Source organism: Martes martes, assembly GCF_963455335.1.
Source record: "Martes martes genome assembly, chromosome: 15".
Classification (NCBI taxonomy): Eukaryota; Metazoa; Chordata; class Mammalia; order Carnivora; family Mustelidae; genus Martes; species Martes martes.
The window spans coordinates 33,285,219-33,353,652 of record NC_137903.1 but is presented as its reverse complement, the minus strand read 5'-3'; the positions used below and the strand labels follow the sequence as shown (position 1 = coordinate 33,353,652).

The following is a 68,434-nucleotide window of genomic DNA, read 5'->3' as shown; positions in this document are numbered from 1 at the left end:
AGCTGGAGAAAGAACAGCAAAGAAAGCGTAAACCCAGCAGGAGAAGATAAATAATAAATATCAGAGCAGAAATCAATGAAATAGAAACCAAAAGAACAGAAGAACAGATCAACAAAACTAGGAGCTGGTTCTTTGAAAGAATTAATAAGACTAATCAACCCCTGGCCAGACTTATCAAAAAGAAAAGAGAAAGGACCCAAATAAATAAAATAATGAATGAAAGTGGAGTGAACACAACCAACACCAAAGAAATACAAACAATTATAAGAACATATTATGAGCAACTATACACCAGCCAATTTAACAATCTGGAAGAAATGGATGCATTCCGATGATGTTTAAACTACCACAAATGAACCAGAAAGATATAGAAAACCTGAACAGACCCATAACCAGTAAGGAGATTGAAGCAGTCATCAAAAAGCTCCCAACAAACAAGAGCCCAGGGCCAGACTGTTCCCAGGAGAATTCTAAAATACTTTTAAAGAATTAATTCCTATTCTCCTGAAACTGTTCCAAAAAATAGAAATGGAAGGAAAACTTCCAAACTCATTTTACAAGGCCAGCATTACCTTTATACCAAAACCAGACAAAGATCCCATCAAAAAAGAGAATTACAGACCAATATCCTTGATGAACACAGATGCGAAAATTCTCACCAAAATACTAGCCAATATGATCCAACAGTACATTAAAAGGATTATTCACTATGGCCAAGTGGGATTTATTCCTGGGCTGCAAGGTTGGTTCAACATCCATAAATCAATCAGTGTGATACAACACATTAATAAAAGAAAGAACAAGAACCATTTCAATAGATGCTGAAAAAGCATTTGACAATGTACAGCATCCTTTCCTGATCAAAACTCTTCAAAGTGGGAGGTACATACATCAATATTATCAAAGCCATCTATGAAAAACCCACCGTGAATATCATTCTTAATGGAGAAAAACTGAGAGCTTTTCTGCTAAGGTCAGGAACATGGCAGGGATGTCCATTATCACCACTGCTATTCAACATCATACTAGAAGTCCTAGCCTCAGCAATCAGACAACAAAAAGAAATTAAAGGCATCCAAATCGGCAAAGAAGAAGTCAAACTATCACTCTTTGCAGGTGATATGATACTACATGTGGAAAACCCAAAAGACTTCACTCCAAATCTGCTAGAACTTGTACAGGAATTCAGTAAAATGTCAGGATATAAAATCAATGTACAGAAATCAGTTACATTTCTTTACACAAATAACAGGACAGAAGAAAGAGAAATTAAGGAGTCAATCCCATTTACAATTGCACCCAAAACCATAAGATACCTAAGAATAAACCTAATCAAAGAGGCAAAGAATCTATACTCAGAAAACTAAAAGTACTCATGAAAGAAATTGAGGAAGACACAAAGAAATGGAAAAATGTTCCATGCTCATGGATTAGAAGAACAAATATTGTGAAAATATTGTCTATGCTACCTAAAGCAATCTATACGTTTAATGCAATCCCTATCAAAATACCGACTTTTTTCAAAGAAATGGAACAAATAATCCTAAAATTTATATGGAACCAGAAAAGACCTTGAATAGTCAGAGGAATATTGAAAAAGAAAGCCAAAGTTGGTGGTATCACAATTCCAGACTTCAAGCTCTATTACAAAGCTGTCATCATCAAGACAGTATGGTACTGGCTCAAAAACAGACACATAGATCAGTGGAACAGAATAGAGAACCCAGAAATGGACCCTCAACAGCCACATGCAAAAAAATGAAATTGGGCCATTTCTTTATACCACACACAAAAACAGACTCAACATGGATGAAAGACCTGAATGTGAGAGAGGAATCCATCAAAATCCTTGAGGAGAACACAGGCAGCAACCTCTTCAACCTCAGCCACAGCAACTTCTTCCTAGAAACATCGCCAAAGGCAAGGGAAGCAAGGGCAAAAATGAACTATTGGGATTTCATCAAGATCAAAAGCTTTTGCACAGCAAAGGAAACAGTCAACAAAACCAAAAGAAACGGACAGAATGGGAGACAGTATTCGCAAATGACATATCAGATAAAGGGCTAGTATCCAAAATCTATAAAAAACTTATCAAACTCAACATCCAAAGAACAAATAATCCAATCAAGGAATGGACAGAGAACATGAACAGACATTTCTGCAAAGAAGACATCCAGATGGCCAACAGACACATGAAAAAATGCTCAACATCACTCGGCATCAGGGAAATGCAAATCAAAACCACAATGAGATACCACCTCATACTAGTCAGAATGGCTAAAATTAACAAGTCAGGAAATAACAGATGCTGTTGAGGATGTGGAGAAAGGGGAACCCTCCTACACTGTAGGTGGGAATGCAAGCTGGTGCAGCCACTCTGGAAAACGGCATGGAGGTTGCTCAAAAAGTTGAAAATAGAGCTACCCTATGACCCAGCAGTCACACTACTGGGTATTTACCCTAAAGATACAAATGTAGTGATCTGAAGGGGCACATGAACCCAAATGTTTATAGCAGCAATCTCCACAATAGCCAAACTATGGAAAGAACCTAGATGTCATCAACAGATGAATGGATAAAGATGTGGTATGTATACACAGTGGAATACTATGCAGCCATCAAAAGAAATGAAATCTTGCCATTTGCAATGACATAGATGGAACTAGAGGGTATTGTGCTAAGCGAAATAAGTCAATCAGAGAAAGAGGATTATCATATAATCTCCCTGATATGAGGAATTTGAGATGCAGAGTGGGGGGTCTGTTGGGCAAGGAAGGAAAAAATGAAACAAGATGGGATGGGGAGGGAGACAAAGCATAAGAGACACTTAATCTCACAAAACAAACTGAGGGTTGCTGGGGGGAAGGGGTGTATGGAGAGATTGGTTGGGTTATGGGTATTGGGGAGGGTACATAAAATGGTGAGTGCTGTGAAGTGTGTAAGCCTGACAATTCACAGACCTGTATCCCTGGGACAAATAATACATTATATGTTAATAAAAATAATTAATTAAAAAAAGAAAGTATATTAACCAGCACTACAACAATGAATGCTATGTAGCTGACTACCTGTCCTAAAATTCACTGCCATACAAACCATATTTTTTCTCATGCTCATGCTTCCGCAGGTTGACTGCAGGACGTGCAGAAGCATGAGGTTCTGATCTAGAACTGCACTGGCTGATCTAGGGTGGGCTCAGGTGGGTGACTCTGCTTTAGAGAGTCAGCTGGGCTTGGCTCTATGCTCTAGTCTGGATACAAGCCTGCTCCCCATGTTTTTATTCTAAGGCCCAGTCTAAAGTTCAGTGGCCAGATAGGGCCTGCCCTTTTCATGGCAGATTATCAAAATGCAAGGAGGCAAGCCCAGATGTAGAGGTATGTTCAAGGTTTCTGCTCATGGCGAATGTGATAAGCTTGTGCTGAGCAAAGCAAGTCATGGGGCCAAACCCAACAGCAATGGAAGAGTATGGAGATGTGGAGTCCTCTACAGTGGGAGGGTGGTGAATATTTCCTAAATCATTCTCTATCCAATAATTCTGCTTCTACAAATCTATTCTAAAGAAACAATACAAAAGTTACCAATCTCTTCATTTATAGTAAGATTAAAATGAAAAAATAAAATACCGAACAATCCAATGATAAGGGATAGTTAAGTAAAGTAAGATATATCCAGGGATTATTACAGACATCTATGAAAAATAATTATAAAAATATTTATGAAATATTGGGAAGTTAAAAATAAAAAAAGGCAGCATGAAGCAGAAAGAAAAAATTGTTGTAAAACCAAATACCACAGTGGTTGAGTCAGCATTATAGAGGAACAACAACATTCTTAGGGAAAAACTCTTCTCTTTAGGAAAGGTGGAAGAAGGGGGTTTTCTAGCTCAGAAAAGGAAGGCTGCAGGCCAGTCTAGATGGGAGAGGTTTAGGAAGATCAGGAGTCAAATTACTCTGCATAATAATGTAACAAGAGTTTTCAGTTTTTGCACTGGCAGCTTAAAAAGATAGAATTTCAGGGCACTTGATCAAGAAAGAGAGAAGCAAAAAGAAGGTCAACAATAGAGTAGTGCCAGGGACTAAGGAAAAGTTGCTCATGTAATGAAAATGAACATCTAATTTCATAAGAATATTTGACCTTAATTTTTAACTTTACATCATATGTATTTATATGCATATTTTTAGTAACAAAAATTTCATTTTGTCCTGATGAGAATTTTTATTCACTCCCTTACAAACCTGCAGTTTATTACATGTAATAAGAACATGATAAATCCTGGAAATCAGTTAATTTTGGATAAAAACATGCTGGTTGCTTTACCCATCAGTTGCAGAACTGAGGTCAATTTGTTAACTAGTTGGTTGTATTTTAAACCTTAGACCTGTAGGTTAGTGTACTTGAGCAACAGTAACACCTGCTATTTGTTTTTAAGTCATTTCCTGTTTTGTTTTTTGCAATAATATCCCTCTGCTATTGCTAAACCTTTATAAAATACTTTTCCCCCCTTAAATCATGCAGCAGTAATGTAGTTTTGGTGTTTCGAGAATACTAGAGTGGAAGTTAGGTGACAAAAAAATGGTAACAGGTGTAGTAGAGGAGTCAGATGAGTCTAGGGATCCACAACAGAACTATCCAGAACTTTCTGGAATGATGGAATGCTTTATGTCTGCCCTGTCTGGTATGATAGCTGCCTCTAGCCACCTGTGCCTATTGAACATTAACAATGTGTCTAATGTGACTGGGGAACTGAATTGTTAACTAATTTGAATTCAAATAGGCACATGTGGTTAAGGGCTATCACATTAGACAGTGCAGAGCAGGCTAGAGAAAACTTGAAACCATGGGTGAAAAAGAATCAGAAGAAAGTAAGCAGGTTTTCTGTCATTCAGAAATCTCAGAACTCGTGCGGAGAGCGCTAGATTTCTGGGAATCACATGAAATAGAAACTTAAAATATTTTCTTTAGTTATTTTAAAAAAGAGTGACCCTAAAATGTTGAGTGGCAATACATACATTGTATGAACTTAAAGTTGCAAAGCAGATGTCCCTGTTCTGAAAAAAGATTAGAAGGATATATTTCAAAGCGCTACCTTTAGAAGGTATGATTATAAATAATTTCTCTTTTTTCTTTATACTGATTGCATTTCTCAGATTTTCTCCATACGCATGGTGAAGTTTTTATTTTTGTTTTTGTTTTCAATTGTCTTGGTTGTTTACCTGGATCATATTTTGAAGTATTAGTGACACCCACCCTCCCAAATTTCCCCATTTCCTTCCCCATTCAATTGATCAGGTTACTGACTAACTGGGCTAATTGGCTTCTGGGAAATTATGTGGTCAGCAGGAAGCCAGAAGTTCTCTGCAGGATTTCCGGTGCTTGCTTTGAGTGTGTAAAGATTTGCAAAAATTTTAAGAGAAATTGGGGGGTTGAGAAATTGGGGGTTTGGAAGAAGCAAAAGGAGGACAGGGGTGAAACATGTGCCCCAGAAAGTGATTTCTAGGGTTTGATAAAGGGGTCTATGCATTTCAGAGGACAGGGGAGCATTTTAGCAATAACCTGTGAAGATCAAAGTCTCAACCTCCCAATACCCTGTCCCTTGGAGTTTGATACCATGCTGGGATGGGTGTGGAGTATACATGAAGGAGTGAGGAGTAATTTTCCACCAGCCGGGAAGGAAGAATTGAATTAAATTAATTAAATTAAAATTAAATTGTCTTAAGAGGTTGAAAAAAAGAACGAAGTGAAAACAGAACCTTTATGCATTGCTGATGGGGATGTCAAAGCATACAGCCACTAAGGGAAAACAGAGGGGGCAGTTCCTCAAAAAGTTAAACACGGAATTAGCGTATAATCCAGCTCCAAAGAATTTAAAGCAGGGACTCCAGCAGATAATCGTATGCCCAAGTTCACTGAAGCATCGGTCCAGGTAGCCCGAATGAGGAAATGACCCAAATGTCCATCAACAGAAAATGGAGTTTTAAAAAGTGACATATACATAAAATTGCATATCCTTTGGCCTTAAAACGGAATAGAATTCTGGTTCAGACCACAACACGGAGAAGGCATGATGTTGAGTGTGATATGCAGTCTCTCTACCCTTGCCAGGGATTGATCCTAGCCTCTCTGAGCCTCCGGAATTTTATTTGTCCTTCTGATGCTCACTTCTCCAGCTACGGGTGATTTCTCATATGAGTGTAGCGAGGATTCAGCGAGGTGCGTGAGAGTATCCCTTTGTTGATTTCCGAGCAGCTTGTCTTCTCTCTGATGCTCAGCTTGGCCATTCTAGCCAGCTTGTGCCCCACCCCCAAACTCCAATCTCTGCCCTGCACTGGAGCTTGGCGACAGTCTCCAGGTAGTGCGCTGTTCCTGCGGTAAAGCTCACCTTGTCTATTGCCCTTCTCACAAAGATCACAGTCCAGCGCTGCTGCTTGTACAATGTCTCAGGCGGGTGACCCTTTGGGAATTCCTGGAGCTTCTTCCGTGCATAGCCGTCTCCACTCCGGTACTCTGTCCAGAAACTCCCCACGACTTCCAACTCCCTGAACAAGGATCTCTATCTCTTAAAGTCTTTGAGCCCACTGTGTTCTGCCTGGGATTTCTCCCTTCCTGTTGTGACCCCAAATCGGTGTCCACCTAGGAGCCAGAGTAATTTTTTTTCTTTTTCTCTCTGGTGTTATTTAATATCTGAAACTTGCAGTTTACTTGTTGTTTATGGTATCAGATCACGTCAGGGACTAGTTATACTATCTGGCCAGATCTGGATGTGTGAATTACTGTATTTTTAATTTTTAGAATTTTTCTTCTTTAAAAAAAAAAAAAAGATCAGATCCTTTTCATTATGTCTCGTTCTTATGTTATGGTTTCCATGCTTTCCTTTCCTTTGAACAATGTAAACATCCTTAATTAAGTATGTTCATCTTTTTCTATTACCTGTATTTCCTTGGATGTGGTTTATTTAATTCACTGCACTCTCTCTTTTCCTTAGTTCTTTGTCTCCTCTTGTGGAATACACATTTTTATTAGGAATTATTCTTCCGTGGGAGCTAGTACTACAGGAATCAAGTGTACTGATGTGTGGAGATTTTCTCTGTGGGGCAGGAGCACATTCGACTCTGTCTGCCAAGGCCCCAAAGGTTTCATTTTTTATAAGACTTTATCATTTGGGGTTTTCCACATAGACAGGATAATGCAAATTCATACAGCACACCCAGCAAGGTTCAGAGGCAGGCTTCCTTTTCTCTCTCTCTCTCTCTCTCTACCCTCTTGCTTCTTTGCTGCCTCACTGGCTTAGTGAGCAGGGTCTTCTAGTTTCTATTTTATGGACTGGGTCTCAGATTTACGAAAAGGCCCCTTTCTAGGTGGCAATGTTGTCTGGGACTTTGGACTTCAGTCTAGAACTTCGTATGTGTTAAAACCATGGTCCCCATAGGGATTCACTTCATTCTGACTCCTCCCTAGATCACTGGGTTTAGCTCTTGCTCACTGCATTGATTTTGAATATTCTATTTGTTCTTCTACCTGGGGATTTCCCATTCTCAATTTCAAGCTCAGCTGTCTGGTTTAAAAATTAATTTGGGTTTATTGTATCTAGTTTTTCTAAGCCTTTTTTCATGGGATGGGAAGCTTCAAAAGTCAGTCCTGTCCATCATATTGCCTGGAAGGATGTGTGGTATTAAGAACTTCATCTTACTGGCACTCAAGTCGTATGGTTTCTGGAATCATACTCTTGACCTTTTAATGCATGTATTATTTATCTCCTGCTTGTTCCAAAGAGAATTTTAGAGATCAGTGCTAGATTTCTTATCTCCTTGTGTGATTATAAGGTACTTACATGGCGTGGAGTACTAGTTTCTACACTCCCAGACTCCCGAAGCAACACTAGCCTAACACAGCCTAACCTCCACACAGTGTGGAGTTACAAGTATCTGTTGGAAAGAACAGAAGGGAAATTTCTGAAACTTTATTAAGAACTTGTGTTGATGAAGTTCAATTTCTTTAAAATGAAACATAAGACAAACTTTCACCCTTTTTATTGGACTGAAGGTAACTGTTAACTATTTAAATAGGTAGACGATCCCTCAACCTGTAGATGTTTTTGCTTTTCTCTGTTAATCTGCTAAGAAAATATAGCATTAGAAAAAACTCAATAAAAAAAATACCTCCTCAAAGAAGCAATGCTTCACTTAGCTAAAATGGGAAGTGACAAAATAGATCCAATCCTTTTAAATTGTATGGGTTACTATGAGGTAATTTAGATGCATGAAGATGCAGAGAGAATGACATCATAAATGCCCAGCAAACAGTGGAAGAAACAAAACCTTCTGAATGGAGGGGCCAGGAAGGAGTAGGCAGTGGTGCTCTCTCTCGGGAGTCAGGGACATACTCCGGATCTGGAGCCAGAGCAAAGTGAGATGTTCCTCCTTCTGTAAGGAGGAACCTCTGAAATCCCCTCACACTTGGGACTGGTAGCTCTACAAGAAGTCGTATCTCCCAGAGGGCTGTATAGTGTGGGGACTAGAAGGGCCTCTGGTTGACCTCCCAGCTGGAGACTTCAGGAGTAGTTGGATGCACCCCATTCCTCCTCGTTGTAAGAAAATCCCTAAGAGACCCTTGGTTGGAAATTTATGCAACTGGATTGCCCCAGATTTCCCAATGGAGGAGGAATGTCTTGTTGCTTTTGCAAAGAAATGAATCATTTGGGAAACTTGGGACTCAATATTCTTTCAGAAGACTTTTCTAAGGAGAGGGGTGCAGGGAGAAGTGGGGGACATGATGCCGATGTGAGACACTTGAGGAGCACAACTGGGAAATAATTTATTTGGGTGCCCTATTCCTGCATCTGGATCTTGGGGAAACCTCTCCCCAGAAGGATCCACGATCCCTGGTGGGAAAGTAACAAGGGGTGAGGGCAGATTTAAGAGCAAAGTGGCCTCAGCACTGAGCAGAACAGGCTTCATGGGCCTTATTGCCAAACTGAGGACAGTGTTCCATCCCATGGAGAAGACTTCTAGAAGAAAAAAGGAAAAGAAAAAAAGAAAAGAAAAGAAAAAAGCTCAAGCTATAGATTGGAAAAAGCTGAAAGCACCCAAATATCTGTGACTTCCATGACATTTGAAAATTTAGATTAAAGCTACCAAGAAAGAGGAAAACGAACAATGATAGTGGGGATTCTCCAGAGACAGGTAAAGACATCCCTCAAGTTGAGTCTGTCCTTTTGGCAGATGTTTGTAAGACAAAACATTAGCTCCACGGACAGAATGTTAAACCCAAAGGGAAGGAGGGATCCTTTCTTGGAAGAGCTTATACCAATTTTGTTCAGTTTTTTTTTACTCATCTGAAGGGATTGCCCAGAGAGGTGACTCACTTCTGTACCAGGGACTTTTGACGCAAAGGCTAGGAATTAATTTCCAGCTCTTGATTAGACCATAGAGCTAATTAAGCTCTACTAGACCATGCTAGAGGAAACCTTTGCTAGTCTTCAGTTTAACTCATTTAATTTGCAGGCGAGGGCCTTGAGGTCCTGCAAGACTGGTGATCATACCACTCAGTGACAGCTGAAACTGCAATCTGATGTCCCGACACCCAGCCTCATGGTTTTTTCTGTTACAACTCAAAAGCTCTTCTGGGCTGGAGGACACGCTCAGAGCTGGCTTACTTATGAAAGAACATTAAGGAAATACCAACGTTAGGTGGGGAAGTGATTTGTCCAGCTCTAAAGGAAACTTTCCAGGGACAGAAAAATAGATATGGACTAGCCTGTATTTTCTTACTACCTGTGATGGGAAGGAAGAAAGTTGAAGTTTTCAAACTCAACTTTAGACCTTATATTTATTCTAAAGTAACAATCTGCTATTAGTTTTGAGTATACCTGGTTGGCTTATTAAAACCACAGGTAATTCCAGTCCCCTTCTATGTTCAATACTGCCTGAGAAGGAAGATTAAGTTTGAGATCTTTGGGTTTTCTTTCTCATTATTGTTGAAAGGAGCACATGAGGTGGGAGGGCAGGTAGTAGAAGTTAAGAGAAATCTAGGTTATGGCTCAGTTGCTCTTCTATGTCGAGTATGTTCAGAATGCACTTTCTACAAGTCCATACAGCAGGTTCTTAAGGTACTAGAAACACAGTGGACCTCCAGGTGGGCTTGGGTGACTTGTTCTGATGGTAGGGAACCTTGACAGGACAACAGAAGGATGTGACTCAGCTTGATCTCTCCTCCCTTTCCCTTGTCTGTTTTATCCAAGTCACAATTATTTTGATGGAAATAGAGCGAAATGGAAAATGGATGCATAGGAGCAGGAGAAATAAGAACTTTTTAAAGAAAAGAACCAGAATTGGTTATCTTCACAGCTGGCCTCCAGCCCCCACCCACATGTACACTCCGTACACACCGCACCTCATAAAGACAGTCAACAAATATACCTGCTTAGCCTGTTTCTTTCTTTCTTGTTTATTGGGCTATATAGCATCTTGTCCTTGTCATTCTTTAAATTTATGACAGAAATCTTAACATAGCAATAATTGACCCAATGGTATTTTAGGAAGATGGAGTAGAAAAAGTGTGGGAAGGTAGAAAATATATATTTGTATAAATTGTATGTACATAAAGCTTCTCAAATTTCTGGGTGTTTTTTATGTTGACGGTCAGCTCAATTCAGCCTGATGTACATACTTTTATGAAGCATTTTTCTATCTTATCTCCCACTAACCTTCTCACATTCAAAAACCTCATTGTTCTCTTTATTATGTAATTTTACAGTGACTTATATTCCTATTGGATTTAAGCATTTGTACAAATATTCATTCATTTAATTATCATAATTGCAAGTGAGGGGAGGCCTTATAAAAGACACTAAATTTGGAATCAGGAAATCTATGGTACATTTCCATGTCTGACATTTACTTGTTTATTGAGATTGGATTAGTTTTAAGATCTCTTTACACCATATTTCCTTCATCAGAAGACAGAGACATGAATACTTTTCCTACCTCCTGACAAAGTTGTGGGAAGTGCTGATTGAGACCATGTGAATAAATGCAGCAAGTATTGGAAGTTTCTCAAATGTCGATATTATTACAGATAAAGAAATGAAGGCTCAGAAAGATTCACTTAGTAAATGGAGAGTCATTACAAAAGTACCTACCTTTTTTAAACCTTTTTAATTTAAATTCAATTAATTAACATATAATGTATTATTGATGTTAGAGGCACAGGCTTGTGGTTCATCAGTCTTACTAAATACCCAGTGCTCATTACATCACATGCCCTCCTTAATGCCTATCACCATTACTCTGTCCCTTCACTCCCTCCCCTCCAGCAACTCTTAGTTTGTTTCTTACGATTAAGAGTCTCTTATGGTTTGTCTCCCTCTCTGGTTTTGTTTACATTTTATACCTGAAACCATTTTATTTTTAAGAAAGTTTGAGGGCAGGGGCACCTGGATAGTTCAGTCAGTTAAGTGTCCAACTCTTGATTTCAGCTCAAGTCATGATCTCAGGACCATAAGATCCAGCCACAAGTTGGGCTCTGTGCTCAACAGGGAGTCTGCTGGAGATTCTCTCTCTCTCTGTCCCTCCCCTTTCTTGTGAGCACACATTCTTTCTCTCAAATAAATAAGTAAATCTTAAAAAAAAAAAAAAAAAAAGTCTGAGGGCTATATGTAAATGTGAATAACATCAGCTCTAAAATTTAGCTTGAGGCTGATCTGAGAAAATGGCCAGATAGCTAAATGACTCCATCACATAAATAAGGACAACTAGCCTCTTCATTTTTTTTCACATTCAAATAAGTGGATTTTTTCAACTAATTAACATATAGTGTATTCTTAGTTCCAGAGGCAGAGTTTGGTAATTCATTAGGCTTATATAATAACCAGTGCTCATTACATCACGTGCCCTCAATGTCCATCACTCATTTACCTCATCCCCCCACCCACTTCCCTTCCAGCAACCCTCAGTTTGTTTCCTATAGTTAAGAGTCTCTTATGGTTTATCTTCATCTCTGATCTCATCTTGTTTTATTTTTCCCTCTCTTCCCCTATGATCCTCTGTTTTGTTTCTTAAATTCCACATATGAGTTAGGTCATATGGTAATTGTCTTTCTCTGATTAACTTATTTTGCTTAGCATAATACCTCTAGTTCCATCTGTCTTTGCAAATGGCGAGATTTCATTTTTTGATGGCTGCATAGTATTCCATTGTAGGTATATACCACATCTTCTTTATCCATTCATCTGTTAATGGACATCTGGGCTCTTTCCATAGTTTGGCTGTTGTGTGGACATTGCTGCTATGAACACTGGGGTGCAGGTGCCCCTTCGGATCACTGCATTTGTATCTTTGGGGTAAATCCTTAGTAATTGCCAGGTCATAGGGTAGCTCTATTTCCAATTTTTTGAGGAACCTCTATACTGTTTTCCCAAGTGGCTGCACCACTTGCATCTTTAACATATGTTTTTATATTAGAAATTTAGACCTTACACATAAGGGTCTTGTTAATGTTTTTAAAACTTGACACTACTAATTTGAATAAAGTAAAATTTAAATAAAGTTTTCAGTCAGCAGAAAAAATTTCCTCCCTATGTAACAAGATAAACTGTGGAGACCCAGGTGACATTTACCCAATAGCAGCCACTGTAATTCCTATTTATTCAGCGCTTCAGATGTTTCTTAGTGTGACCATGGCCTTATTATACAAATACTTGAAATATATTTCTACCACTAGATGGAGACATAACCATAAGTGATCAAAGTTCACTTGCCTATTTAAAAGAAGGGGAAAAAGCACCTCAGCCTCCAATAATTGTATATGGAAAGGAACATATACATCAGTAATACAATGTGATAAGTTTTTTGACATTATTATATACTTGTTTAAATTTTTACTATTTTACTAATATGAAAGCTTGACATGTGTAAGTGTTCCAGATAATTTCCAGATGCCGTATTAATACCTTAAGTCTCTGGGACTGAACTACAGAAGATGGTCAGTTGTAAGAACAGAATAAAGTCAAACCGCATACATAAAGTTATTAGAAAGTGTCTAGAATCTAGTTTTCTATTTAAGAATGGTAAAAGATCTAATAAAAACTATTTTTTAAAATATTTTATTTATTTGACACAGAGAAAGAGAGGTTCCCAAGTAGGCAGAGAAGCAGGCAGGAAAATCTTACTTTTATGATCTATATCCTATAAAAATGTATGTTTTCATTTATAAAAAACATATATACACATATAAGCACTTAATGTACAGAAAAACACTTCCATTGTAGACAATAACCAGAGAAATAATAAAGGAAGATGTTGCTAGTTTGAAGGTAGTCTTGAATCTACAGAGTGAAAGGAGCTACAGAATTTTAGGCAGAATTGATGAAGCAAATGCATCCATCTAGGCTTATTTTGGAAAAAAAAATCTTTAAATTGCATGACAGAAAGTAGCGCTATATAATAGTTTTTATTAGAGGGGCACCTGGGCAGCTTAAGATTTTATTTATTTATTTGACAGACAGAGATCACAAGTAGGCAGAGAGGCAGGCAGAGAGAGAGGGGGATGCAGGCTCCCCGCTGAGCAGAGAGCCCGATGCGGGGCTCGATCCCAGGACCCTGAGATCATAACCTGAGCCGAAGGCAGAGGCTTTAACCCACTGAGCCACCCAAGTGCCCCTAAAATTCTGTAGCTCTTTTCACTCTGTAGATTCAAGACTGCCTTCAAACTAGCAACATCTTCCTTTATTATTTCTCTGGTTATTGTCTACAATGGAAGTGTTTTTCTGTACATTAAGTGCTTATATGTGTATATGTTTTTATAAATTAAAACATATACATTTTTATAGGATATAGATCATAAAAGTGAGTTTTCTAGGTTAAACATTATCTGTTTTTAAATATGATCATTACTGCCAGATTACCGTCCAATTGTTGAAACAGACACTACTATCACTGTTGCGGAAGTCTGCTTTAACAAAATGTTTTTAACACTGAATGCTTTAAATTTAGCCAATCTGATGAATGAAAATTAATCTATAATTTTTTATTTGCACATCTTTGAATACCTGTGAGATTGAACTTCTTTCCATATTTTTATTGGGTGTGTGTAATTTTTCCTCTGTAATTGTGTATTTGTTGGCTTATCCAATTTCTTATTTGAATGTTTATCTTTGTAATTGTAGAATTCATTTTATATTAGATATTAGTTTGTTATCTATTATATTGGTTGCAAATTATTATCTATTGGTCTCTCTAGCTTACATTTATAATGATTTATGCCATATATAATTTTGAAGGTAATCAAATATTTTCCTTTAGAACTTTTGGTTTCCTGGTATTGTTCAAGTTTATTCAATTGTTATTCTCAATTCTTACCACATATATATACTTTCACATAAAGATAATAAAATGATACATATTTATATTTTAGATGCTAAATCTACCTGGATTTTACTTATGTAAATGATATGGTGCAGCAATCCTTTTGTCTTCCAGAACAATATGCATTTATGCCAGCCTCATTTTTATAAAATACTCTGTTCTTTTTCTATTGAATTAAAATATCAAGTTCATCCTAAATTATGTTTTGGTGTCATGTTACTGTTTCATTTCAGTCTATTGGTTTATCTATTCTGAAATATGTATTAGTACCTTTCATGATTAATTTAATTTTATAATTTGACAAGTATTGTTTCAAATAAAGATTTAAAACAATAGCTATTATGAAATTACAATAAATCTTAAAATCAGCGTAACTCCTGCACTCCTGACATTGAAGATAAGCAATTTCACTTGTTTCTCTTTCTGAGGCCCCAGAAATGGTAGAGCTAGGTGATTCCTAGTTTTCCTGAAACCTAAACACAACACAGGGCTTTTTTTTTTTTTTTTAACACAGGGCTTTTTTAAAAAATAAATTTTCCATGATGAATAGTTCCATTGTCTTGATTTTTTTTTTTTTTGGTCTTACAGTAAATAATTGTTTTCTCGGAGCAGTGTGGCATACTGTCTTATTATAAATTACCTAAACTTAGAAAGACCTTTGTCTCTGAATGGGACTTTCAGCAGGGGAAAGTCTGGGTTGGCTGCTTAACTGTGTGCTCGCCTGGTTGGAATGTATTTCTCCCAATCTCCCCCCCAAAAAGAGTCTCAGAACTGTATTATGTAAAAGTCATCCTATGGTTTGTAACATATTCCCTAAAAGTATGGGCTTCTGTTGGTTCCTTTAATAATAATAGCCTTGGTTGTAATATTTAAATTCATATCTGTTTTGTCAAAGATATAAATTCTTGTGAGCCGGGATGCCTGGGTGGCTCAGTCAGGTCAGTGTCTGACTCTTGATATCAGCTCAGGTCACCATCTCAGGGCCATGGGTTTGAAGCCCTGTGTTGGGCTCCATGCTGGGCATGGAGTCCGCTTAAAATTCTCTCTCTCCCTCTCCCTCTGCCCCTACCCCCTCTAAATAAATAAATACTTGTGAGCCTTACTTTTAAGGAAGAGCTTTGACATTTTCTTTTTTCCCATTATTCAAAAGATAAAGTAAAATCGGCAGTCTTGTTTGATTCCTTATTCAAACAGAGAAATAAGAGTCCTTATCCCTTTTAAATTAACAACCCTCTGGGGACTGAATGATTAAACTGAGGTGGAGTGCAGGCTAACAGAGCTAGGACTAACCTCCATCTGCGGCTCAGAGGGAAGACCATCTGTCTGCTGCCATCTGTCCCAGCAGCTGGTTGTCACTGAGATTGGATCCGTAGAATTCAGATTTTTTTTTTTTTTTAATGACATGAGGACATCTGCAAGCCTTTGAACTTAAAGAAAAATGATTAAACTGCTTAATTTCCCGTTTCTCATTTGATACTTTACCTATGAAACTGGTTAGAACCTTGGTCTGGTTAAAGGCAGGAAACAGGTGTTTTTTTCTTAGGGGAGCTGAGGGTCCAGCAGAGCGAGGTTTTGTTTCTGTACTGCAGGGGGCCGGCAGCCAAGCAAGGGAGCTCTGTGGACACACAGGGCACTGCCACCCCCTGGTGGCTAACCACACTTGGTGACGGATGGTCTCTTCTAGAAGCAAGCTCACTCAGGGCAGGGATAGGCACTGCAGAGTTGAATGCCTCTCCCACCCCTGGCTCAGTGTTTGGTATTTCTTTTTTCTTTGGACAAAAAAGGATGTCCGAACCTCCACTTTGTCGCCCAAGCATTTGATGAAATTGTACTACTGAAGCTGATCTGTTGTTTCTTCCCTGAGTGAAAGTCCATGAATTAAGACAGGGAGAGGGGAATCCAGGGGAAATTCATGAATCCTAAACAGGGTCTCCAGCCTTCTAGAAGCACTTTGTTTTCAGGGTCCACATATTTCCTGAGAAGTGAAAGGGGAATGAAGACAACCCTGATATATTCTGAATATAACCCAGTTCCCAAGGAGGGAATGTTGATCAAGAACCGTTTATGTGCCTAGTTCTTTAGTAGAAAGACAATAATGTTTTCCAAATGCAATGGTGTATTAGTACAAAAAGACCATTAAATGCATATATAAATCAGAGAAGAGTCTCTAAGACTTCAAAAAATATAAGAAATCAAGATAACATTCCTAATGTTTTAAATGTGCTCTTTCTGATATAAAAGCAAAAACAATAAAACAAGAGAAACCTCTCTAGTTCGAAGAAATTGGAACTACCTATTTTGCAATCATTGTGTTTGCAAAGAAACATTTATATTTATATAGGATATATATAAATTTATATGATTTATATATGATAAAGAAATGAATATTCGGGGGACAAAGTCTTAATTTTTTTTTCTATTTGAAAATGTTGCCTTCCAAATAAATATACTGGCTTATTCAAATGTTCTAACACCACTGGCTAAAGATAATAGTATAGTTTGATGAGAGGAGAAATAGCATACATACACGTTAGCTGTGTTGAAAAATCTAAATTAAAAATTAAAATGTTTTTCTGCCCTGGTACAAATATTTTCTATCCTTTCAGGGGTTTGGGGTGAGGAAAAGGAAAAGGTACAGTTTAATGGCCTCTTTGTTTCTGCTGAAAATAATAAATTAATCAGCAACATTCCAATAATCAATAGTCATGAAAAGGCCAAAGGAGGAAAACAAATATGGAAGGCATTAGGCCTGAATTGGTTCTTATTGTAAAAAGACAACATTTAGAAATATAATATACAATAAAATAACTTTAGAAATGCACTTTATTTTTACTTATATTTAATTTAATAAATACACAGCATATTGGGCCAGGCACTACTCTCAGCACCCTACAAATATTGGCAGATTTCATTCCTATAAAAAATCTATAAGGTCCTACCAGAAGACTTATAGATGAGGAAACAGAAATGTTAAAAAACTTGCACAAAATCATACTGCTAGAGATCTCAATATGCTTTTCAGTTTATAAAAATGTTCCTTTAAAATATATGAATGCAAAATTATTTAGTAATTATTTAGTAAACACAAAATAAATTGTGAATACTGTATTTAACTGCTGTATTAGTTGGCGCTACCGTATCCAGATACCATACACAACAGAAACTAATTTTTTCACCATTCTGGAAGCTGGAAGGCTAAAATCCAACTGCCAGCATGGCTGGTTTTGGTGAGGGCTCTCTTCCTGGCTCACGGTTGGCCACCCTCTCACTGTGTCTTCGTATGGTGTGGTCAGTGGGGGAGATGGAGAGAGAGGGCTCGCTTTCTGGTGTCTCTTCTTATAAGGGCACCAATCCTATCATGAGGGTCCTGTCCTGTGACCTCTTAACCCTAAGTACCTCCCAAAGGCCCAATCTCCAAACACCATCCCACTGGGGAGTTAGGGCATCAACAAGTGATAACTCGACACTCGCACCATGAAATGACCATTGAGACTCTACTACACTCAGCAACTCCTCCTGAATGTGTAAAGACCAGTTGTTTTTGGTGTAGTTTGTATGTAACTATATATTTCATGTACTTCTTTTTATAGCACTGCATTGAAGAAGCTGAGTTTGTGTTATTCTTGGATTACATCTACTAAGATTATTTACATCCTTCCAGTTTAAGGCTGTAGACGATCAACCACACAGCCCTGGGGCTTGTAAATATGTGTGTGGGCCTCACACACACATGTGACAGCCCTCACCTATTTGTTCCAACTGTGGTGATACCTCTAGCACCTTTGGAATATGGTACCTGGGGATGGCGAGAGTAGTAGCAGATATCCTTTATCTTCTGCGCCCCCTTGGTGGCACCCAGGACAGTCACTTCCTCCCTCTGCTGGCCCATGTGAAGGCAGATCTCCAGGGGTGACCACTTCTATCTCCCCCTCAGAATTTTCCAGACTGTTGCTCCACAAAACCAATGACCCTTCCTTTCAATGCCCTCTCTTGCCTCCAACTCACTTGGAGATGCAATGCTGTCCTTGCTCAGTGTTAGGCCATGCTGGGAAGAGATGGGTAATTTTTGCATTAATGGGTTGCCTTTTTACTCCCTCCACAGCCCCCTAGCCTGTCCTTACAGCTGAAGGCAAGGTATGGAAGGCAGAGATGCAGTCTACATTGAAAGAGGTTCCATTCCAAGAATGCAGTGATGGTAACCTAAAGAGTCATACCATAAGATTAAGACATACCACAAACCATAAACTCCAAAGGGTAAATACAATGCAATTGGAAAATGAAGTATTATTTACATTTTCACTGCCTGGAAAATGGAAAACACGTTTGTGTTGTGCATCATCAATGAAGCACGGTAACAACCTTTGAATGTCATTGGAAGTCAGTGTTCACAGGTGGCACAATGAATGATCAGCATAATCAACAGTGACAGGATTAAAGATGCACATTAGGGAACCACAGTAAGAAGAAGACCTATATCAAGATAAATAGGTTCTAAACAACTATGGCATTGTAAGTAGGAACAATGTTGCCAACTTTTCCTGCCATGAGGAACTATAAAGCTACCCAGGAGTAGCACACTGGGCACATTTAGGAATAAAACAATGTAGGGGATCTAGGATACAAACAGAGAGAGATGGTCCCTGGACACTATGAATAATTTCATGTGCATGGATTAGACAATAAACACATAAAAAAGTACTTTTCCTCTACCTACCATTCTAAATTTTCATCAATAAATGACTATACCTCACATGGAACCAGGAATTTTGTAATCCGTTTTTAAGCCAAATTACATTTATAGGCAAGGGATTCTCAAAAAAAAAAAAAAAAAATTGCTTGGAGCCCTGCACACAATGCTTCTGTGTGGAAACTGAGCTTAGTCTAACCTCACTAAAGAATTTTGAAGAGAATGACTAATCAGGTGAACTAGTTATACTGTTAGGGGCAAACATAGAAGATTTTGGTAAGGAATTATGAAGATAAGAATATCAGAACAAGCCTGACAAAGAATTAGAAAAGACTCCGGGCACCCGGGTGGCTCAGTTGGTTGTGTCCAGACTCTTGGTTTAGGTGCAGGTGGTGAGATTGAGCCCCGCATTGGGCTCTGTGCTCAGTGGGGATCCTGTTTTCTGGTTTTTCTCTCTCCCTTTCCTTTTGCCCCTTCCCCTCTCAAGTAAATAAATACAAATCTTAAAAAAAAAAAAAAAAAGGAATTAGGAAAGGCTGGAGTGTCAGACTTCACTCCATGTAACCACTGATGCAAAATAAATCCTGTCTAGTAAAACTAGGACAATGTATACAACTGTAGTTTTAATTTTATGTAAATAGAGCAGAAAATCCTCCACAACTCTGTGGCCATTTGTTGGCTATCTGCATGTATTCCTACTTGTATTATATTTGCTTTTCTCAATAATAAAATCAGCTACTTCTCTATTTCTCAATTAGCATGTTTGTTTGGGTCTTGATTTCTCCCTCCTCCAATACTTTTAACTGTTTTCATATCCGGGCACAAATAGAAAACTGTGATATTTCTATGTCATCCAATGATAAACTGAAGGTACACCTGGGAACACCTATTTAGGGCAAGATGAAAAAATTCTTACATTAAAAATATCACATAGTTATGATAAGAATAATACAATACAAGAATCAGGAAAGGTCTTGTATATTGAATGTATATGAAATTTCCAAATGAAATATTCTCAAATTTTTAAATGAGAAACTTCAGCTTTCTCACTTATGTAGCTTTTATATAACTTTTTATATAGAATTTTGTTCTTGCAATGCTCTATATAATTCCCGATCATGAATCTTTAATGATCTTTTCAAAAGCTTGATGATCACTATCAATGAGAAATTTTTCTTGTACAGTTTGAAATGTTTTTTGACCATTCACAATTTATAACACCTGAAATTACAGTTGAGGGGTAAGAGGGTAAGAGGGGTAAGAGGATGACTTCCTACACAGTAGAAAATCCCCATATAACTTTTGACTCCCCCAAAACATAACTACAAATAGCCTAGTGGTGACCAGAAGCCCTACCAATAAACATAGTCAATTAATAAATATTTTAGATGTTATATGCATTATTTACTGTATTTTTATAATAAAGAAAGCTAGAGAAAAGAAAATGTTAAGAAAAGCATAAGGAAAAGATAATACATTTACAGTACTTTATGGCAAAAAAAAAATCACATGTAAGTGGATTTATGTACTTCCAACCCATGCTGCTCAAGGAAAGCTCAACTATGTATATTTTTCTTTGACTTAATATTTTAAATTTACAAATATTGCATCATTCTGACATGTCTTTCTTTTTCTTTCGACATTTCGTTTTTCACACATTGTTCTTAGTAATTCTATTTTTCAACAGTGGTGGCCTAAGATTTGGACTAATCACTAAGAAGTAACCAAGGGAACTGGATTTAAAACATTAGAAATTGTCTTAAACCCATTGATAAGCCAACAAAACAGCATGCGGATTGCCAGACTTAACTCTGATTGTAAAACTGAACCCAGGAAAGAAAAAGAAAGTATCAGTAACAAAATCAAATCTGCCGTAGGGTTATTTACTGATATCAGAAAACTTATGTTTATCCTTTTAATTTCATGGGTCCAGGGACTTGTAAAGGATTCTACCCTCAGGTTCAGAGTGAACCAAAATAAACCCAGCCTTTCCTGACCCTAACCCCAGAAGATTGTAGGGAAGATTGCCATAGTGTTGAATGAAACAGAAGAAAGTAAAAAATGAATAGAAACATAAAAACTTAACCCTGAGAATTAGTGGCAATCGTCCAGTCATGGTGAGGATTCCCAGCCCAAGTTCTCAAGACCTGGGTGGGTCAGGAAAGCTCATGTTCTAAATGTGGTTTAAGGTAGTACCCAGATGATCCTGCCAAATAAATTTGGTATATGGTAAACTAAAGTATCTCTGGAAAGAGTAGCTTTACCCTATGCCTTAGGGAATCCCAACAACTAATTCTGTAAAGGCAACCGGGCACACAAGGAAATAATCCCCAGTGAGTGAGAACCTGCAGAAATAAGGGAAAGAATGAGATGGTGAGTAGGAGGTGAAGAAACAGATCAGGATTGAGAATTCAATTTAGTAAATTACTTGGCAGTGGCAACTACCCCGTAGTATGCAGTGGAAGCAAACAGATCAGAAGCCCACTGAGTTTTTGAGGGAACTGTATAGTCAAAGAAATTGAGATCTTGGACTTAGAAGACCTTTGGCTGGTCAAGTTTTGGGTGCTCCAAATTTCATGCACAGTCAGTAGGCTGCACAGCTGTATACTCCAAGGAGAACAGAGTCCACTCTGGTCCATGCATGGTCATTCTGAAGTGGCCGTGGAGGAAAATGAACAAAAAGGAACCTCCCGAGGGCACATCTGCAATACTAGTGACAAAGGGTATTGGCTATAATGTGACTTCCTGAGAATATAGGAATCCGGGGGGGGGGGGAGCAGAACACATGGGATTCCTAAACCCTTCCTGATATTCCATACATAGATATGTTTCGACCAGCAGAGTTGCAAGTGCTGTGAAAGGTAATTTCATACAATGACTCTCATTCCAGGGTCACTTTATGTATTTCTAGATTCCTCTCCATTTTTGCACTAAGAAGAGCTAAAACTTACCGAGCCCTTCCTATGTGGTTGGCACTATTCTAAACTTTATGTTTATTAACTTAATTCTCATAGCAATTCTATGTATTCCCACTTTACAGATGGAAAGGCACTTTATAGATAGATAACTAAGGTACATAGACAAGGAATTTTTCTAAAGTCACACAGTTGTTAAATGGCAGGGGTCTGATTTGGCTCAGGCTGTCTGTCTCCAAAATCTATGCTCTTAACGACTTAGCTATCCCACTTCTCAGGGTGGAGTCAATTACCTCTCACCTCCTCAAGGGCTTTGGAGATACTTCCTTCTGTCTCCTGCACCATATCCATCAGCATACATGATATAATTTTCCCCATATTCTAAAATAAAATCTCCCTTGAGCATACAGTATGTTCCAGCAAACATTTCTCTGCCCGAACTTTTTGGTAAAACTTTTCAGAAAAGTTGTCCGTATTCATCTGCATTGGCTCTCTTCAATCTCTCTCATCCCAGTCTTTGTTTTAGCCCTTCCCCCTAACCTTTTCATTACAACCACCCCACTGAAAGAGCTTTGGTCAGGGCCGCCAATGACCTTCATATTGTAAACCCTAATGTTGCATGTAAATCTTCATCCTGTTTTTTTCATTTGGGTTCATTGAAACATGTTCTCTTACTGATGACTCCCAAATATAGATCTCAAGCCTAGACCCCTCTTCAGAGCTCCCGATTTATATTTTTGACACTTTTACAACATCTTCACTTTGATGTCTAAAAGGCATCTCGAACTTACCATGTGTAAAAACTAACTATTGATCTTTCTGTTACAAAAGTCTTCCCCAAGGGAAGTAAGGTTAGGAAAGAGAGACCATTTCCTTTTTGTTGCTTAAGCTAAAACCCTTGGTGTCATCCTCAATTACTCTTCCCTTTTTAACTGCACACCTAATCCCTTACAAATCCTGTTAGTCCCAACTTCAAAATATAACATTATACATCCCATCACTCACCTCTGAGTCCTTACCTCCCCCACCCTTGAAACTGTCAGGATGCTTGGATCAGAGACTTTGAGCAACACAGGTCTTCTTTGTTGTTCATAGGAATCTTCTCTCTTCCTGATTCTGCTTCTACCTACCTCACCACAGCTTAATTAGTCCGTGTGGAGAGTACAGGATTTCAGAGAAGAATAGCAAGAAAGAGAGTTGTCTTTAACTGGTTCTGCTTCCACAGGGTGTGATGTTCCCATGTAGCAAGGAAGACCAAAATTTGACTACCTGCTTGGAATCGAAAGAGAGAAAACTATAGGGAAAAAACATTTTAGTAAATTGCCCTGCTAAAGTGAAAGAATAGTTACTCTTTTTGAAGAATATATGGGGAACTTGAGAGGGATGGAAGTAGACGCAATGGGAATTAAGGAAAAGAATACCACCATTTCTCAAGATGGAGGCACGTGGAGTATGAAAATGAACCAGTCATCACTGGGGTAGTTTGCAAAGGAAGCTTTGACTTTACGGAAGAGGCTGTTTTTAATTTAGGCAAAGGGGTGGAGGGAACATTCAAGTTGTTTGAATAGAAAACAAGGCATTTCCACTCCACTTTGGCATTAACCAAATTTAAAAAAAAAAAAAAAAAGCTAGGGTGTGGTAAGACAAAAATTGTTAATGTTTAAGTGTTCCATGAAATCTGATAGTGATAGTAGGTTAAATAAAATAAAAGGCAAATTTCTGTGGTAAGCAAGTATAATTTCCTGCAACAAACCAGCATCAGTCTCAAAAGTAAAGGCGACACAATCTTTGCAATCAAAGCATAATCTCAAAGGAGAGCTTACCTTGGGAAAAAAATAAAATGATTCAAGTTCATGACAACAGGACACAAAGTAGTTATAAGTCCTAAAAGAAAATGCCATTACCCACAATATGCCTACTGTTTATATCATTTTCTTCAAGATAACTGTTAAATTTTTTTTTAGCTTTACCTTTGTCTAAATAATAAGATACACAGGCTAACTCAATGTATTGTATTGTTCAAGTTCAATATTTCCCAATGTCTAAAATTCTTGCTATTATAAACCTGTGTTCATTGATTCTAACTTTAAATTTAATCAAGGCAGAATGTATATTTGGAACTTAATGATTTTTACTTCTCCAGTAAACACAAGTCTTCTCCCTGAGACCTTCCTACTTTGAACCCGCTGCATTGTTTGCAGGCTCTATTCCTGCTTGGCAAATCTCTTTTCTTCTACCATAATTCCCATCCCATCTTGAATGCCCCTCTGCCCACCACTCACCCATACAGCAAAGATAGCTCAGGCACGCTGTGTATTCCATACAGGTGATTACTACAATGCTTGTAATTCTACACTCTTTCTCTCAGTAAGTGTTAGTTTTGGTTTCCCTGTGATAGAATATAAGCAAATTGAAGGCACCACTGTATGGTAGTGACCTTGACAAGCTCACACCTACACATGGTGACCTGCTCATAGTAAGCTCTCAGGTATTTTTCTGAATGACTGAATTGGTGTTATCCTTGCTACCACCCTAGGAAGCACCAGACTGTCACAGTGTAGGCAGAGGAGGCTTTCCCATTTAACAAATGAATCAGTTGTTGTATATGTGGCTATACACAGAACTTTCAGGAGAGTTAAAAGAATTTCCAAATACTAGAAACTATTAGGAAATTCTTGTTAATCTGATTAGTTGTGACAATGGTAGCTAGGTTGAAAATACATCCTTATTATTAGAAATACATATTGAATTATTTATAGCAAAATACCATGATGTATATGGAATTTAAAATACTCCAAGAGCAAAACAGATGAAGCAATATGAGAAAATAATTATTGTTAAATTTAGTTATGTGTATATTCTAGTCTATTCCAACACTTAAATATAACTGGTAAGATGATAAGAATGTATAATAATCTAGAAATTAATATGATTGCCCTTAGGTAAATCAGTAATAAGGGACGCAACTCTATTATGAGACTATGACGTGCTTGACAAAGTACAATATGGTATAATTTCAAAGTAAATGAAAATGTTTCACCCCAGGAGAAGCAAAGGATAGCGTTCTAAAATACTTACAGGAGGCAGGAGAAATATCTATAATTTAGAAATAAATTATTTATATCCAAGAAAATAAATTTCAAATACTACATGAGACAAAAAATGTGATCAATTATTTATTTCTATTTAGGGAAAATAAATTTTTCTTTACATATCTTCTTGAACTTGTCTTGCTATACATGTAAAATCAATGCATTCACTGACATAAATAAATATAAATAAATTAATCTCAGTATTACAAAAGAATAAGATTTACAATTTGGCTATGAACATCTCACTTCAGAAATATAGACTCTTTTCTTATGTTAATATAATATCGCTGGATACTTTTAGAGATATTAAGTTAATGGAGACATCTTTCACCCTTTCATAGGGTTTCTTCTCCAAGAGAAAAAAAAAATTGTCCTTAAACGAAATTATCGCCAATCCATCTTACTTACAAGTGAGAGGCTAAGTCCCGACTGGATACCTGTACTTGTGGGACAAAGAAAGAGTTATTCCTTCATTCCGCATTCCTCCTTTGCCACCAATGAACCCAAGAAAATCAACACTCTCGCATCATAAGCATGTTTTTCCTTTAAAATATTTGCTAACCCATTCAGACTCATTTTAATGGAATCAGAAAAGAAGAAAATGCCTTACAATCAAGAGTTATTTTATAATACAGTTCATCTCTCTTCAGCAGGTTTGCTCAGAAGAGGCTAGGTTTTTTGTTTCTTTCCAATATCCAATTACTGTTTTTAGTTTTTAATTTTCTTTGTAAACAAAAAAAAAACACTACATATCTAGTGAAAAAAAAAAAAAAGGATGCATTTCCTTTTCTTCATGCTCACGTTCTAAGTACAAACAAACCTCTACAGTTTCCTAAACTTTGAGGAAAGTAATCACTCTAAATCTTGCAAGTTGTTCTATTTTCAAGAGGTCTGGGAGTGTCCCAGGACAGATTCGCTTCTCCTTGCTTGTTGGTTTTCCTATGCACCTTAAGGACAATGATAACATGCGAAACGAAGAGCACTATTACATTTATTTTGTCCACTCCTCCAGAAAGGTCTAAGAAACTAGAAATATTCTGCATACTGGTGTGCATTTTCTTCTTAATTCTTCTTCGGCTAAATCAGCTAGCCAATGGTTACTAGCATCATAAACAAGACTGTCAGTATTATACATGTGTGTCCTGAAAGTTAAAAAAGAGAGTTAACATCAAAATAATTTTATTGACTGATGATACACATTAATCTTTTGGTTACGTTGTGATAGACAATGAAAATTAATCCATAATAGGGCATGCAAAACACATGCAAAGTTAGTAAGTTATCCAACCTCAGCCAGTTTAGCTATAGCAACACCAACTAAAATAGGTCACATGAGTTAGAATCGCTTAAGAGACTTCCAGATTAAGAGTCAATGAAAACCCCTGCACATGCATTAGAGAAAAGTTTCACCAAAAGACACCTTGAGGAAGACACCTAGAACATTTCATAGATTCGTTTACATTAAGTTATTATTGTGTCATAATTTTGTATAACATAAAGGAGATAAAAGATCTATAAGCATGACTTACAAAAAATGCCATAAAACAAATCTTAATTCCTACACACTGGAAACGCTAAAACCCACCAAGCAAAAAGGAGAAACAGTACAAGTCAATCATCTCATGATGCAAACACTCACAAAGAAGGCATTCCTATTTATAAGCCCTAAAGTATCCACCTCTCGGTTTTCCCCCCAAATATTTGTGGCATCGCTAGCATCCAATCATTTCAGTAAACTGAGTGTGAAATACAAGATGAGATGGTGAGTGGAGAACGGATGACATCATGCTAATGACAGATCTGAAATGTTAGTCAGTCGCTCAACGAAGAAAAACCAGTCTGACAAGATAATAGAGGTCTGAGCCCCTATTATCCTTGAACGGTCATGGATAAAACCTGCCCTGGCTGTACTGATGGACATTTTGCAAGACAGAGAAGTATGACTTCATAAAACCATATACCTTTTATGATTTACCAGAAGGTCTTAACTTCTGAGGCATCACCAGTCACACTTAAATTATGAAACATAACTTTGCATGGTTTGCTGTTTTTCATGAGTGTTGTAAGAGCTGAACAGTAGAGAAGGAAAACACTAGTTGAATTATTTCAGCTGAAAAGCAGTATCAGCATTTCCTTACAATCACATCCCTTTTAATTAAACTTATGGGAACCCTCTATTTCCAAAAGAGGTAAGGAAATCCTTGTTTTTTTCCACAGTAGTTTTGCTCAAGCATCTGTACCAACTTAACCCACTTTATAGGACTTCAAATTCTGTTCATTTTTGGTGGACTCTAAACCACATTCTTAAAAAGTACCTGAAAAATCTGAAGTTCTAGTTTACTACATCTGCTATTAAGCTTCTAGAACACTCGATTGGCAGTAAACAAGTATCGACTTAAAAGCCCACAAAGCCCAGGACCCAGTGCTCACATTATTTTAGTAAAAGACTGAACCATTTAGTGATTTAACGAACATTTACACATTTTAGCTTATAATAGGCTTCAATAATATTGTTAATTCAAGGAGAAATAAGAGTTACAGAGGGTAAAAAGTAGATAGCTCATATCACTCCCAAAATTAAAACAGGCCATTTAGTGATTAGAGTTGCTTTTAATTAATGGGGAAAAAATAGGCATTAGGACAGTTTAGAAATAATTCCAGTTTATATAAACTCCATGGTAAATTTTCTGAACAGTAAAATCTATAAAACAGAGGAGGGTCAATTTAAATAATCCTCTGTCTACAGCGTAGGTCAGAGCCCACTATGACATTATACTTAACACATGCACATTCAATGCAGAACAGATGTTTCAAGTAATACTAATTTCTATGTGCTGCTGTTCAACCATCTGAGGGCTTACCATGTGCCATGTTCTACCTTCTTTACAGGGGGCAACTCATTTGATCTTACTATAATCCTGTGAGGCAGGTGTTAATACGTCCCCCCCCCAATTTAGAAATAAGAAAAGAACCACAGTTGCCCATTGTCACATGGTGAGTAAACTTCAACCCCTGGGAGGATTCAAATCAAGCAGTCAGGCTCCTGGACCCACCCTCTGAACCAATGGGCTGTTTTTTGCTATTTTGGCATGTTTTCGTAAATATAACTCAGAAAAAGGCCTGATCACAGGCAACCTCCCGAATCTGATAAAGGCTGATTTTTCCCTAGGTTTTTGCTTCTGTGTAACACACAGATACCATCAGCAATTATACTGAGTAGGGAAAAAAGGTGAGTTGACTAAGAGATTGCGAAGTGAGAATGCGGCTTTCAAATCACTTTCCTTTGAAATGTTAATGTCCTTGAGTCTACTGAAAAATTAAAGAAAGGGAAAAAGACATGTCTGTTCACCCAAGGCTGTAATGACCGAGAAAAGGAATAAAGAGAGAGCACGTTAAAAAAAAAAATACAATTAAGCGAAGAGGTTACCTTCTGATATAGTGTCAAGTTTTACTGGAAAAGAAGCTAAGAACAGTTTTTATTAAAAAATCATCAGAATTTCTGCTCACCCTGATTTTCCACAGTGCCAGAAAATTTTGACTAGAATTAGGGTACCAATTACAGTACCAGCAACAAGTCCTTGAGGAGGAAAAAATGTGGTAACACAGTTAATAGAAACAGGAGCAAGTACATACATAATGCAGTCTCACAATGACAAACACACCGGTTATGAGCCAAGTTAAAGAAAAACAGGAGACACAAGTTACTTTTTTTGTGTGTGACTTTCTTATGTCACAAGTTTGACAGCAAAAATTGCATGCTACTTATCCTGCTTTCATTCAAAGAAAAAGGAAATAAAATATTTAAAGTATCACCATGCTCAAATAGGATGTGTTTAACCTACTGGAGAGGGTTCCAAAGTGTTTCAACCCCACCATGCTCAATTGTAAATGCTTTGATCATTGGTCGGTCAAACATGACGACTGTGTTACGTAATTTTAGCACTAGACGGTGTCTTGGAGTTCACTCACATTGTGTAGATGAGTAAACTGAGTCTCAGAGAGGTAAGGGCTATCTATGTGGTTAATGGGAAGGCCATTTACTTTGTTCCTAGTAAAGGTAAGAGCTGTAGGCATTTCCCCATCACAGGAAGGTAATATCACCTGTGCATGGAGGCTAAAACATATTTATGTCGCTTAGAGACTATGCTATTCAGTGTTTGGCCTGTTGTAGATACGACTTCATTTAGGAAAGCTAATACCTCCTTTTGAGATTAAATGCACTATTTTGAGTTTCATGACAGAAAAATAATTGGTCAAATAAGTTGGTCAACAGTAATTTTTATAGTTTGATTTTCACACACAATCTTTCTTCTCCAAACCACCTGTGTGCCCTTTCTCCATACCATTCTTGGTCTCCCCTTTCCTCCCTACTCCACCCTGCAATGTCCTTGAGCTCTATTCTTTTGATCTGTATCGCAAAGGAAATTAGAGAGGACACTAGGAAAGCAACTGAAACTAATGTGACCAAATCACAAATTGGTTCCAAATCAGAAAAACGCTCAAGTCACACAGTTACACTGTCGTATGGATATGTGATTCAACAAAACACCTATTTCTACCACAGGTAAGTTTTTACAGTATTTTACCCAATCAATTTCTTTAATGGATCCCCTAGCACCATATCGTTATTTTGGAGGACTTCGTTCATAAAATAAATCATGGCTCCTCAAAAATTTGGGGTTTCCTTTCCCTTTAGCACTTCCATTAACTCCACCATTTTCAATGGCTATAAAACCATCCCATTTGCAAGTTGAATGATAAATGAAGATCGAAAATTTTAAAGTGATCCAGAGTATACAGATGGTATAACCAAAATCGTATTCTTAGAACACCGACAAGCACGTACATGTAATTCTAGAAGAATGTGTGCAGAGACTGATGTTTTCACAGGAAACGGGATCAAAATACAGAAATACGAAAAACTGGATTCTACATAAATGGTTCCTCAGTAAACTAATAGGAGTATTACTTCCCAAATTATAAACAAAGAAGACTTTAAAGTATAGAGGCAATAGTTATGATCTCAAAATTCTCTTGGTACCTATGGAAAATGAACCCAAGTGTATATTAGTGTCAATTTAAGACTTATAACTCAGAATAAATGACACAATGAAATTATGACTATGATACCAATGTTCTCAATTGTTAACTAAAGAGCTTTTAGGTAGGAAAATTATGTAATTTTAGAAAATGGCTTTCTCTAGATAAAAGGATTATTTTAGCAATATTTCTCATTATATTTACAGTATTTAAGACACTGTAAAGCAGTTTGTCACCTTGTATCTAATTACTCTAATAACTAGCACAGTACCTGGCAAATAGTAGGAAGTGTTCAGAAAATATTTATTAAATTGCGTCAAATGATCTTCTTTTAAAACAGAGATCAAAAAAGGACACGTCGAATAGTTTATCAACAGACAAAAATTGATTTCTAATCCCAGGTTCTGGTCAGAATTTGAATTCATAGTATTCTCAAGAAAAATACCTAAGGTTATTCAAATATGATTTATATTAGATGGGTATTACATTAATATATACAGTATCATCTCAATTCCTGAAGAAACTGAGTCAGAATTCCACATATAAGATCTGGTATTCATTTAAGGATTCTATTTTTGAAGAAATGTGGGTTTGTCCAGTCACTTCAAAAGGTCTCACTTCCATACCTAATAAAGTGGAAATGCTGTTCATATACAAAACTAGAAACACTGTTAATAGGTTGTTCTTCCTTATAATACTATTTAACATAACAGAATAAAGGAACTGAGGTCTATGCACTGGTGAAGTCACACTGGAAAGAGACTTTTATAGAAGGAAAAAGAATGTGCTTCAGTAAACTTTACATTTTCAGATTTACAATTCAAAATTCAACACCACTTCCTTGGCAACATCTGTAGAACCCTTGAAGGGTTTTGTTATTATCATTGGATTTTCTTTGCCTCTGTATTTTTAATTGAGGAAAATTCAAATGCTTCTCTTGCCAGCCTAAGCAGATCAATGAAAAACGAGATGATTATGTTGTCTGATTTCTTAACTTTGAATAACTTGTAGATAATTGAAGTCACTTTACAGTGGGATTTAAGTTCATCCTACAGAGAGACAGATAGTAAGACAGGGTGATGACCTGGTATCATAGCATCTGATGCATTTCAAATTACGACTGATGATTCAAGACTCTTGAAAGTATGCCTCCACTTGGGCTGGTCTGTGCCATATGCCAGATGCAGGTGGATGGATGTATAAAGCCAAAGTTAATCAGAACGTGATATTTGAAGGATACAGAAAGAACATTTTAGATATGTCACTGAGTAGTGCCTAATTTTTTCATAAATATTCCTTCAACTGACCTATTAATCCCCATAAGAGATTTATGAATATCATGATATAGGATTTCAGCAATGGTCGGGGGGGGGTAAAGAATCAGGACTACATCAATTGTCAAATTTAAGTTGTGCAGATTTCCGCATAGGACAAGAGTCTTTCTATCCTTTCAAGTACCTGGTGCTGGAGAAACGAGTCATCTACCTCTGTTGAAGCACCTAACAGATGTGTGACCTTGGGCAAGGTACAAATCTTGCAAAAATCATTCTTTCAGATAAAAAAATGGGATATAGAGGGGCGCCTGGGTGGCTCCGTCAGTTAAGCATCAGCCTTTTGCTCAGGTCATATTCCCCGGGTCCTCGGATGGAGTCCATAGTCAGGCTCTCTGCCCAGTGGGGAGCCTGCTTCTCCCTCTGCTGGCTGCTCCCCCAGCTTGTGTGTGCTCTCTCTGACAAATAAATAAAATCTTTAAAAAAAATTTAAAAATTGAAAAAACTAAAAATGGGACACAGATATAGATATATTACACACACACACACACACACACACACACACACAAAACTATAAGATGTTTTGAGAAGTAAAATAAAAACATAAAAATTTCAGTAGAGTACTTGCCACACAGTAAAAATGCAACTCTTACCTTATTAAAGGACAATTCTTACTCTTTGGTGTGGCCAGAGGGAATGATAAAACTATCAGAAACACATTTTAGGAAAATACCAGTGACAGCACTGCACGACTGCTTTAAGCTAATATTTATTCAATGGTTAGCACTGTGCTGGAGTTTTCATATCTATTCTCTCATTAAGCCTCAAAGACTTTAAATAGGGATCATAAATGAGAAAACTGGTACTCAGAAAGATTAAGTTCAATCACTTGGGTTGAATAATTACTAAGTTAAGAAAGAAAAAAAGAATCAACAGGATTCAAACCAAAGATCTGACTCACTCCAGAACACAAGCCTGTCCTCTTGACAATGTTGGCATAAAAAAACAAAAACAGAAACAAAAGCAAAAACAAAATACAACTACATAGAGCATGTATTCTCAATGGGGGTGTTATTATCCTAAAAGGGGGAAAAATCTTACTTTTTTAGGTATAAAGGATAGATATACAGAATATAGATTTACAGTATATCTGTGGTAGTAAAATTTCATGGGGTAGAGGGTGATTAGGGAAAATAAAAGTCTAAAAATTTCCCTGGGGGGGAGAGGGCAAAAATGAAAAAAAGATTTTTGAGAAGCATGGATATGGAGCCAGCAGAAGTATAGCTTTAGACCTCAAAATAAAGTCTTCACTTACATGGCAAATAAGGAAGTTCTGAGATTAATCAGTCTCTCTTTCTTAGCAGAATTAAATGGGAAAAAATTCAAATACTTCCAAAGTTCTAGTATCATCTATATCACTCACTAACATTGCAGTGTAATCCAGAAAAGCAATTTCCTCGTCAGTAGAGTTTGCTTATCTTTAAAATAAGAAAAGGGCAGGAATAAAAGGCACAGTGTAAGGAGCTTAGTCAATGACGTAATAGCCTTGTATAGTGACAGATGGCAGCTACTCTTGGGATGGGCACATTGCTTATCCAATCACTGCGTTGTACACCTGAAACTAAGGTAACATTGTGTATCAACCACAACCAAATTTTTTAAAAAATTGATAAAATAAAAGCAAAATGAGAAAAGTGACCCAATGCACAGAATTGAAGAAATAAAGATAATTTTTAGGTTTATACTGTACAAGTGTAAGATCCCAAAGAAAAATACTGCCATATATCTGATTTAAGAGGGAAAGAGCTCCTCTTTATTTCTGAGCACAAGTTGGAATAACAACTAACCCTAAGGAAAAGTTTCTGGGGAATCACATAGTATGTACTCCAAGAATTCCAGAGAAAATAAGCACCTCGAACCTTCATTGGATGCCACTGAGCAGGGGAGAAAAAGCCCATCCTCTAAACTCATCTCTGTTAACGTTAAATGATGAAATCATGAAGTTTTCATTTAGAATACATTTATTTCTATTGAAAATATCAAACAAACAAAGTGAATCCAACTGTTCAAATCTTTCAAGATAACTATTTTAGCTAAGGAGAGGTTCATTCAAAATATAAAAGAACTATAAAAGAGCTATAAATAATAATAATAATAATAATAATAATAATAATAAAAACACCTTTTCAGCTTCAGTCCCTTGTTTCACTCATACATGCATAGATAGGAGACCTCAGCTTATAAGGACATAATTTTAAAATATTCATTTTTTAATGTGCATATTTTCTACTGGGCATTCCTTTTTAATATGGCAACTTAGCTGTACTGCTTCTTAAACATTTCTTTTGCCATCTTCTTTAGGAGTTATTAATCTTCTTGGTAAAATGTGTAACATCAAATAATATATTTATGAACAACAAAAAAGGACTGGAACAAAGAAGAAATTGCAACACAGATATGTCCTTAAGTCTATAGCAACAGAATAATTTTAAAGCTATCTTTGCTTTAAATCACTGACAGGGAAGGGAAAAGGAACAGAATGTAATCAAAGGTGGCATTCTGGTTTATCTGGAACAGACGTCTAGAAACAACCAAGGAGTAGTTTGTGAGTACTTGTAAAATACTTGAGGCTTAAAAACTGTATTGACAATAGCTTCCTTATTGTTGTTTTTGGCCCCTAGAATGATAATGTATTGAGACAATAGGCGTTCAGGGATACTTGATTGACTGGCCAAATGATGTGAAGTTGCCCTAAAATTACCTTGGAACAAGAACACGGTTGGGAAGACTTAGAAACATACCGAGTACCTAACGGGGTCCACCAAACACGTCGATAAAATGCATTTATCCGTCTTCTCCCTGACCTTAAACATTTCATCTTAATAGTATTCCTAAGGCAGTAAAAAGACAATATTCTCCTCCAGGAATAAGGATTGTACATCCCACAGTGATGACAACTTTTTTTAACTGCCGAAGAACCAAACTTACCAATTGCAATGATGGCAGCATCTGAAGAAAAAAAAAATGAATTACAAAAATAAAGAAAAATATATAAAGCCACAGCAATTTAACATATATATCCACAGAATGTACTAGAAAGTTCAAAAGTAACTCAGATTTTCATAACTAAAAGAAATAATTATAAATAAATTTATGGAAACAGTTATATATTAACTTAATCAAGCAACATACACCCTAATAGATACGATGCCTGTATCTATTCCACAGTGAACCCCATAAACATGAAACACGATAAAGAGTTAGTGAATACGGCAACAAACACCATATTCAGTTACATGACTTGATGGCAAGAAATAAGTTTGAAAGCTTACATAGTAAATAACTGAGATCTAATCTTATGACCAAGAAACTATTTACCCCAGAGATACAGATGTAGTGAACAGAAGGGCCATCTGTATCCCAATGTTCGTAGCAGCAATGGCCACAGTCGCCAAACTGTGGAAAGGGCCAAGATGCCCTTCAACGGACGAATGGAGAAAGAAGATATGGTCCATATATACGATGGAGTATTTATTATGCCTCCATCAGAAAGGATGAAGACCCAACTTTTATATCAACATGGACGGGACTGGGGGAGATTATGCTGAGTGAAATAAGTCAAGCAGAGAGAGTGAAGTATGATATGGCTTCACTAACTTGTGGAGCATAAGGAGTAACATGGAGGATTAGGAGAAGGAAAGGAAAAGTGAATTGGGGGAAATCAGAGGGGAAGATCAAGCATGAGAGACTGTGGACTCTGAGAAACAAACTGAGGGTTGTGGAAGGGAGGGTAGTGGGGGGTTGGGTGAGCCTGGTGGTGTGTATTAAGGAGGGCACATACTGCATGGAGCACTGGGTGTGGCGCATAAACAATGAATTTTGGAACACTGAAAAAAATTCAATTAAATTAAAAAAAAAAAGAAACTGAAGTCTCTCTCAGCAGACTTCTCAATTACTCAAATTACTATAGCACCTTAACTTTTACACCTTTCAAGGACTGAGAAAGCGGCACAGCAAAAATTACTTTCCAATAAATATATTTATAATAATACGCTGCTCTCCTAAGTAGCAAACAGATGTACTCAAAGTACCACTGAGAACGGGTGACATTACGCGTCAGAAGAACGCACAGGATCTGGAGTCAGCAAATAGGTGTGTTTAACTCCCAACGTTCTCCCTATTAACTGCGCACTATCTGAATCACCCAAATTAATCTCTAAGCTTCTAATTCGTCATCTACGAAATGAAGCTAAAAAGGCATATGTTGCAAGGCTGTCGCAAAGACGCACGTCCAGAGAAGGAAAGGGCACAGTACGTGCAACTACGGTGCAGACCCAGCAAGTGGCAGTGACTACTTTCTTTTCCAATGTGAGCAAAAAATGGTCTATATTTGAAGAATAAATTAATTGCATAAAAGAGAGAAATCTGACCCAAATAGGAGTTGTATTTTCATCACAATTATTGACTCAGGTTTAGTTCTCTTTTTTTTTTCAGGTTTGTTTAAATTTGTTAAATTGTCTTGAATTTTTTTTTCCCAGAAAGAACTATTTCAACAAAGTTGGTGCTCTAACAAATTTATACAAGGTGAGACGTTTTTCTCGTTGCCGTCTTCTATGAAAAATCAGGTGTATTCAACCTAAAACTTTTAGGCCCAGAGAGGTCATGAAAATTGAAGAAGTCAGTAACCTCCTACCAGTTTAAAAGTAATGAACTAGGAGAGAAATGGAAGTGGCCCAGCACACAATATCTGTAATGTTTAAATTCTTTTAGAAAGCCAAGTAAGGGCAAAAAAGGCTTCAAGATAACAACTGTGAAATATACGAAATCATTATGAAAATATGGTCACAATGTGTTGAATTATTTTAAAAAATACCCACGATTATTTGATGCCATCAAAGAATGACCAAAAGTGGGCAGGAATGGGTAAAGATTTTGTGTATATGCATGTATTTGGCTTTTTACCTAAGGGAATCATGAAATACACAAAGGAAATATCAACAAGGGTATCTGTAATGTTTCAAGCTCTTAAAAAAAACTGTCTGGGTGATGATGGCAAAACATATTCCATCAAAGCAGTTATGAAATATGGACAAAATATGGAAAAGCAATCATAACAATGATTTGAAGGCACTGGTGGCAAACTAAGACAGGCAGAAATGGGTCAAAGGCAGAAGAGGGAGAATGATATGGAATGAGGTTTGCATACTTGCAATGAGGGGAGCACCGAGACCATGCAGTGCACTGGCTAAGTAAGAAGGGTTAAGTCAGATGAAGTTCAGGATCATCGATGGAGCATCTGGAAAGTGAGGGGGCAAACGTGAGGGGCTACTAATATTTTATTTCTTAAAGTTGGTAGTGGTTCCACATATACTTGCTTTAAAAAAGTTATTGAGACATACATGGATGTTTCATGCAGTGTGTGTGTGTGTGTGTGTGGTGTGTGTGTGTGGATTTCAATCAAAAAGTTCAAACAATTTAAAAAAAAATCACCTGGCTCACAGTCCTATTGAGATTTTCCAAGGAAGAGGAAAAAAAATAGGTATCTCTAATAGAGAATAAGAGTGTCTATAAAAATTCTGGCTATGCATTAGGTAAGTTAATAGACAAGGGGACATCCTTGGTAGCCCGAAGCAGCACTAAGTAGTAAGAAGGGTTTCATTCATTCACTCAACACCTATTTTTGAAGTCTACAATGTATTTTACTCCACTTTGATAAAAATTGTCATTTAAAGACCCTTGTGTAAATATAGACTATTTCAAAGAATTCTGTCTTTTCAGTTACTTAGAAGATACTGTTAGATGCTTTACCAAATTGGCAGCTCTACAGAATCTGGAGAAATCTTTCAGCATGCTTAAGAGATGGGTCTCTATCAATAAACCAGAACCACAAAATGGCCATAAGGATGGTACATATTTGGTTCTCTGAAGGGTCTGGAAGATTTCAAGGACTCCCTAAAGCTCATATTAAAAAAAAATTTCTTTGCCAAGCTTAATTTAGCATTGTTTTCATGGAGCCCCAATCTTTTTCTATATTATTGCAAAATGTTTCACCCTAGCACACTCCCCACCTGCCTCTGAAGATAGTCAAGAGCATTAGTATGAAAGACTCTTGCCACTGTGGCTCCTTAGATCCCTACTCAGGAAAACCTGAGCAGTGCCAACTAACCTGAAGAGAGGGTCCCTCTTCCGTGAGGTGCGCTGGTTGTCCTGGGAGTAGCTGAGCTCTGTTTTGCTGTAATACGAGCAGAGGTCAATCTTTTTGTTGTGTGGAGACCCTTAGTCACCGGGGCATGTATAGCAGTGGACTTTCGTGTTGCTGGAAGGCTCTGTGTAAGTGAAGCTTTTGCTGTGGAGGATCTATGGGCTGCTGGCATGGCCTGTGTAGCAGACGCATTTGCCATGATGGGATTCTGGGCTGCTGGCGGGGTCTCTGTAGATAGAGCACTTGATATGGGGGATTTTTTAGCTGTGGCTGAATCTTTTGCTGTGGTGGGTTTCTGAGGAGTTGAGGGGGTCTTTGTAGCTGAAACATGTACTGTGTTGGGATTCTGAGGAGTTGGTAGGGCTTCTGCAGCTGAAGAATTTATCGTGTCAGGTTTCTGAGGAGTTGATGGGGCGTTTGTAGCTGAAACATGTACTGTGTTGGGTTTCTGAGGAGTTGATGGGGCCTTTGTAGCTGATGCATTTACTGTGTTGGGTTTCTGTGGAGTTGGTAGGGCTTCTGCAGCTGAAGAATTTATTGTGTTGGGTTTCTGAGGAGTTGGTAGGGATTCTGTAGCCAAAGAATTTATTGTGTCGGGTTTCTGAGGAGTTGATGGGGCCTTTGTAGCTGAAACATTTATTGTGTCGGGTTTCTGAGGAGTTGATGGGGCCTTTGTAGCTGAAACATTTACTGTGTCGGGTTTCTGAGGAGTTGATGGGGTCTTTGTAGCTGAAACATTTACTGTGTTGGGTTTCTGAGGAGTTGATGGGGCCTTTGTAGCTGAAACATTTACTGTGTCGGGTTTCTGAGGAGTTGATGGGGTCTTTGTAGCTGAAACATTTACTGTGTTGGGTTTCTGAGGAATTGGTAGGGCTTCTGCAGCTGAAGAATTTATTGCCTCGGGTTTCTGAGGAGTTGAGGGGGCCTTTGTAGCTGAAACATTTACTGTGTTGGGTTTCTGAGGAGTTGATGGGGCTTCTGTAGCTGAAGAATTTATTGTGTTGGGTTTCTGAGAAGTTGATGGGGTCTTTGTAGCTGAAACATGTACTGTGCTGGGTTTCTGAGGAGTTGGTAGGGCTTCTGTAGCTGAAGAACTTATTGTGTCAGGTTTTTGAGTTGATGGGACTTCTGTAGCTGGAACATTTACTGTGTTGGATTTCTGAAGAGTTGATGGGGACTTTGTAGCTGGAGCATTTATGGTGGTGGGTTTCTGAGGAGCTGATGGGACTCTGGTACCTGAAACATCCGCTGTAGTGGGTTTCTGAGGAGTTGATGTAGCTTCGGCACCTGGAACATTCCCTGTGGTGGGTTTCTGAGGAGCTGATGTAACTTTGGTACCTGTAACATTTGCAGTGGTGGGTTTCTGAGGAGTTGATGTGGGCTTTGTAGCTGATGCATTTACTGTGGTGGGTGTCTCATCTGCTGGTATGACTGCAGAAATCTGAGAACCTTATAAGGAAGAAAAATGTTAAAAAATATTAGCTAAATAATGCTGTCAAGTTAAGACAAAACAAATTGCTTCCTCTATGAATCCTCTCCTTCTCCCCCGCAAACACCTAAATATGAATACGACTTTTAGGAAACCAAGCCTAATTCTGATTTTCCCAAGGAACTGAAACACTGCATTGCCTTTGCTTTGATATAAATTGACCTTTAGTCAACTGAAGTGGGTTTATAACAAAGTAGTACTGAGGTTCTTATACTGTTTTCTGTGTAAAGAAAAGAAACCAAAGTCAGAGTTGGTAGTGATTTCATTCTGTAACACACCCCAAATTAAGATATTTTCTCTCAAAAAATGTTTTCCTTTCTCATGCCAAGACAGACAGAACCACTGGACAGACAGAGTTAGTCACAACATAGTTCCTTTTCCCAATGCTTTCAGGAAATGTTAGTGACCCTGGGAAACTTGTTCTGTTTTAGTCCTTTTTTTAAGTAATACATTCAGTCTGAAAAAAATAACTTTTTTTTTTCTCTTGTGCTGGTTACCAATGTTACACATATTAGATTGGTCCCTCTTTGGATTGCAGATCAGGTCACAATTATCCGAAGTGCAACCTTGATTAAATCCTATTCTGAGGGGCACCTGGGTGGCCTCTGCCATCGGCTCGGGTCATGATCCCAGGGTTTCAGGATCGAGCCCCGCATGGGGATCTCTGTTCACCGGAGAGCCTGCTTCTCCCCACCCCCCCCAACCCCCCACCTTTCTCTCTCTGCCTACTTGTGATCTCTGTCTGTCAAATAAATGAGTAAAATCTTTAAAAAAAAAAAAAAAACCTACTAAAAAAAAAAGAATGCTAAAAAAAATAAAAAATAAAAAAATAAATCCTATTCTGAGAATTACAACTCTAACAATTTAGTACAATTTTAAGTCTTCCTTCAGTGCCTGTCGGACTTTGGGCTGCTTCCACACCCCCTCTTGCCACCTTCCCCACACACTGGAGACCGCTGTCCATTTCCCTAATCCCACTAAGCTGCCATTTCCTCAACTGTACAACAAGAATAAAAACAAAGCAGATTTGGAAAAAAAAAAAAAAAAAAGCAAATTTGAGAACATTATTGTAAGGAATAAGAGAAATAATTCAGGTAAGTTATTTCACACAGTGCCTATCCCTGAAGGAACACACTTTACCATTCTGGTGTGCGACTGCCTGCACCACCAACACACACATCCTGCCCTGCGCCCTCAGACACCATGTGTCATTTATTTCCACTTCCTTGTATCTACCTCGGAGGCCGGTGGGGAAGGGACAACTCACGGAAAATACCCAGCCAGTACCGCAGGACTGAGGTGCTCAGAAAATAGTAGATGGTATTTTAGGGTAAGATTTTATATGGCCCTTTCATCTAAGGTACTCATATATAAAACTTACTCTTTGTTCCACCAGGTTAGTTCTGGTTTTTGATCCAGAAGACCTATGTGCTAATATAGTGTAAGTTTCCTGGAAATTGCTTTTCTTGTTGCCTTTTTGTTATTTTGTGTCTAGTTGATTCACATCTGCCATCAGCATGCTCCAAATTATTCCAGCCTTCTGAACTGCACCCATACAGAGCCCAGCCTATGGGCAAAGTTTCTCCATCTGTCCTTACAGGGTTCAATGCCCTTAATATGTCAATTAAAAAAAAAAAAGTTTAACTGTTGCTTCTATATTCTTATTGATTTTTGCTTACTTATTCTAACAGCTCTTGAAATAGGTATGTAGAATTCTCAAACTATAATCATGGATTTATCTATTTTTCTTTCTGCCTGTTTTCTGTGGATTGAAGCTTTTTTTCCCCACAGATTGTGATAGATTCCTGCTGAATGGACCCCCTTTATTATTATGAACCATTGTATCTTAAAGTATTCTTTGATATTAATGGAACTGCACCTGCTTTTTCCTTTTTTGGTAATTGTTTGCAAAGTATATTTTTCCATCCTTTCTTTGGACCATTCAGTGTTCTTATCATTAAATTTTGTCTCTTGTAAACAGCAAATAGGTTTTTTTTTTTAAGTTCTTTTTTAAAAAATTAATTTATTTATTTAAGAGAGAGAGAGATCACAAGCAGGCAGAGAGGCAGGCAGAGAGAGCGGGGGAGGCAGGCTCCCCGCTGAGCTTTCTGCAGGGCTCGATCCCAGGACCCTGAGATCATGACCTGAGCTGAAGGCAGAGGCTTAATGCACTGAGCCACCCAGGCACCCCAGGTTTTCTTTTTTTAATTCAGTCTGACAATCTGACTTAAATTACACTCTGGGTAATTACTGATACAGTTGGGTTTATAGCAAATATCTCACTATAAGTTTGCTCTTCCACCCATCTATTTTATGTTTTTCTTCCTCTCGTTTCCTTTTGGATAAAGTGCTCATTTATCATGCCTTTGTTAGGTTATGATTCATAGTTTCTTTCACTATTATTTTCATGGTGACCCTAGAGATTAGTATATATTAGACTATAAACCAATTATGCCAATTAACATTTTACAACTTTTGGGTATTGCCAGAACCTTGTAACTTTTAAATTCAATGTACCTTTTATTGCCTTTGGCTCTGTTGTTATTACACGCTTGCATTCAACATACATGTCAAATCCCAGTGGATAATGCATTTATCATTTTGTACAGTTCCTATTCATGTACCTGTTCTAGTGTTCATTTTGTCTTGCATTTTCATGTTTTACTTGGGATTATTTTCATTCTACTTGAAGGAATGCCTTTATCTTGTTGTTCTGTGCAGGTCTGGTCTTCTGGGGACAAGTTCCCTCAGTTTTTGTATGAGAACATTTTCATTTGGCAGTTTTACAGGATATACCCATTGGGTAAAGAATCCTAGGTGAGCACTCATTTTCTTATCCTTAACTTGAAGGCTTTCTTCTCATTGGTCTTTGGCTTCTATAATTTTTGTCGAGATGCCTGTGATCAATTTTTGTGTTGCTCCTTTGAAGATAATATGTCTTTTGTCTCTTGGTGCTTTTATCATTGTTTTGAGTTGCTAAAATTTTTGCCATGAAATGCTGGGAACTGGTTTTATTTTTATTCTGCTTAGAGTCCTGAGAACCTTTGGAATGTATTGATGTATTTCATCATTTTTGGAGCATTCTGTCATCTCTTTGAATACTTGTGCTCCTCTTTATCTCTTTTTCTATCTGCCTCTCCTCTTAGCTAACCAATGTTAGAACAGTTTCACGTGTCTCAAATACCTCCTAAGTTTTATCTATACTTTACATTTCCCCCCTCTTTGTGCTTCTGGGCATTATTAATGAATCTTCCTTCCTGTTCCTAATACTGGGTCCAAATCACTGTTAAACCTATTGTGATCTTCATTCCAGATTTTATATTTTTCAGTTGCAGAACATCTCCTTGACTCTATTTTTATAGGTTCCAGTTCTTTGCCGAAATTCTTTATTTCTCCCTTCCTTGGAAACCTTAAACATATTAATTGCTGTTTTAAAGTCGTCTGCTGACTCAGTTATTTGGATCTCCTTTATCTGGATTTATTTTCCCCTGATTTGGTTATAATTTCTTGCTTCTCTCCATGTCTAATAACTCTTTTATTGTATTACAGATGTTGTATATTAAACATTCAGATGGTATGATCTTCCAAGAGAGGTCTCCTTTTCTGATAGGCAGACTGGTTGGAGGTGATCACACCCTCAGCCCATGAGGGACTGAGCTCAGCCTTAGTAAGACTTAGTAAGACTCAGTCTACTTCTTCTCTTGCCTCTGCTCCTTGGGAGTTGTCCCTCTGGGCTTTTCCTCGACAGCCCGGGAATCTTTATTTCCTCAGCCCCAAGAAACTGGGGGAGATCCAGGTCTGTCCTTCAGGGGTCCTCAGCCCAGCAATCTAGTCTCCTTCCCCACCCAGCTTCAAAATGGGCCCAACTGTGTTAAGGGGGACAGGAGTGTGTGTTTGACTCAAGCTTCTTCCTCTGATATTTGTTGCCCAAATACCATAAGGGTCTGAGAGATTTCATTTTGTACTTTGGAAGCTTCGGGTCTAACTCCTCAGCCTCCCCTGCAGCCCCAGGAATCAGCAAATGGCCCTTGGGAAAAACTGACTCTGCACTGAGGACCTCAATTTTCGGTGTATTTTTCTAGCCCACCACAACCACTAACAGCTTTGCCAGTTTCTCTCTTTCCTAGGCAGTGGTCTTCCCGTGGGTCACGATGGATCCTAGGCCCGGGAGCACTTCAGAGTGGCTTGCCTTCCCTGTCCACTCCCCCAGGAATTCTAGTTCCTTCTGTCCTGGTTGTTCCCACCCTTGTATCTCATGCCTTTCAAAATAGAACTTAAAAAAAAAAAATCTATCCAGATTTTGTGGTTATTTGTAAAGAAAATATTAGGCTACCATGGTCTACTTGGGCACCACACTAGACTTGTAAACTCTGAATAACAGTTAATTTAATACAATAGGGGGAAATAAATATGAGTGTGTCACATAGCCAGATTAAGAAGTGAACCCATATCAAACTTCTCCCATAATTAAGTCAAATAATATAATGAAATTTTCCCCTTGCAGTTGTCACATCTCCACATCATAATAAGCATTATCATTAGGGGAGCAGAGAGCCAGCACAGTGATCCACTATTGCTGGGAGAGTAAACTGCTACAGTTTCTTTGGAAAGAACTTTGGAAAGAACATCCGTCAAAAGTTTAATGCACAGGGCCACCTGGGTGGCTCAGTGGGTTAAAGCCTCTGCCTTCAGCTCAGGTCATGATCCCAGGGTCCTGGGATCAAGCCCGGCATCTGGCTCTCTGCTCAGCAGGGAGCCTGCTTCCCCCTCTCTCTCTGCCTGCCTCTCTGCCTACTTGTAATCTCTGTCTGACTTGTGATCTCTGTCTGTGAAATAAATAAATAAAATGTTTTAAAAAAGTTTAATGCACATACATTTGCTCTAGTAACTATGCTACAAGGAATTGATCGTATGAAATATACTTGCACACCTGTGCAATTCCAGATGCCCAGTATTTGTTGCAGTATCTTTTGTAATAATAATTAAAAAAAACAACAACAACGTGTAATCAAAAACTAAATTTCCCTCAATAGGTTAAATAAATGATATATCTGTACAACTGCTACAACTGAAAAAATAAATAGGTGTATGTATGTTTATTTTCCAGAACCAAATGGAAACATTTGTGAACAATGGTTACTTTGGAGACAAGGACCAGGGACAGAGAGACTTCTACTTTACCGCTCATACCCGTCTGCACAGTTTGAACATTACTTTACTGTTGACATATACTATTTGTGACAAACAACTGTTTTTAACAAGCACTGATATTTAAAAATTCATGCTAGCATAATTCCAAGTACAATTACAATAGGCGCTCGAGTCACACTGGCACTTACATGTCACGTTGCTTAAATACCGCCAATAGGATCACTAGCGAGATCCCTCAGTTTAGTCTAAGATTCCCTCCCAACCGAATAAAATAAACCATTTTATATGCCTTTTGTATTAACTTACTGAAGGTGATACGATAAGAAACAGCAAATGTAAGCAAACTCACTAACAACATAAGACATGTCACATGCACGTTTGTGTGCGCGCTATGTGCCGTGGGTATTTATTTATTTATTCATACATTACCACATATTCTCCATATCAGTGCTTCCTCCTTCTTGGGAAGTCACAGACCCCTCTGAGAATCTGACGAAAAACTGTGCCCCCCACAAAGATACAAATAGGTGTATGTACCACATTCTCCATTCATTTCTCAGGGAGTTCACAGAATCTCCGTAGTCCAAATAGAGACCCACCGGTAAAAAGAAAACAAAGTACAACACTGCAAACTCATTACCTTTGCATTCAGGCGGCGGGCCACTCCATTCTCCTTGGTCACCCTTAACAGTACAATAAACAGAGTTCTCTCCGATCAGGGTGAAGCCTTTTATACATGCGTATTTTACAGTCTGTTGATACACGTAAGTGTTCTGTGGATCTAGAATGACTCCATTGCTAATTTTTGGTGGTTCCGGACAAAAAATTTCTTTAAAAAAATTCCAACATATTTTACATTAATAAAACTGCATGTTAATTTTAATAAGTAAGATGAAAGCATGTTAAGTAAGATTAAAGCACGTTAAATAACTTATTTAAAAAAAGTAAAAATCGACCATTTTTTTCTAATTTCAGCATTATCAACCAGGGAGTTTAGAAATACCTATTAAGTAATGAGTAGAGTATTTGGAGCTTTGGATACAAATGGTGTAAAACACGAATGCTAACTTTGAGACCAACGTATAGAAGTAAGATTTAGAACATATACATGAAGCAAAAATTACAATAAAGTCCTCACACATTACATATCACAATTGTGCTGGGGAAAGCAAATACTGTCAGAGTTCAGAGGTAAAAGCAGGGCATTTTAGGAGGAAATGGAACTTGAGCTTAATACTGAGATACACCCTTCCTCTAAGAGAACGGAGAAGAGGGCATAGCTCTGCATTCCAGGGGAAAGGATGCCAGATGAAAGGAGTCTGGAAGTCAAGTGGCATACTTTGGAAGCAGGAATAGATGGTTCTGATGTGTCAATATTAAACTTTGACTCTTAGGATAAAAACTTTTTAAAGCATACGTTGACACACTGCCTTTTAGTTCAAATAAATGTACTGAGCAGCTGCATTTGGAAAACAGATACAAGCAGAGTTGTTCCGGTCATATTATAAAAAGCAGCCCCTCCCTGGCATTAGCCCTGATAAAAAAATGCAGTGGCTCCACCTTGTCTAGAGCGAGGGAAGCAGTGGGATCACTGTGTATGTCAACTATGTTGCATGGAGTGGCCTTAGGTAACCAGAGAATATTAGCAAACCTGTAAGTTACTTTTAGACCCCTGGCCCCTATCAAAGCCAGGAACAAGAGCAGGCCAATCTGCTTCACACGGGGCTAAAGTGCATGACTGCACATCGCCATCAGTGCCGTCCAGAGATTTTCTGAGCACCTAACACATACCAGGCATTGTTCTATAAATGCAATTGCAAAACTAAATAAAATATTCAGCTGTCGGTCTTAAAATATAGCGACAGGGGCCCCTGGGTGGCTCAGTCAGTTAAGCATCTGCCTTCGGCTCAGGGTGCTGGGATCAAGCCCTCCCCTGGGCTCCCTGCCTAGCGGAGAGCCTGCTTCTCCCTCTCCTGCTTCCTCCTTCTTGTATTCTGTCAAATAAATAAATAAAATCTTTAAAATAAGATAAAATATAGTGACCAAAAAGATGCAAAGATTTTCATTTTAATGCAAAATAGCGAGGCTTATCATAGAAATGTGCACCATGGTGTGGAAAGAGAGAACAGTTAACCAGCAGGGAGGTCCTGGAAAGCTTCTAGAAGGTCAATCAGAGCAAACCTGTAATAAGAAAAAAAAAAAAAAAAAAAAAAAAAGGAAAGAAAGAACAGAAAAGAAAAAGGAAAAGAAACAAAGGAAAACAAAAAGCGTGAAGTGGGCATACCACGGCGACCCTTGTACACTTTACTAAGGAGTCTGGACTTTGTAAGTGATGAGGAGGCATGTACAAGCTTTAGGATCCATGTTTCAGATGGATCACCCTGGGTAGAGTGTGGATGAAACATCAATGGAGTCCAAGAATGAGGGCCACCGCAATCCCTGTCACCTCTGAACTCAGGCAAGTGGGACTCCTGCCCCAGCTCCCACACTTTAAGAGGCTGTGGCCCTCTTCTGACTATGTTTCTCCCTACCAGTGGGGTATCTGCAGGGCTGAAGGTACACTCCCTGAGAGCTGCTCCCCTACCCCACTGTAAATCATGCTCTAGGAAGTGGCCCTTGGAATTCCCTCTTTTTTTCTTTTAATATGGAACACTATAAATTTGTATGTTATCCTTGAAGGGCCATGCTAATCTTCTATCATTCTAATTTTAGTATCTATGTCACATGGTCCCAATTGTTGAGAACAGTCTATACTCCTGATATGTACACCTGTAGTCCAAAGTTCAGAGACACGGATGGGGGGAAAGGTCCCAGGGCACATGTCTTGGGGCATGTGGGCCAAGCTGTCTAGGTACATGCATCAGAGGCTTATCACAGTGCCAGAGCGGATACATATTCGAGTAAGTTTGCTGTCCAAACTCACTTTAGTATCACTTACAACATTCCTTACTAGACGGCGGAAATGGTAAAGGTGGGTGATGGGTAGTAATGCTGAAAATTTCGAAGTACTAATAATGGGAAAAAGGGAAGTAGCAGACATAGGAGGGTAGAGTGCAAGATGGTGTGGCAAGGGCGTCCCTGGGTGTGACCAGCTCACCCCTGCAAGCTCTTTCTTGGCCAGACTTCCTTTTGTACCTCTCCCTATCAACTGACCCCATACCTTCCCCACCACAGTGTGTCAATCAAGAATCACCTGTCAATTCCATTAAGCCTAGTCTAGTTTTCTGCTCCTAATAACAACAAAAACTTGAACTTAGCAATAATTTTAGCAAAGTTAGGAGAAATAATAAAGCCTACATTTTTAAGCATTGCATTTTTTCTTAAGAGAAAAAAAGAAATGTTGCACATATTTTACTCTTCTCAATTTTCAGGAGACATAGGTCTCTAATGGATATAAATTTGACTGGATATATGCATTTATTTTTAAAAAAATATTTATTTATTTTTTATGGATTTTATTTATCTGAGAGAGAGAGAGTGAGAGAGAAAGAGAGAGCATGAGAGGGGAAAGGGTCAGAGGGAGAAGCAGACCTCCTGCTGAGCAGGAAGTCTGACGCAGGACTTGATCCTGGGACTCTAGGATCATGATCCAAGCCGAAGGCAGTCACTTAACCAACTGAGCCACCCAGGCACCCCTGGATACATGCATTTATGATACTATTTCTATACCCTATCTCCCTCTGAGAAAATAAGATTCCTAAGGGCAGAAATCATATTTCTTCTTCATTGTATAACTTATTTCTCTAATCATGAAAAAATCAATCCCATTTCAAAACTTTTATAGGCAATTAGCTCAGTTCATAATCGTAAAAGAGGCAATACTGAATCCTAGAAAAATGATGAGTTTGACGTCCAACTAACTAGAGAGTTTAGGTTTTTTTTCAGTCTTACCTTGGCATTTGGGAAATGGATCACTCCATCCAACATCGTCACCTACAATGGAACAGTAACTAGAAGGTACACCGACTAACCTGTACCTAAACCAATGAGGGGAGGAAAAAAGTTAGGTCCCATCCACACATTTGGCTTCCCTTAAATTCTCCAAAATGTCATCTTAAAATATTTACTATACCAGTAGAGGGAGACAAAACAACAGCTGATCAAAATTCACAGGGCAGTTTAAAGGAAAAGAAAAAATTAAATTAGAAAAGGTGATATCCAAAGGATAAAAAAGTGTAAGACACACAAAAAGTTTTTTATTTGGGTGGGGTCCTCGTGAGAAAACAGGAAAGTGTTCTGAAACATCTAAAGTGACATAGATGATTGAATATTTTATATTTCTGAATTCTAAAGATCAACAGAGGCTTCATAGAATAATAGAACATACTTATATTTTAGGGGCTCAAAGTACTCCCCAGATTTGATATTAATCCTATTAACGATCCAAGCATCTCTGTTTCGTATAGGAGACACATGATGTTGATAATTTTAGAAAGAGCAGGAACACCCACATACACACAGAGTAAAATAACATAATCCAGTTTGCAGATATTTAATGAGAAAATGAACATAAAAAGTTTCCAGCTGGGGGTGCCTGGGTGGCTCAGTGGGTTAAAGCCTCTGCCTTTGGCTCAGGTCATGATCCCAGGGTCCTGGGATAGAGCGCCTCATCGGGCTCTCTGCTCAGCAGGGAGCCTGCCCTCCCTTCTCTGCCTGCCTCTCTGCCTACTTGTGATCTCTGTCTGTCAAATAAATAAAATCTTTGAAAAAAAAAAAAAGTTTCCAGCTGTCTCTGAGACACTAAGGAGACCCAAAGAGTGAGTTCCTTTTCCCTGCATAGAGAACTCAGAGAAGACCTCAGGTCAGCATGACATTTTTACACTAGGAGTAAATGTTTTTAACACATAATATTTTGTAACAGGCAGTTTGCATACAGAAAAAAATATGCAAATTCATTATTTAGGTAAAGTAAGGACTGGTTTCATTTGAACATCTGAAGGATTTAATTTCTGCAAGGGCCAACATATTACAAGATTTTTCCTTTACTATTTACATTTAAATTTTATAATGAATCATATATGTACTAAAAATCTAACAATAGAGAGAATTTGTGTGATAAGAAATTGTCCCTTCTTGCCTGCATTTTATTAAACTTAACCATGACGGCCTTATGATGAAAGATCTCTGAGCACAGGAGCTGGTTGACTAGCTTGTAAACACTGACCGCGAATATAAAAACTTCCACCTTAAGCCCTAGTTGGTTTTTGCATTTGTTAAATACAGAGTATAAAGATGTAGTATGCCCAAACTTACCCCTTGTTACACGAGAAGTGGATAACTGCAGCATATGATATGTCAGTTGGAATGCTGACATGACCATGTCTTAAATCTCCAGGATTAGGACATGATTTTCCTAAAAGAGAGCTCAAATTGATTTTTTTTTTTCATTAAATTATCAGGCACTTCTAAGCAACCATTATCTGAACTACCGACACTTCTTATCCTTAAACTTCTAAAATCCTGCCTTCATTTTGTAAGTTTCAAATAACACACCAGATTTAGAATATACACTTATCACATTTTAGGTAACCTTAAACTAATTAAATGTGAAATCTGTGAGTAAACGAATACTCCCATCTCACAAGTATTTAGTTGGCCTAATTTAAGACAAAATTATAAAATTACTCTAATGGTTCTTTTCAGAATCATTACTCGAAGTAATAATATGGACACAAAGACTTCCAGCATGAATGAAGAAATATTATTTCCCCAAATACCGTATGATTACGAATACTCTGTAAAAATTATACTCACTTTTACAAAATTCATCTGGTTTGGACCATGTAAAACTCGGAAGGCAAGTTAGTTTTCCTGAGAGAAGAAGGTCCCTTTGGTAGCCAGATCGGCATTCATATTCCACAATGGAACCCACTGGGAAGTAATTCTGGTTGGTGAAAGACTTTTTGAGAGATGCAAAAAGTAGCCTGGTTGGAATGTCACAGCTACCTAAAAGTATTAACAAAAGCAACAATGTAACTAAAATCACCTTCTTTGATAATCTAGGTTTAATTATTCAGAATTATCTGGACCTTACATCACCCCTTTTTCAGTACTTCTTCATACACATTTGATATTTTACTATATTAATATCACTATGACACTTACAGTGCATCAAGCATACTCACATATATACTTCTATTTCCTAAGTAGTTAATTTGGCACCTAGATATCACCATGCCCACAGTTCAGGAAATATAACCCATTATAGTTGCCTGGCACAGTTCTGCCCCTGACCCTTGCCTGCCCAAAGGAGGACAGGGGTGAGAGGAGAACAGTGTTTCCTCAGACCCCCTGGGGCTAATGTCTGAACAACAACAATAATTAACAATGATACCTAATATTTACTGGATACTTCTCCATGTCTTATACACATAAACTCATTTCATCCTCACAACAACCCAGAAGCCCATGAATCAGGTGAGCTGGTGGTGTACAAAGAAGTATTTATAAATTTATTTACCATTTATAAATGGTAACATCTGGGCAAATGTTAATGTGTAAAGGCACGGTAGAGGGGACAGGACATTGGATTTATAACCCAAAGACTGAAGTTTGGACCCTGGCTCTCCTGTGTAAGAAATGCTGATTTCAAGAAGTTACTTAACTTCTGGGGGTCTGTCTCCCCAGACTACTTCCTGACTGAAGAATGGGAGTAAAGGTCCCTGCTCCACTCATGGGGTTGTCCACCCATGGAGACGTCAACAGAGTCAGCTATGCAGAAGCATTATAAACTCTAAAACACAATACACGTGCAAAGGCTTAAGTACTTCAACCACTGCCTTCTGTCCTGCACACACAAAACCCAAAGGTTCAAGCTGATGTCACACCTGGTTTCATAAAATACTTGAGGCAGTTTCTAAAATTCCCATACATTCTAGGACTCCAGATGGCCCAAAGCTAGGAACCAAGTCTCATCTTTACCTTTACTCGTCTCTGTCAAAGTTACCATAGGACTATGCATCTAGTGATAGATTTTGAGGGAAATACAGGGAGCTTTTTAAAAGGCTACCACAGAGTTGTGCTTGATGAGTCCTACTTTACAAAATGAAACTTAAGAACACAGAAGACTACGTTATGTGACACGGGGTGACTGCCAAACATATTCATATATAATGTACTCCTTAAAAATTGTACCTATTGTTTATTTTCTCTATTAGTCCAGGAGGGAACAACAATAGAAAGCCCAAACCTGTTAATGAAGAAGGAGGACCTATTCTGGGGAGTAATGTCAATTAGCTGCAGCGGGAAATGCCAGGTGTACATACCCTGGGATTTCATAATGCTTGAAAACTATCAATTACCGCTCATGCTGAAGAGGGATAAAAGTGAGCTAAGCGGATCCATTCCATTCCCGTAATGTATACATACAAAAATGAAGAACTTACGGTTACAGAATTCTGCCACCTCTGACCATTTATTGTTGAGACAGACCACGGAGTCTGCCTTGCCAGGAACCTTTACGAAGCCTTCTTTACATTTGTATGTTACTGTGGTTTTTTCAGGAAAACTCTGGCTGTCACCCACCATTCGTATGGCATTAGGTACCTCTGGGGGAAAGTTGCAGTCACCTAGGGAGGGGAATAGAAGAAAAGGAAAGAAAAGCAGAACTGAAGGAAATAACACTTTTCAGTTCATAGCAACATTCTCTTTGCAAGAGGAGTAAGGGAAGCAGCCAAAGGCTTCTGAGGCACAGGTGACATTTCCATCCACACCGACAACTTGCTAGGCTGCCTGTCTTGTCAATTAATTCAGTATTAAAATAAGGAATCGACCCTTTTCTTTCAATATTAAAAAAAAAAAAGCGGTTTAGAATTGATCCTGTTACTAAGCGCACAATACAGACAGACGCCCCCCGGGAACGTCACACCTGGAAGAGAAGACTGGCTAACGGGCAGCGTCCCCTGCAGCCCACAAGTGGACTCCGTTTAAGAGGCGACAGGGGTCAGCTGTGGCCTCCCACTGCTAAAGAGATGTCGGGGGACTGAGAATTCACTCTTCGAGCCCTGCCCTTTGGCTTCCCCAGGTGTGCCTGCTCCGCCAACTCAGCCCGCGCTTCCTCAACTGTCCCCGCCTCACTCCCGAAGTCACGCCAGCTGGGGTCCAGCACAGCAAGACCCCAAACTGCAGGTTAGCAGCGGAGATCCCGTCCCTGTCCCCAAGGGATCGCGCTAGTAGGCGCTCCGAGCCGCACGGGTGGAGGATTACGGGAACAATTTACCCGTGCCCACATTCCTCACCTCCCCAGGTCCCCAGACTTCTCGGTTGTCGCGGAGACGGATCCCGCCCCTCCCACCCAGCCTCCGGGTTCCCCCAGCGGGGCTGGGCCCCCCGGCCCCCACTCACCCCGCGCCGCAGGCGGACACAGCAGCAGCAGCGGCAGCAGCAGCAGCAGCAGCGGCGGGGCGGTCAGCCCGCCGAGGAGGCACATGGCGCGCGGGGACCGGGACCGGAGTCCGTGGAAGCTCGCTCCGGCAAGGAGCGGTAAGTAGCAGCGGCGCTTAGCTGTTCGCCAGGCGAGTTAAATTAGCGCCTGGGCGGGGCTGGGGCTGTGAATCACAAAGGGTGGGGCGAGGAGACGGGTGGAGGAGAGTTGTGCTCGCACCAGGTGCCGCGCAGCGCGAGCGCCGGGGAGGGGTGCTCTCGCGGTTGCCTCCCCGAGAGACCCTGGACTGGGGGCCGGGGATAATGGGCCGGGAGTGGGGCTCCCCGGCCGGTCGCCTGGACTCTCTTTTTCTCTTTGCTAGGGTGGGGCCTGCGAAGAGCTCCCATCTGGACCTGTAAATATCTGCTTTCCAAGTAAACAGAACGCGGCGGGGAACCGAGGAGAGGGGCGTGGCTCAAGTGGGAAGGGCTTTGCTCCCCGGAAATCTGCCTTAGGTTAAGAGGTAATTCAGAGGTCCTGAGTGCTGCCGGGCTGAGCAGAAAGTGCGGTGGATTCCCAGGTAGCCCTGGAAACAGAAAGAGTGCCCGCCCAGGGACCTGGTGCCTTCAACTGGAGGTCTGTCAGATGCCAGCAAGGGATAGGAAAAAATAGGAAAAAACAACAGTGTTGTCTCCTAGCACACTCCGTAATCTGAAAACAGCAAGTGGGAAATGGCCCAAGAAAACAGGTCAAGTAATACAGCAAGGAGTGATCATTGTTCATGCTATGTTTGGGTGGGAATCACTTTCCTCGCCAGGGTTCTCATTCACGGAGGACAGCTCATGCATTCCGCTTTGGGACTATTCTGGTCGGACTGCTAGGAGAGACGCACCGTCATGTGGAGTGTGCCTGTGTGATGGGAGGAGAGAAAAATGCCAAAACAAAAACGAAGCGCCAGAAAACTAAATGATAGGGTGGTGGTTTTAAGAGGAAGGTTTGTTAGAAGACCTTAAGTATATTCCAGTGGTTTGCAAGACTAGCACACATTAGAGTTACACGTGGGAGCTTTAAAAAAAAAAAAAAAAAAATCCAGAGGCTCAATCTCTGGGGATGGGAAGGGGGCAGCAGGATTATTTAAAGCATTCCAGGTGATTACATTGGGCATCACAAATCTATATGAGGCTGGTCAGAGTAAAGGTCTCCCCTCCCACCCACCCCGGCCCCAGTCTGGCTCTGTCCCTGTCAGAAACATGAAAGGACATTGATGGAAAGGCCAGCTACTCATCTTCATGGAGGGTGACCCCAAGAACATTTCCCTTTAGTAATTCACCTGAGTCTGGTTAGCGGAGTCTATCCTCAGTTTCCTATCCCCTGGAATACCTTCCCTGGTTAAATGAAATCCTTGACTTGGAAATGCATCTTGGTCCATGGATCAGATGTGGGGTATTTGCGGCATCTAGTCTTGATATTCTTTCTGAAATGTTTTTGATCACTCTTGTTCGGTTAGTAAGAGCTTTATAAAAAGGAAAATAACAGTTTTCTCTGTTTCTCTGGCTCATGCTTACTGTAGCAAAATGAATAAACCCTGTATTACTGAGTGCTGGAACCAATTGTATAGGGATTCCAGGAAAGGAACTCTTATAGGTTTTCATGGAAACCTATCAGTATTAAGACATTTGAGAGTTTAGAAGTTGGGTAGAGGGACTTTTAAATTGATATAGTCTTGGGGCGCCTGGGTGGCTCAGTCAGTTAAGCATCTGCCTTCAGCGCAGGTCAGGATCTCAGGGTCCTGGGATCCTGCATCAGGCTCCCTGCTCAGCGGGGAGTGTGCTTCTCCCTCTCCCTCTTGTGCTCTCTCTCTCACTCTCTCTCAAATAAATAAATAAAATCTTTTAAAAAATAAAAAATAAAATTATCTAGCATGATCCTCTTATTTGATTTTAAAACACTTTGCTTTTACTTCCATATGTGATATAAAAACACAAAGTATATCAGGGCCCAGCAGTGTTTTAGAATTGATACCAGATCTTTGTTTATTCTCCCATAACCTTATCCACCACTCCTTTCTGTTCCGCCGTTATAGGCCGGCAATCTTTATTCCTGCTTGAGCTCAGAGAATTGGTGTGAAAGGCAAGGCGGCGTTATGGAAAAGAGCCAAAGGTCAAGGCCAGTCATGGAGCTGTTGCAAGACATAACAACAAGGCCCATTAGAGCTCTCTGTTTATTAAGTGATTGTAATACCTTTTTATTCAGGAAAACAATGAACTCTGGATAGTGTTTTTTAAAAAAGGTCTCCAGCACCCAGTTTAGCTACACTAAGTGCTCTACACATTCACCTTCTCAAATATTTTGTTCTTGGTATTACTTTTTTTTTTAAAAAAGGAACTTTTCCGAGAATAACTGGGTGGGACCCTTTAGTCATACTATGACCACCCCCCCCAAAAATTTCAACATTCTGAGAGCAAAGGGAAAGAAAGAAATCCACTACCATTTACTCAGTTTTGAAAAAAGATCTGTGATAAAATTCTATGCATTAAGAAAAATGAAATATGCAAGTTTGTAACTTACTGAGAATTATTTTAAATAATGGCTTCAATGTGTGGTGTTCTACTCATTTCATACATATGACACCATGTCACCAACACTATTTCACCAAGTGGAGATAATTGCTCACATTTTACAGATGAGGAAAAAAAACTGAAAAGCTAAGTAATTTTCCAAAATCCATGCAACTAATAAGTGACCCAAGCCCAAATCTACACCAAGTTTGTCTGATTTCAAAATCTGTACTTCTGTCTCTACACCACTAAATTCTGTTTTGTTTTTTTTTAAGATTTTATTTATTTATTTGACAGACAGAGATCACAAGCAGGCAGAGAGGCAGAGGAAGGGAAGCAGGCTCCCGGCTGAGCAGAGAGCCCGATGCGGGGCTCGATCCCAGGACCCCAGGATCACGACCTGAGCCGAAGGCAGAGGCTTTAACCCACTGAGCCACACAGGCACCCCCACTAAATTCTTTTCATTGGACCCACTTGGCGAAGGTTTCTTCTATGTAGAGGACACTGCATTCTGTACTTTGGGGGCTGCTTTGGTGTCAGCTGCTTCTGGTGTCAGCAGTTGACCCAAGTCTTTCATACTCGATCTTCCAAAAACTAGCTGTGTGTTTTCATTGAGTCAGTCTACCCCTTAAAGCCTCATTCTTACACTGACTAAGCAAGAATATGGGACTGAAAGAGCCTCTATAGAGCTTTCCAATTCCAATACAATGTTTATGTAATTAGGTCAAAAATATTTTTTAAAATAGCAGATAAGTCTATGACTTCTGCAGAAGTAGAGGAACGTGACTCTCACCCTGTCCCAGGAAACATACAACACTAAATCAGAGACTTTTCACGAACTGGGGAGCACATTGTACTCAGAGGCATGTTAAGAATGTGTCCAAGAATCTATAATCTACTGGGGAGGTTTTATGTGATCAATGAGGTGAGAATGCCATAGCCAACGTAGGGTGGGGGGTCAAAAAGAGAGAGAAGATCATGGCTATTGGGGTGGAGGAGGATAACGGCCCAGAGATTCAGCTAAATGTGACGAATGAACATCAGTGCAAAGGGAGAAAATATGAAAGGTGATAAGAATGGTATGAGCATGTACTTGCAGTCAGGAAAAGGTTAGTTGATGCCAAGAATAGTTAGAGGCTTACACGGAAGAACGTGGGGGAGTTCACTAGAGCAGTGGAAGAAGGGGTTGAAGAGTCTGAGAGAGAGTCTGCCAAGAGGTGTAAGAGCTTTAAACACGAGGCTTCTTCCTTTTCTGCGCCCCAGAAGCACAGAGGGACTGTTGACGATGTCAAGCAGGGAAGTCCAAGGTTAGCTGGGGAGTCATATGCAACATGGCGCCATGGGAGCGACTGTGTCAGGAAAGACCCAATTTCCCTAACTGTGTGATTGTTCAGGCTGTTAAGTTTGGAGAATGGAAATGTCTTTAGTTTTAGTTTTCAAATGAATAAATCTATGTAAAGAAACAGTCTTGTTACACTACAAAACCCCTGACACAATTACTATAACCACGTAAGTGTTCCTGTCTGTCCTGATCAAAAATGTTTTGAAGGAAGAACCCACAGAATTTGCTGAGTGATTAGATAAGGCATAAGGGGGGGGGGAAAGAGCGTTAAGGATGACTCAGAGGTTTGGTGTCTGTGAGACGAGGGGCCCTCTTTAGAAGAACTACCCATTCCTGAGTCAAGAGGGAATTTAGGGAAGAAATAACCAATTGGGCTGCATAATGGCTCAATGTCAACTCCCTTGGCAGGGATCCGTGTGCAGATCGGTGTATAGCACGAGACTGGCATACAGGGAGACTGAGTCAGAGCCTGGATGAGACAGGGCTGTGGGCAAGGTGACCAAGGGAGAGAGTGTGAACTGAAACTCAAACAGCCAACCCCCCACATTCGAGTAGAGACAACAAAAGCGGAAGGAGAGGGGAATGGAAAAAAGAAGAGGATAGTGCAATTTCCTGAAAGCCCAGGGATACAAAACCGTGAGCCAAATATTATCACTCTAGTTGCAGGTGAGGCAACTGGTGTTCAGGGAAGTTAAGTAACTAGTCCCAGACCACAAGGCTGGTGGGGGTGGAGCTGGGCTTAGGTTCTTAGACCCTCTGTTACATTGCTCAGGCAGTGTCTCATCCGGGAAGCCTCCCCTGCTTACAGTGTCAGACCCAGTCCCTTCCTCTACGCTACTCAAAGTCCTCCATGTGTCTGTCGGTCCTCCAGTCCAAGAGATCCATCTGTTTCATATTCGCATTCTGAACTCGGCCTAGAAATGATTCCCAACTAATTTTAACATGGCCGAGGAAAAACAAAAAACTTTCTATTGAGGTATTTTGCCATGCAGCTGCAAATGAGGGCAGTTGCACTCTGCAGAGTAAGTGGTGTGCTTTTAATTAACTAATTAATATTTAAAACTTTTTATTATGTTCAGGTTGCCACCACATAGTACATCATTAATTTTTGATGTGGTGCTCAATGATTCATTTATTGCATATGACACCCAGTGCTCATCACAGCACATGCCCTCCTTAATACCTATCACCCTGTTACCTGATCCCCCCCACCCACTCCCCTCTGAAACCCTCATTTTGGTTCCCGGAGTCCAGAGTCTCTCATGGATCGTGTCCCTCTCTGATTTCTCCACCCTCAGTCTCCCTTCCCTTCCCTTCCCTTCCCCTGTGGTCCTCCTCACCACTCCGTAAGTCCCACCTATGAGTGAAACCATATGGTAATTGGCTTTCTCTGCTTGACTTACTTCACTCAGCATAATCCCCTCCAGTTCCATCCATGTGGATGCAAACTGTGGGTGTTCATCCTTTCTGGTAGCTCAGTAATTATTTCATTGTCTATATGTAAATGGTGTATTTAAAAAAAAAAAAGTAGCAGACCCCTATTTCTCCTGGACTTTGCTAATCAGGTTATCCGCACACTACAGCACATACCGCGTTTGTTTTTTCTCACTAGGTCAACGTTCAGCAGTCCCCAGTAAAGTGGCCTAATATGTGACGTTTTCATCTGCCCTGCCTCGGGCTTCCCGTTGACCAATGGAAGTGTAATGCCTGACTCACGTAAGGAAATGTTTCTTTGCCAAGCCCTAATTTTCTGAGGTTGCAATGAATTTTTGCCGAAGTAGAGGAAGTGGTGGCAGGAGCCAGAAAAATTATGTGGGGTGTATGTGTGTGTGTGTGTGTGTGTGTGTGCGCTATATGTATGTGTGTTTGTGTGTGTGTGGTGTATGTATGTGTAAATGTGAGTGTGTGGAGTGTGTGTGTGTACCATATGTATGTGTATTTGTGTGTGTATACCATATGTTTGTGTATTTGTGTGTGTGGTGTATGTATGTGTGTGAATGTGAGTGTGTGTACCATATGTATGTGTATTTGTGTGTGTGGTGTATGTATGTGTGCAAATGTGAGTGTGTGTACCATATGTATGTGTATTTGTGTGTGTGGCGTATGTATGTGTGTAAATGTGAGTGTGTGTACCATATGTATGTGTATTTGTGTGTGTGGCGTGTGTATGTGTGTAAATGTGAGTGTGTGTACCATATGTACATGTATTTGTGTGTGTGGTGTATGTATGTGTGTAAATGTGAGTGTGTGTACCATATGTACGTGTATTTGTGTGTGTGTGGTGTATGTATGTGTGTGAATGTGAGTGTGTGTACCATGTGTGTGTATTTGTGTGTGTGGCGTATGTATGTGTGTAAATGTGAGTGTGTGTACCATATGTATGTGTATTTGTGTGTGTGTGGTGTATGTATGTGTGTGAATGTGAGTGTGTGGGGTGTGTGTGTGTGTGTGATGCGTGACAACACAGCACAGGGACAGAGTGGGTGGCTTTGGGAGTCAAACTGACTTCATCCGCATTAGTCAGTCATTACTGACTTTCTGTGTGGTCTGGTTTTCAAACTGCTCTGTACCACACATTCCTCATTCATAAAACAGGTGTGATAGTATTACCTACATCCTAGAGTTTCTGTGAAGGGTAAATGAGATAACATGTTAATATTCTGCCACATATTGGCTAATTGAGGTTCAAGTCTATATCCCAGGGAGATATGAACTTATTGAGGGCAAGTATAATGTCTAATTTATCTTTGTATCTTTTACTCTCTAGTGTAATACCATGCACAGTGTAGGCACTGAATAAATGTTTGTTAAATTATAGTTATTAGTCTGTCTTCTTTACAACTTTAGGATTTATGGATTCATTCAAAAAAATATTAACATCATCCCTGAAGACATTATTTCAACCTCTGGTTATTTTTCTTTCTTACTTCATAGTTAGGTAAGCTTTCCCTGACCTCTATACCAGATCAGAATTTTAATATGTGGAAAAGAAAGAATTTCCTGGGAATAAAGAGCCTATATACAGTGATTCTGAGTTTATATAGGAAATATATGGAAGTGAGCTCATTTTCATATTCATCACCTACCTCTCTAATTCAAACCTGCTTTACCTCAAAGAATGGTACCATTATCCACCTGCCCTTTGGTGCCTGCACATCTGTTGCTTGAAGACATTTTACAGAAGAAGATATTGGAATGGCTCAAATAAGCACAAGGGAAGAAAAAAAGTTCAACGTGGTCATTCATTAGGAAAATGCAAATCAAAAGCACAGTGAGTTACTACTAAACACCCACTAGAATAATGAAAATTTTAAAAGACTGAAAAAAGTCTAGATATTGGGAAGGATACAGAACAACTGAAATGACTCCCATTCCTTGCTGATGAGAATATAAAATGATACAACCATTTTGGAAAATACTTTGGTGACTTCTTATAAAATGAAACAGATACCTTATGACCCAATGGTTCCATTTCTGAATGTTGACCCAGGGAGTAAGAACATGCCTCCAAAAGACTTGCACATAAATGTTTATAGGAACTTTATTCAGAATAGCCTCAAGTGAAAACAATTCACATGTCCATCAACAGCTGGAAAGATAAACCAGTTGTTGTACTTCCATACACTGGAACTTCTGTACAATGACTCAGCACTGAAAAGAAACATATTAGTGATGTACAAAATACGGACAGATCTCAAAAACTTCCTGAGCAAGAGATGCCAGACACATGAGAATATATGATTCCATTTATGTGATCTTCTAGAACATACAAGACTAATGAACAGTGACGGAAATCAAATTAGTGACTGTTTGGAGTAAGGAGTGCAAAAGGGTAGGAGGACTGACTACAAAAGGGTGAGAGGAAACTTTGGAGGGGCAACGAAAATATTCTTTCTATATATTGGTTGGGGTTGGGTTACATTATATTTCTAAACATTTATCAACACTCATCAAACTGAATAAATGTCCATCCATAGATGAATGGATAAAGAAGATGTGGTACCTATGTACAATGGAATAGTATGCAGCCACAAAAAGGATGAGATCCTGCCACTTGTAAAAATGTGGATGGACCTAGAGCATATAATGCTAAGTGAAGTAAGTCAGACTGAGAAATACGAATACCATATGATTTCACTTATATGTGGAATCTAAAAAAAAGCATAAACAAAAAGCAGAATCAGAGTGATAAATACAGAGAACAAACTGCTGGTTGCCAGAGGGGTGGGGGTGGGAGGACGGGCAAAATGGGTGAAGGGGAGTGGGAGATACAGGCTTCTAGTTGTGGAGGGAGTGAGTCATGGGTATAAATTCATAAGAAATATAGTCGGTGATATTGTAATAGTGCTGTATGGTGACAGTTGGTAGCTACACTTGTGGTGAAAATAGCATAATATATAAACTTGTTGAATCACTACATTGCACCCCTAAAACTAATGTTACATTGTATGCCGACCATACTCAAGTAAAAAAAAAATTAATGTTTCCATTTGTAATTTGTAATTCCAGTCTGTAATTCCATTTACGTAAATTACACCTCAAAAAAGTTGATTAAAAAAACCACAAAATGAATTCCAAAACTTCAGTTCTGGAATTTGTGGGCTTTAGCCAGAAAGCACCAAGTAAGTTATTATGCCAAGGACAGCACAATCCAATATACTTTCCCCCTTTTTGCCCCCTTATTTAGTAAATCAGTTTTAAGTAATGTTAACCTTGCAACCTTGCTTACGAAATAGTCTTCGTCTGTATGGAACAAGATAAGTTGGTTTTGCTGACTCCCAAAAAACTGAATTATTACATATATACAAGGAAATTGATAGGACAAAACAATTTTTTAAGCATGTTAGATCAACCTTTTGATTTGGATGGTATAACCCTGGTTGTTTACTATATTCTGGGAAGCACAGGATCAGATCAGAGGGCCCACCATTACCAGGACAACCAAGGAACCTTCCAGGATGACTGCACCAAACGAGAACCAAGGAGATTCCATTATCCATATGGTTTCCACCCCAGTCTGCTTTGACCACTCCATCTGAGGAGCTGGTGATGTTTTCAGAGCAAGGGAGGAGAGTTTCTGGCTCTTTTGCAAATGACCTCTCCCTTGCTCCCTGAATCACCACTAAATCTTGTGCCTGGTAATGTGGAGGACGGAAGTGATGACAGCAACAATTAAGATATGTATGAGACACTTAATGGTCTCTGGGGAATTTTTCATTGACATCCCAGTTAATCCGCAGATGCAGTCTATGAGGTAGATGTTAGGACCATCTCCTAGCAAATTTCAAGCATTGCCTAACTAGTCCAAAGTCATACATCTGGTAATGATCAGGGCAAAACTTGAACCCAAATCATCTGACCTCAGATGTGGTGCTTTGTGCATCAGGCCACTCACACTTCACAACACACTACAAAATGAAAAGCTGACCCCTGTAGGCACCAGGGCTCACTTGGCACCAGAATTTTCACTGCTGTTGCCAGGGGCTACTAACTGGCTTAGATATCTCTTCTTAATAATGTCTACCATTTCTATTAATTGAGAATTTTCAAACAAAGATGTGATGAATCAAGAATAATTGCACCTATACTTCAGAATGTACTATGTGCACACTCCTAGTTAACTTAAATGTAGATACATATAAATAAGTTTAAATGCAACATAAAAACACACAAATATACGTATAACTATAGTGTGCTTTTGATGTTAATTACCAACCCTAGTTTGCTTCCTTAGATGTTTTCTATGCTCTGGTTAATTTCCCCAGAGTCATTATCAGTCCTCCTTCAGGTGCAGCAGTGTGGTTAAAAAACGGTCATTTTGTTGCCTCATTAAGGTTTTGCTATTTAACTGTTTCATCCCCATGTAAATAGAAGTCATGTTTAAACTGGTCATTTTTTTTTCATTGTCCATTGTTTTTCACAGAGATTTTTATCTACAAAACAAGCCTAAGGAGGTAATTCACAATATAGAAAAAAGATCTTAAGCAGAAAGATTATACTATGTAAAAAGAAAATTTAGAATGTACTTAAATGCCATTATATTTAGGGAGCAGTTGGGTGGCTCAGATGATTAAGCCTCCAACTCTTGATTTCGGTTCAGGTTATGATCTCAGGGTTCTGGGATTGAGCCCCAGGTCGGGTCCACACTCAGCACGGATGGAATCTGCTTGACTTTCTCTCCCTCTGTCCCTGCCCCCCCCCTTAATAAATAAATAAACCTTTTTTAAAAAAAACCACAATTATGCTTGGTTAAATACCTTTAGGACACATGCTCACATTATTGAATGCTATATAATTATTTAGAGTTATGTATACAAGTAAATTTGTAACAGATTATGAAATGTTTTCTTTTTCTTCGTTTTTTTCTATTTCCCATATTGGGCATATATTACTATTCACTCTAGAAATCTTTATTTTCATTTTAAAAGAAATCCTATCAGCTGATTCAAGATAACAGTTGTGAAGTATTTGATTATTCTGGGGTATAAATTGTTTGAATCTAGTAACGTGAACTTATTTTTTAAAAAGCAGATATGCTACCTAAATTGCTTACAATTTAGCTGCATTTTAATAATATCTGTTCCATAATTTCTAGTTTGAAAATCTTTCTCCCTGGGGGATGCCTGGGTGGCTCAGTTAGTTAAGCGGCTGACTTCGGCTCAGGTCATGATCCCAGCGTCCTGGGATCGAGTCCCACATCGGGCTTCTTGCTCGGCAGGGAGCCTGCTTCTCCCTCTCCCTCTGCCTACCACTCTGCCTGTGCTCGCTCTCTCTCTCTCTAACAAATAAATAAATTTTTAAAAAAAAAATTAAAAAAAAAATCTTTCTCCTTGGTATCCTAGAGTTGAGAATTACTCTGATTTGATTTTTTTCATTTAACACCTCTGTCTCCTACGGGGTAGTCACCTGGAAGCACTGTGTTTCAGAAGGGTCCTTGAGGTCCAACTGCTTTACATAGCTTTTCAACCTGTTCTCCCATTTTCAGTCCAAACCTTCATCCCCATCTTCAGAGGTTCTTGGCGCCTCTAACTTACCAGCTTTTCTGAAGTTCTTCAGTATGAAAGACGGGCTTCTCCCTATGTAGGCAGTTGGGCTTCTCCTCCTTGCTAAATCAGTAACCATTCAAACACCTTCCTGTATCTCCTTACCCATTTCATTCTCTCGTGTTCCTTAGCCTTTGAAAAATTACTGTCATTTTAGTGGAATTTGGGGGAAAAGTAGAAATAAACATGGAGGGCACCTGGGTGGCTCAGTGGTTTAAGCCTCTGCCTTCGGCTCGGGTCATGATCTCAGGGTCCTGGGATCCAGCCCCACATCAGGCTCTCTTCTCGGCAGGGAGCAGGCTTCCCCCTCTCTCTCTGCCTGCCTCTCTGCCTGCTTGTGATCTCTGTCAAGTAAATAAATAAAATCTTAAAAAAAAGAGAGAGAAAAAAGAAATAAACATGGATATTCATTTTTCACCATTTTAAAACAGAAGTCCCTGTCAATATACGGATAGATGACAGATGGATAGATAGATGATAGATTCACAGCTTAACCATCTCATGTGATGCTATTACCACCTAAAGAACAGAGACCAATTTATCAGGAATATTTATTTAGCATCTGGCTAAGAACTTTGAAAAAAAAACTGGATGTCAATTTAAAATGCAGAACAGAAGCATAAGTCAAAAAAATTTTTTAAAGATTTTATTTATTTATTTGACAGAGATCACAAGCAAGCAGAGAGGTAGGCAGAGAGAGTAAGGGAAGCAGGCTCCCCACTGATGCGGGGCGTGATCCCAGGACCCCAGGATCAAGACCTGAGCCTAAGGCAGAGGCCTCAACCCATTGAGCCACCCAGGCACCCCGAAAAATTTTTGTTCCTAGGGGAAAAAACCACATCTGGCTAGTAAGGCAAACTGTAAATCAGCTCTTCTCTCTTTTTTTTTTTTTTTAGAGATTTTATTTACTTATTTGACAGACAGAGATCACAAGTAGGCAGAGAGGCAGGCAGAGAGAGAGAGGAAGGGAAGCAGGCTCCGTGCTGAGCAGGGAGCCCGATGCGGGGCTCGATCCCAGGACCCTGGGATCATGACCTGAGCCGAAGGCGGAGGCTTTAACCCACTGAGCCACCCAGGTGCCACAGCTCTTCTCTTTTAAATGGCTTGGGGAGTGGGCTGTTCTTATCCCCAGTATTACCTAAATTGCAAACCAGAGAGGGAGACAAACCATAAGAGACTCTAAACTCTAGGAAACAAAGAGAGGGTTGCTGGAGGGGAGGTGGGAAGGGAGATGGGGTAACTGGGTGATGGGCATCAAGGAGGGCATGTGATGGGATGAGCGCTGGGTTTTCTATGCAACTGATGAATCACTAATCTCTACCTCTAAAGCTAATAATATACTATTATGTTAATTACTCGATTTTAAATTAAAAAATAAAAGTAATAAAAATAAGTGAAATTCAACAAGTTGCATCAATATTTGTCCTCTGAAAAGCCCGCTAACTCATGAGTTATAAAAGAAAACCACAATGGCACAGGGTGGTGTATGGAAGTGTCAGATCACTACATTGTGCACCTGAAACTAATATAATTCTGTATGTGAATTAACTGGAATCAAAATAAAAACTTTAATTAAGTAAAAAGAAAGAAAATCTTGGTGGTCTGGCCCCGTTTCTCAGTAAAATCACACAAAAAATGCTAATTCAAAGTCCAGGGGCTAATGGATGTAACAGTGCTTCAGGGAGTAGACAGAACTAATTTTTATGCATTAATTTAGCAAGTATTCGTCGTGCCCCCACTTTGTGCCAGGAACTGGGCTGGCTGGCCCTTTGATGGGAATATTTCCTGTGGGTAAAGTAATAGGGCTCCACGGGGGGCCTTCTTTCTCTAAAGCAGCCAATCCAGAAGGGTTGCTGGGGACCACAGGTGCTCCCTCTGGGCACAGAACACGAAAGTTTATACCTCGTTGAAGTTTCCACCAATCAAAATATGTGATGAGTCTGAGCTTCCAAAAGGAAGTTCCAAATTAAGAATTTTTCTGGGATGATAACAGCATGTACTTAATAAACAAATCAAGTTCTTCGAGAAGTGCCAGTAGTTGTTATCTAGTAGCTCAAATGATGTAGCTGTCTATTCCTCATGGCCCAAGACCAGAATGTTTAAAAGAAATGTGAGTTCTAGTGGGGATGATGCAATCTGAAGTCAATTTCATCGAGCCAAAATCCAGCTGACCAGTCAATTTCATCGAGCCAAAATCCAGCTGACCATTTCCAGGGCAGGAGTCCCTCAAAGTCCCACCGATTGTGGGTGGCAACATCAGTTTGGCCATGTTCAGATTGAAGAAGATCTGAATATGGATAGTATTTCCAGAGAAAGTCTTTTCTGCTGTGAAGGATCCATAATGTCCAGTGTATTTTCAGGAGGAGCAGATAAAATAGGGAGATGTGGCAAACTGGCAGCCTTCAGGCTGGACCCAATGCTCCGTGTGCACTCTTGCCTCCATTCAGGTCCCGGATCCCATCCTACCTCTCCTGCTCTAGGACATTCTTCCAGCAATTGTCTCCCCCTCTCACCTGCATCCTCAGCTTTTTCTCTCAGTTGGATCTTTCTAGTAGAAGATTCTGTTGTCTCTACCTCCAGACACATCACGAATCTCACTCAGTGTCCCCCTACCGGTCTTGTCATTTCTAGCTAGCGTTACTACAGTAGCGTGGTCTTGGGTCGCCTCACTCCTTCCCTGACTCTGTAGAAATGTGCTTTCAACATGGCGAGCACAGAGCCCCTCTTCAGCTCCAATGGACCAGTGTGGTTCCTCATCTTACCCAGCATAATGGCCCAGACCCTCACTGTGGCCAATAAAGACCCAGGAACATCCTGTCCTCCTTTACTCCCCTCATCTTTCCAGACTCTTCCTGGAGGTCTCACTGCATCTGCTGCCCTGGCTTCTTTGAATTCACTGGGCTTTGCCAACCTCAGAGACATTTGTTGTTCTTTTTCATGTGAATATGAAAGTAATTATCCAAATGGCTGGCTCCTTCGCTTCCCTAAGCCTTTTACTCAGACCTTCCTTTCTCAGGAAGGCTTTTCTCTGCTACCCTATTTAATATTGCTGTCCACTCCAATATCATGGATCCTGCACTCCTGCTTTCTGCATCTTTCATGCTTACGTCCCCAACTAACAGACTATATATTTTCCTCATTTCCTTGTCCCCTTTCTTGAGTGTAAACTTCATCCGAACATTCACAAAAGGGGATTTTTGTCTCCTCTACTCACTGCAAAGTCTGCAGATCCTGGAATAGTGCCTGTGCATAGTAGGTGCTCAACACATTATTGGTGAATAAATGAATTCACCCACAGAGTTTTTTGAATCTGGAAATTTCCCATAAAACACCATGTTTATAGTCTTTCCAGACTTGTCAGAAAATTAGGCAACAGGGAGACTGCATGGAGTGGCTCTGGGCTGTTTCCTCTGGGTGATGCCTTCTCACCACCACTCCCATTGTCTTTCATCAGCTGAGGAGGGTGTCTTATCTGATTCTGCAGCAACACCCACTTCCATCCTACTCCTGTTGATAAGGGAACAATACTTTCTCTTTTTCTTTCTTTCTTTACAACAAAGACTAATTTTTGAAGCAGCAAGAAGGAAATGACAGGGAAAACACAGTTTCATTTGTGTCTGTTTCATGGATGCTCTCAAGTTCATCTCGGGTCTCTCAGGCTGAGTATTTCTGTGCTCCTGCGTTCTGTTCAGGATTTTCTTCTGTGGCCTCTGTCCCTGCTTTCCTGGAACTCTCTTCTGAGTTTCAGACTTGCAGAACCACTACTTAATAGAGACCACAGCTGGGAATTTTCAGAGTCATCTCAAATCTATCCTGTGAAAGTATTATTTGCATCTCCCTCCCTAACCAGCAACTCTCACATTGTCTTCTTAATCCTGCAACCAAAATTGTGTCTCCTCCAGTGTTTCTCATGATAATTAATGGCCCCCACCCAACACCAAGTAAACATGGGCCAGACTCCTGCAGTCATCGTGGAATTCCTATACTTTTCTCTCATATTTTCAATGTACATTTCCACCAAAAAATCCTAAGAGTTCTACCTTCTAAATGCCTTCTAGTCTCCTCTCTCCCTTTTCCTTTACCATGCAAGTGTGGGTTTTTTCCCCCTTTTGGAATCATTTCTTAACTGATCTTCTGGCCTTGAGTTCTCCCAACCCTCATTCTTACTCTTCTCAATCCATGTTATCAGCGTTGCCGTCTGAAAAAATGACGTAAAATCCTACATAGCCTTGACTTTCTATAGATTAGAATCCAAACTTCTTAGCATGGCATTCAAGGCCCTTCAGGATGAACTCCCTCCATACCTTCACATTGATACAAGCTTCTTCTTCCCTCCACACACCCTATGCTAAAGCCCAGCTAAACTCCTGGTTCTTTGCTACATGCTCTTTTCCATCTCAACTACTGGGCCCTTACCTAACATTTTCTTACTACAGGATGGAGGCTAACTGTTGTCAGGTTCAGGAAATTTCCCACGGCCTTCCCATGGAGACATATAACACTTTATACAATATTCTATCACAGCCCTTAACAAAGATCTGTAATTATTTCTAAGAGACCATGACCTCTCGAGGAGAAAGATCGGAAGTTAGTCACCTTTATGTCCCTAGCAACTAACTTTATCTAGCCATTCATGATATATGATATACTCAATAAACATGCAAATGGGTGAATCTGTCAAGGACAGAGATTTGCTTTAATTCTCTCTCCTTTCATTAGAACTTTGTTCCAGGGCTGTGTACATAGTAACCATCAACTCACGGGCTTATAATCATACTATATCAGATTATTGAGCCATAAATTAATGACTTAATGTCTCAGTCTTTCCTAAGAATTGTGAGTCACAAGGACCTGGGTGTAGTACATTATATATTTTGTTGTAATATATTCCAGGGCTGCACAAACAAGTAAACCAGTCTATC

General features: G+C 39.2%; 1 protein-coding gene across 3 annotated transcripts; it reads right to left on the bottom strand.

Annotated features, from left to right (window-relative positions):
• Window positions 1–25,124: 25,124 nt before the first annotated feature.
• On the bottom strand, window positions 25,125–52,994 carry CD55 (CD55 molecule (Cromer blood group)). Of its 3 annotated transcripts, XM_080824807.1 has the most exons (12): window positions 52,551–52,994; window positions 51,593–51,775; window positions 49,962–50,153; window positions 49,461–49,560; window positions 48,099–48,184; window positions 44,848–45,036; window positions 38,804–39,016; window positions 37,532–37,597; window positions 34,354–34,374; window positions 28,562–28,631; window positions 27,016–27,123; window positions 25,127–26,196 (listed from the first exon to the last, which is right to left on the bottom strand). In XM_080824807.1, exons 1-11 carry the CDS (start codon window positions 52,633–52,635, stop codon window positions 27,072–27,074), a joined length of 1,257 nt encoding a protein of 418 aa, XP_080680933.1. In that variant the 5' UTR covers window positions 52,636–52,994; the 3' UTR covers window positions 25,127–26,196; window positions 27,016–27,071. The 3 variants fall into 3 exon arrangements, with proteins under 3 accessions (XP_080680934.1, XP_080680935.1, XP_080680933.1); XM_080824808.1 differs by lacking the exon at window positions 28,562–28,631 and having other exon boundaries at window positions 25,125–26,196; XM_080824809.1 differs by lacking the exons at window positions 27,016–27,123; window positions 28,562–28,631 and having other exon boundaries at window positions 25,126–26,196.
• Between the last annotated feature and the right edge of the window lie 15,440 nt (window positions 52,995–68,434).

Excerpts from the sequence above, each read along its gene's own strand:
- CD55 (XM_080824807.1), bottom strand. The coding sequence starts at position 52,635 with ATGTGCCTCCTCGGCGGGCTGACCGCCCCGCCGCTGCTGCTGCTGCTG. Across the intron at positions 49,561-49,961 it reads ACCAGATGAATTTTGTAAAA|GAAAATCATGTCCTAATCCT; the intron begins GTGAGTATAATT and ends GCTCTCTTTTAG. Across the intron at positions 27,124-28,561 it reads TGGCACTGTGGAAAATCAGG|CTCTTACAACACTCATGAAA; the intron begins GTGAGCAGAAAT and ends TCTACTGTTCAG.